The 72,089-nt window shown below is 37.6% G+C and overlaps 2 protein-coding genes across 5 annotated transcripts in view; both read right to left on the reverse strand.

Annotated features, from left to right (window-relative positions):
- Positions 1 to 2,183: 2,183 nt before the first annotated feature.
- Positions 2,184 to 59,677, reverse strand: LOC106881728 (solute carrier organic anion transporter family member 3A1). 4 transcript variants are annotated; one of them, XM_089350662.1, is made up of 12 exons: positions 59,330 to 59,677; positions 47,137 to 47,267; positions 44,600 to 44,903; positions 42,343 to 42,555; positions 41,481 to 41,567; positions 38,788 to 38,940; positions 36,311 to 36,475; positions 30,153 to 30,345; positions 22,211 to 22,382; positions 19,967 to 20,124; positions 17,694 to 17,758; positions 2,184 to 3,019 (listed from the first exon to the last, which is right to left on the reverse strand). In XM_089350662.1, the coding sequence occupies exons 3-12, from the start codon at positions 44,727 to 44,729 to the stop codon at positions 2,742 to 2,744; spliced, it is 1,614 nt and encodes a 537-aa protein (XP_089206788.1). In that variant the 5' UTR covers positions 44,730 to 44,903; positions 47,137 to 47,267; positions 59,330 to 59,677; the 3' UTR covers positions 2,184 to 2,741. The 4 variants fall into 4 exon arrangements, with proteins under 4 accessions (XP_089206788.1, XP_089206785.1, XP_089206786.1 ...); XM_089350659.1 differs by having other exon boundaries at positions 47,142 to 47,261; positions 59,330 to 59,631; XM_089350660.1 differs by having other exon boundaries at positions 47,142 to 47,267; positions 59,330 to 59,608.
- A 10,723-nt stretch (positions 59,678 to 70,400) lies between these two features.
- Positions 70,401 to 72,089, reverse strand: part of LOC106881746 (DALR anticodon-binding domain-containing protein 3) — a 37,607-nt gene continuing 35,918 nt past the window's right edge. The window contains exon 13 of the mRNA XM_014932239.3: positions 70,401 to 70,673. Within this exon, the coding sequence (XP_014787725.2) occupies positions 70,554 to 70,673 (120 nt within the window). The 3' untranslated portion in view covers positions 70,401 to 70,553. The remainder of the gene's footprint in view (positions 70,674 to 72,089) is intronic.

The raw sequence follows: 72,089 nt of genomic DNA on the forward strand, positions 1-72,089 counted from the left end.
CTGGCACCAAGGAATGATTCTGTAGACAAGCTGAATTTAAATTTGTTAATTCAGCTTCCAGGACCTGAATGTTCATACAGATCAATTAACTCTGTCCATGATCAAGAACAGGCAACGCATTACCCAGTGGAGTTCCTCAATTCACTTCAGCCACCAGGATTTCCACCACACATTCTGATCGTGAAAATAGGTGCTCCCATAATGCTATTAAGAAACCTTGATGCACCCAGACTCTGCAATAGAACAAGGTTGGTTGTTAAAACAGCCATGCCCCATGTGTTGGAAGCAACAATAATTACAGGCAACATGATGGGTGAGAATGTCTTCATTCCAAGGATACCTCTCATTTCAAATGATCTCCTCTTTCAGTTCAAGAGACTGCAGTTTCCGGTCAAACTTAGTTTTGCAATGTCTATCAACAAAGCACAAGGTCAATCTCTAAAGGTGGTGGGACTTAACCTCCTTCAACCTTGCTTCTTACATGGTCAGCTGCATGTTGGATGTTCTAGAGTTGGAGATGAAAATAACCTCTACATTCTCAGTGATAAACATGGCAAGACAGAAAACATAGTATATGAAGAAGCACTTACATGAATAGTATGTACATGTCATATACAAAAGTGTAAAACCATTGAGTGTTAAAGTAAGTATTACTATTACACTTTCACTTTTCGACTGACATGCGTCAAGGTATATCTGTGTATATAACAGTGAAACAATAACGTGGTATATTCGCTGTGTGAATTTTTTTCATTTAAGCCCCATTTTAATTATCGTAAAAGTTTCCAAGTATAGGCGCAGGAGTGGCTGTGTGGAAAGTAGCTTGCTTACCAACCACATGATTCCGGGTTCAGTCCCACTGCGTGGCACCTTGGGCAAGTGTCTTCTACTATAGCCTCGGGCCGACCAAAGCCTTGTGAGTGGATTTGGTAGACGGAAACTGAAAGAAGCCCGTCGTATATATGTATATATATGTGTATGTGTGTGTTTGTGTGTCTGTGTTTGTCCCCCCAACATCGCTTGACAACCGATGCTGGTGTGTTTACGTCCCCGTAACTTAGCGGTTCGGCAAAAGAGACCGATAGAATAAGTACTAGGCTTCCAAAGAATTTGTCCTGGGGTTGATTTACTAGACTAAAGGTGGTGCTCCAGCATGGCCGCAGTCAAATGACTGAAACAAGTAAAAGAGTAAAAGAGTAAGTACCAATAAGCAACAATTTCATTCCCGGGCAACGCCGGGTGGCTCTGCTAGTATATATATATATATATATATATATATATATATATATATATATCGAGAATGTGACAGCTGAATGGAGAAAGGGTTATATCAGTAGTGGATTGGTACGCATTTTAAACCGAGTTAGTTAGAGTTATGTAACATAAAGTGCCTTACTCAAAGACACGAAACGCCGCCTTGTGTAGGAATCGAACCCACGACCTTCCGATCGTGAGTTCATCAGCTTCACCTCTCTCTCTATATATATACATACATGCATCATACATACATGCATCATACATACATACATACATACATATTCCCCAATCTCTCTGGCTACACGCAGAAAATTCCCTTAATGTTTTACTAATATACTTATGTAATTCCATATCAGATAAACTTCTCTTGGTCATAGTCAGTAAGTAATCTTCCGCAGTTTTTCATATATACAATTTACCAACATTAACTTCAAGGTTGCAGCCAGTCTTTCGTATTTAGTAGTTTCCTTGGTGCATCTAATCATTTAATCAAGTAAATTGTTCCGTACACTTAACTCTAAGGCAAGGATAGCTGCAACCGGAAATTAGTAACTATCCGGTATGTCGACCTTGTATATGTATCAAGAAAAGATACTTACTACTATGCCAGAATGTTTGCTTCATGAATATAGTTGGTCAGTGTCTAAGCAAAATTTCACCACCACCACCACCGCTGCCGCCGCCCTCACCGCCACTGCCGCCCTCGGTGGATAGGTGGATAGGTAGCATCTTTAAAGCGTCAGACGAAATGCCTTGTGTTACTTAGTTACAACTTTACGTTCTGAATTCAAATTCTACCAAGGTCATCCTCGCTGTTCATCCTTCCAGGCTCGATAAAATGAAGTACCCCAGTCGATTTATTAGACCATTCTTCCTGTTCAATTTGTGGCTTTCTGCCAATGTAAAAACTGATTATTGCAATTATCATTGTTTTTATTTTCTTTTTATTTTGTTAATCGTTTCAATTCATTTTTGATGAATAAAAATTAAATTCATTTTATTTTGGATATACAATAAAGTAAATTGGAGTGTAGGCTAACGGAAAGGAGAAATTTTTCGTTTCAGCTTTGCATACTAAAACCGTATTTGCCGGCGTACAAGTCGACGTTGTATATAGTGTAAACATTCAATCATCGTCACTATCTGTTAAATCCGGCAGTATTTCACATGGAATTTTTTTGTTCCCCAAAGTTGTCTAGGTGTATAAGTCAACTTATCGGTTTTGGTTGTAAATTTTGGTCTGTAAAATTTGACTTGTATGCCGGAAAATAAAGTAATTAATCTTTGGTGAGCAATATGCTGAGAGACCTTGTTGACTTTGTTGGCTTCTTTTCTCAAAGATCATCTTAATTTTCCATTTTAGTGGCAGTTAACCTAGTTAATAATCGGTAACTGAGACAAAATGATAATCTAAAAACGGAGGGCATATTGTCATATGTAAGTAAGCCAGATAAGGGCAAAATAAAACGTCTCACATTAGTGCTCTAATTTTGACAAAAGTCATCAACAACATCGGTATATTCATTTGTTATTTTTGTTTCTTTCGGTAAATATTTCTCCGAGTTTAGTCCAAAAAAGGCAGCAACTAATAAAAATATGAAGCACAACATGCTTAAAACACTTTGAAGGGAAAAATATTTTATATGGAATTCCTGTAAGTTATATAAATAACAAGAACCTTTTTCTCCACAGAGTTGACGATTCCATTGGATACAGGTACTGTCCACGAGATATGCGAAGAGAAACGGAGAAGGTAAGAATCCTGAAAAAAATGAAAATATGGAAATATGAAAATAAGAATCTTTAAAACGAAATACCTCCAGTAGGAAAAATCCTATGAGCAAGTGGTACAAACTATTATTTTTCTTAAATAGTCGTCTTTGTAAGTGTGAAATATATCTTCAAAAAATCCCTACAGCTTCGTAAGGGTATGTGCTTTAATCGTTCTGGTTTCATTGCGATGATTTGGTGAAAGTTAAACTCATTTCACACGATAGAGCACTCGATTGTGAAAGATAAATTCCTTCTACAGGAAAGGGCACTAGTGTATCTCAGCTAATATTTTCAAAAAGCGATATTTTAATTCGCTATGAGCGACAGAAACAATATAAGTTCAAAATATCAATCTATGTATCATACTTAACGTATGTACAATGCTGACAGCCTAGAATATTGCAGTATTTGTCTTGAGATAGCTTATGAGCGACTCATACAGACACAACGCAGTCTACACTTTCAGGTTTTGAGGATAGAGTTTTCAGAAATAACCTAAGAGGTTTACCATCAATTCCGTGAAATATTCACGTATTCACGTATCCTGCTAGTATTAGATAATCTTCGTTTGGTGTTGAAGTGACATAATACTAGGGTATTGGATTGAAATGCTTGGAAATATTTAGCTATACTTCTTTGAGTTCAAACATCGTAATTTTTAACTTGCAGCTCTCTGGGATTGATACCATCAATTCCGTCATATTTAATCCCTACATTACATTTGTAACGCTGTGACAATTTCTTTAAAGTTTGTCTGGAAAAGTACTTCTAGTTCACGGGATCAATGTAGTCAATAGCCTAAAAATTGGCTTCATCAACGTTTGTAGAAAAATGTGATGTCTGGTAAAAATACTTTGAACAAAATAAACTCCGATGAAGGAATCCGTTGATGGTAGTGTTAAAGTGAGCAGTATGTTAAGTTTTCACTCCGAAATAAAAAGGAAAAAAAAAAAGAGAGGATGGGGGCTATGGTTTTTTTTTTTTAGTCACTGGTCAGACTTGATCGAGTAGACCCATGACTAAAAGCATTCCAGCCGTAACAATCCCTGGATATGATTTGAAGGATACGTGGCTCTTATTTTTAGCAAATCCGGTGACCACATAATCATCCACATGTTATTATCGAGAGGATGTCAAACCAGAGAGGAAATAGAATTTGAGCGAGGGTGGGGTGGAGGTCGGAACGAAGTTGGTGTTCAGTTGATGAAAGGGTGGTTAATGAAGGTAGGTGAGCTAAGTATAGTTAACAACTTTGGCTTTATCATTACTTCTTTGCAAATTGAATCCATTTATTAAAGGTTGAACTTTTCACACGAGAAATCCGTCTTGTCTTTCGATGATGAGAAATGTGTCTTTTGCTTAAGACATAAACAGAACATCTGCAAATTATTTGATGACATGTAAGACAACTTGATGTGGCTGTCAGGTCATGTTTCTGTTAAAGGTTTTCCTTCTCCATCCTGTTCATTTCATAGACTCTCTCTAAGAAGTACATGTGTTTTGTGTTTGTTGTTTCGGCATTAAATTTCAAGTAATAAATTCTCTGACTGCCACCATAAGGTTTAGAGGAAATAGAGTCAACGTGTAGAGGAAAATAGAAACGGCGAAAAAGGCAGTTTGTAAAAGTTGGCCAACCTCATAGACTTAGGTTAAAATTATAAATAGTTTAAATAGGAAAAATATACATTTATAAAGTAACTTTCATAGTATCAATATCTATAAAACAGAAGATGTTTGTGTGTGTACATGAATGTGATTTATGCACGTCCACAAATTAGCACGCATGTCGCTCCAATTTTAGGAGAAGATTCGGAATGACCCTATGTGCATTTTAGTGGACTTTCTCTCTCAGAGGTACCCGCGTATACCTGTAAAAATCGATAAACTTTTACCAATTTTGAAGTTTGTTGACATGGCGATGTCAAATCTGTGCGTACGCGCTGAAGTAGAGAGAGAGAGAGAGAGAGAGAGAGAGAGAAAGAAATTGTATGTTTGTGAGAGGGAGGGTGAAGGACAGATACATTTCTTTGCCAGCGTCTGTGTGGTAAGCAGCAATCAAACAGAAAAAAATACCCCCTCTCTCTCTCTCTTTCTCTCTCCCTCTCTCTATCTCTCCCTCCCTTACATACACATGCCAGTTATCTCTCTTTCTTTCTTTCTTTCTTTCTTTCTTTCTTTCTTTCTTTCTCTCTCTCTCTCTCTCACACACACAGCAACATTACACACAAAACACATGTTGCCAAAAAGAAATAGATGCTATCTTTTTATAGTGAGTATGCCAGATAGAAAGTGTGGTGTGTATGTGAAGTTGTTTTGTTAGTGTGAGAGAGCAGCATGTGTGTGTGTGTAATGTTGCTGTGTGTGTGAGACAGGGAGAGAGAGAGAAAGAAAGAAAGAAAGAAAGAAAGAGAGATGAATGTGTGTAAGGGAGGGAGAGAGATAGAGAGGGAGAACGCGCTCTCTCTATCTCTGCCGAATTGATGTAAGCAAACCCATGTGGTCTGATTTTCACGTTTCTAGGTATTGTACCGTAAATCGCCATTTCCAAAATATATTTATTTCAAATCATTTATCCGTATATATATGTAAGGCAAGGTGTGTGTGTTTTGTTGATATACGGGCAACACACACACACACATACGAACATGTATGCGTACAAAAAATATGTATGCAATTGGTGTACATACGTGCGTGTGTGTATGTGTGTGTTGCTCATATAAATAAATATATATATATATTTATATAGATAGGATGATAAATTGAATATTAATTCAATTTAAAACCAAGTGGCCTAGCATATAACAAATCTGAAAATTCAGAAAAAATTGTATTACACGTGTATAAGGGATGACCACTAGGTGGACATCCAATATGCTAGAAAGAGGTCATCAACGACCCAACCACAAAGAAAAATAATGTTCTCCGGGTTCCTAACCCATGAGCAAAGAGGGGTTAGATGATGGCGGTGGTGTTTTCAAAGGGATGGCATGTGTAACCTGATCACCTCTGCCGATCAAACTCTCAACCCATGCGCTCCAGTTGCAACACTGATTCTGCCCAAATTTGAAGTCATGTTACTTAGTTTGGTTTGAAATAAAGAACTTGATTAGCTTAATAATCCCAACTTAATCCCGGGCAAAGCCGGGCTATACTACTAGTATTTCTATAAAAAAAAGTCCAGAACAGTCCATAAGAATTTTACTTCTGAGAAATCTATGTAAGGTGGATTAATAATTGTGCAATTTTGTTTTCATTACTCAAATGTCATTAAAATAACATTAGCAATCAATTACATCGTTCTTGTAACAATATCTCTGCTTGTACCAACTTTTAAACAATCAATAATTAATTCCAAGATACATCTCACGTATACTGTGAGCTCCATCATGTTTCTGGAGTTTCAGGCGGTTTCAAGTCTTTCAACATCAGACCCTCTTACCTAGTTGACTTATCTTGCACCCCATTAACAGCGAACCACCGGTCTGTCCTCTTTATCCGAAGCCATCTAGTAGCTTTTTCTGCAATTTCAGTGATGAAATTTATGGCCTTCTTTGCTGCACCAGTACCACACCCAAGCTTAGTGCGAGCTTCACAGAATGGACGCCGCACAAACCGCTGGCAGCCCACTTCAATTGCCTCACAACGTGCCTGCCAGCCCTGGTTTCTTCCTTGCTTTACCAGCTCCTGGTATTCGGCAAGCTTCCTCTCATGAACCACCTCCATATGTCCTTCCCAGCTCACAATCAGTTACCACCTGATCACTTGCTCTTTGGAATTTGAGAAGATCGCTGTATCCTGAGCGGAGAGTTTGTTGGTATGATGTGATTTGGCAGCTTTAGCTGTTCCGCAAGATTCACTCTCGGCTAGTAGTCTGAGGCTGTGGAAAGTAGGCATAGTTGTTGATGTTACGTAATATTCAATAACTCACCACATAACTAAAAAAAAAAAAGAAAATGGGACTGTTATGAATTAGTTTAAGTAGGATTTTAACTGTTATATATAAGGAAATCAGTGTAAAGTAGAAGGCAAACTTTTCTGTAACTACGTTTTGACTTCTAATTGTTATCAACCATTTCACAAATAACAGAGGAATTGGTGTCTCAACTCCATTTCAATCAATGATTTCTAATGATTGTTGTTTGAGGGATCATTTTGATCAGTGGTTCCCAAAGTGGGCAATATTGCTCCCCCCTGGGGGCGGTGGAAGAAAAGTGGGGCGATAATGGGGTAGCGATTCTTGTAAAAACAAAATTAGATTAAGTTTTATTTGTGAAATACAGTTGCTTTGAATTTGCTTCAGAAAGAGGTCTATGTTGTGATGGTTGGTTGGGGTGGGGGCGCTAAGAATGTGGCCTGGGTATCAAGGAGGTCGTAGCCCCCAAAAGTTTGGGAACCACTGATTTTGCTTATATAACGTAAAAAATTTACTGCTTATTATATGCAGGCACAGGCGTAGCTGTATGGTAAGAAGTTTGCTTTCTAACTACATGGTTTCAGTTCCATTCTCACCCCGAGTTAACTAAGACCTTATGGATGGATTTAGTAAACGGAACTTAAACGAATTTTGTCGTTTATACATCTATGTATGTATGTATGTATGTATGTATGTATGTATGTATGTATGTATATATATATATATATATATATATATATATATATATATATATATACATTATTTGTCCCTGACCCGACATCCATGTATGCCTTGAATAGGCGAATAAAGAAATCATTCATTGCTTGTTGATTCTTCGACAAGCATTCAGTCGGTCTACTCTCACACACACACCCGCACGTGCATATGTTCGCCTCATTTGCTTGAAGACATGTGGTTGCAAAAGAATATGTGATGTTACAAGCTTTCCTTCAATTAACCTTATATGCCAACGCGTTACCTCCAGTAATAAATATGTTATTCTTATTTTCTTGTCATTACGTACAAGATGGTGAGACCCCTCTTTCTCTCATGCTTATTAAATTAAAGGATGTCACTTAATCGACATCAGAATAGTGTCCACCAGTATAGTATGGCAGCAATAGAAGAGCTATATGGATGTAAACTCTATTTTGTTTTCTTATTGATAAAAGGAGAACAGGAACTTAAAAAATTTCAGTAATAATGTTTTTGGGAGTGGACAGAATGCTTCGCCGCATTTTTTCCGGATCTTTACGTTCTATATTCAAATACCATCGCGGCCGATTTTGCTTTTCAGCAAAAATAAAGTACCAGTCATATGCAAGGGTCGATCTAATCTACTTACAACAATGTTTTGGTATGAGTATGGAAACTGTCACATTTTGCCAATTGGTTTCCCGAGGTTCTCAGCAGTTTACGGAAAATTCATTTATTCATGTACTTTGTTTGTGTGTGTGTGTGTGTGTGTGTGTGTGTGTGTGTGTGTGTGTGTGCGCGCGCGCATGAGTGTGTGTATGAATAGTGTGAACATAAACTGGCTGTTGTAATTTTATGTGGTATTTTCCTCCTTTAGCTAAAAATAACTTTCATTTTCCCCGCCAAATATTTATATCACTTTGACTCACACGCAGACACGCGCGCGCGCACAGAATGATGTTTTTGTATTTGGTTTGCAAGATTCTTTTCAGCCTTTCCTTGAAGATACGATGACCTTCTATCTTATGAGAAACACTGTATTAAATAAATGTTTATAGACATTTCTTAGTGAAACATTTCTGTTTGAATATGTGCGTGTGTGTGTGCGTATATTTGTTGATTAAATGAATTAGGATCGGTTTCGCTAAATTCCGGATATGGCAATGGTTAATTTTAATGATGTATTTGATGTTTGTGAAAACCTAATGCTTAAGGCGTTGCATTCACAATAGAAAGATAGTCTTTTCGATTCCTGTACCGGGCGGTGAGTTGTGTTCTTGAGCATTTCCAGTTTATCAGCGATCACTTTGATATCAGACGTGTAGCAGACCGTCGATCAGTACAGGCAATGTCGACTTGATGGCGGTCGTGAGCGAATATACAGACAAACAATTGATCGCTATAAGCAAATCACCTGTGCACATTGTTCGGCAAGACGTTTCTGGACCTTCACTTGTCGTGTACGACAGGGAAGTCCTATCATATATGTGGATATAAAACACTGCTGTCTCCCATTTTTTCTCTCCTTTCAAAAGTTCTCTAGAGGACACTGTCCGAAACGTTAGATTTTCCACTCCTCATCACAAGTTCACTGTACTCTATTTATCGATTTTACTAATACAATATAACCCTCTTTGGAATGCGCGCGCGCGTGTGCGCGTGCGAGTATGTGTTCGACAATCGCCAACACATGAAAGACACTGTCGAAAACAAAAGTACGTAACAAAAAAATAATTTTTTTTCCTGTAAACTGTCGAGAGCATCGGAAATTGCCCGACTAAGCCCCACCTCTTAAAATTACCGGCCTTGTGCTTAAACGAGAAGTTATTATTATGTCTTTAAATATATGGAACTAACTAAAAGTACACCAATGATTCAAAGTGATATAGACAAACATCAATGAAAGGAAAAAAATAAAATATTTGGCGGGGAAAATGAAAGTTATTTTTAGCTAAAGGGGGAAAATCCCACATAAAATTACAACAGCGAGTTTATGTTTATTTACATATGGCCGTAAATACGCGTGTTATGTACGCATGCGTAAACGTGGATGACGAAATTTTATTTAAGATTTCTCTGTTAGCTAGAAATAACTTACAGCTTCCCGTGTACATGTGTGTGTGTGTGTATTATGTATGCATGCACACACACACACACACACACACACACACAACACGCATATATTCTTTAAATTCGTGTATGGTAACGTTAGGGGTATGCAAATAAAGCTCCTATTTCATTATGCCTGCTACCGTCTAATGATACTGACTGGTGAGTCAGTTTTTCGGTGTTGCATCATAGTTATACTGATATAATGTAGGATAAATATAATAATAACAATAATTCTTGGTTGGAATTTAGGATCTTTTTGGTTTGACGGGCAACATTTTTCATTTATGTTTTATGGAGTGTTTTTAGTACCGAAACACTTTCAAACTTCGTATACTTGTATATTTTGTGTTATAGAACAGATAATAATTTTTGTATTCGAAGTTATTTCATGTAAAAAATTGTAGTATTTCAGTAATTTCAACCAATCACTGACTTCTATTGAGGTGAAAACAATTACTGCCGTGGAATGTAAACAACAGTGTCATGGGATCTTTTCCCTTCAATAAAATTAGTGCCGTTGTTTGTCAACAACTATCCGTGTTACTCTTATTTATGACATCGTTCGTGCGTTTGTACTGGTTTTAGCTTCAGGGTTTTAGGATTAGGGTTCGGGTTTTAAAGTTAGGGTTAGTTTTAGGATTACGGTTAGGGTTATGATTATTTTTGCAATAACCTCACTCATAACCCTAACCCTAACCCTAAAACCCTATAACTCATAACCATAACCTTAACCCTAACTCCAACTCTAACCCTAAAACCCTAACCCTAACTCTAAAACCCGAACCCTAACCCAAACGCACGAACGATGTTATAAATAACTACTGCCGATAGTTGTTGTTGACAAACAACGGCACTAATTTTATTCAAGGGAAAAGATCCCATGACACCGTTACGGCAGTAATTGTTTTCACCTCAATAGACGTCAGTGATTGGTTGAAATTACATAAATACGACAACTTTAACATGAAATAACTTATTAAGATGTTTTATATGCCACATTCTACCAGTATCCCAAGTTTGAAAGTGTTTCGTTAAGAAAACAAGTGTTGCCCGTCAAACCAAAAAGATCCGGAATTTATAAATATTTAATACATCGCTACGCGCGTTTCCACACATCACATGATTTTGACATCAGAGTCGGTATCCTTAGGATTAGTACAGTATAGTCCGTAGTATCCGTGGGCATCCAGTTGATCATCATCATTGATTCATTTCATCAAGCGATACTGCATTACTGGATGAATCACAGATCGATGTTTATCCCTTCTTTCCAATATGAAGGGCAATCTAGCTTTGTCTGGGCTGAGAATTCCGGCTGCTCCTGGCTAATGGGACACATGAAGTCGAAACGTCGGTGTCCCAGAATACCGTGCGTCAATGAACCGAGTGTGTTGAACGCACTGTCGTCGTAAAAGGAGATGTTGTTCTCCTTTGACGTACGCGACTGCGATCAACATATTTTGCGCCCGAACCTGACTACACGTGTCAAGAATTAATATGCAGCGCCAGATCTTGCTGTTAATGGTGCAAGTAATAATTGTGTGTGTGAGTATATGTGAGTGTGTGTGAATATGTGAGTGTGAGTGTGTGTGTGTGTGTGTGTGTGTGTGTGTGTGTGTGTGTGTGTGTGTGTGTGTGTGTTATTTGCTATTGTTGATCAACTTATTGAAAAACAACAAAACATTCGTTGATGGTGGGGCTGTACGAGTGAAACTTCAGTGATGCTGAAACTTTTTTCTGGAAAGAAAATTTTTCCTGAGGAAAAGAAACAATACAACCACAAGTAAATTATTGCAATCATTTACGCAAGTGGCCAGTCGGTATTAGATCTGTGTGTGTGAATGCTTGTGTGTGTGTGTGTGTGTGTGTGTGTGTGTGTGTGTGTGCGTGCGCGTGTGTGTGTGCGTGTACATTTCTTATTACATGCTTTGTGAATGTCATTAAGTATGTGTGTCTCCTTTCGTAAGTTTGTGTGTGTGCGTTTGTTATATGTGTGCGTGCATGCTTACGTGTTCAATATGAGTCTGAATTTGGTATATGTGTATTTATGTGTGGTTGTGTGTTCGTAAGTTCACGTACTGCATTCTTTTCGTTTTCATCATAGTTCAGAAAATGAAGGTAAATCTTGTAATGTATTGCTATTACAATGAAGGAAATGTTCTTGTTTTGAGATTTCTAGAAGTCACTTTGCTCGAAATTCGTTCATGGGTATAGGCTTATATCTATGAGTACATTGTCGAAACATTTTATCATTATGTAGTCTATATATATAAAAATGAGAATGTGTGTCTGTCTGTCTGTCTGTCTGTCTGTCTGTCTGTCTGTCTGTCTGTCTGTCTGTGTGAATCCCTAAAACTCGAGAACTACGCAACCAATTTCATTCAAATTTTACACATGCCTTACTTAGGGTTCCAGTTGTGTTTTAGTCAAAAAAATTTTTTAACTTCTTGCAGAGTTCGAGCCCACGGCAACATAATATCTCCTCCACTATTTAAGTATTACGTGTCAAAAGTGAAACAAAAACACTCCTGTCAAATACTTTCACTTTAAAAATGAAACTATTCTACTAACTGAAACAATCACATTTCGATACTGTAATGACAGATACTTTCAGAGAGAGAGAGAAAGAGAGAAAGAGAGAGAGAGAGATGTATATGTATACATATAGATGTATATGTACACGTTATTCCACTAACTGAAACAATCACATTTCGATACTGTAATGACAGATACTTTCAGAGAGAGAGAAAGAGATGTATATGTATACATATACATGTATATGTACACGTATATGCATAGAATATATATATATATAGATATAGATCTATATGCAAACATGTATATGTATACATATGTGTAGATGTATATATATATAGATGTACATGTAATATGTACACACACACACATATATATATATATATATATATATATACATGCATACGGATATCTATACATATATACACCCATCACACACAAACACATGCACACAAACACACACATTAGTCATTTGTTTTCTTATCCAAAACTACGTCAAAAGTACTGAACGAATCTTTATGAAATTTGGAAATTATATTCTATGTATAACGGCCATAACTCCCATCAAAATTCATATATTTTTGATGTTGATGAAATTTTAACCCGAACATAACAGATGAACATTATTTGTAATTCAACGGTACAGATTTCTGCAATGTGGTGCATAAATTGTCAAGTAAATGAGACGCATCTTTGCCTCCACTGATTCACTTGCAAAGTGCTGAGTAAAATTATTTCGTTGCAGACCTCCTTTGGGTCTTTTTATTATCACTGCGACACACATAGTCCCCAGTTGGTAACATTGATTTCAAGGCCCTCCTAGATGAGAGACTGGCATTCCACTTAATGTCTATGTTCCATGCTGGCATGGATTGGAGAGTTATTAATGTAGAAATATGGTATCGTAGCTACTAACAGTTGAGGGTTGCGTAGTCTAGACGGCATTTTTAGATTTCATTATTCTCTTTAACCCGGGCAAAGCCGGGTATTTCTGCTAGTTTAATATAAAGATAAGAAGCATACATACAGAAAAATAAACTTTACTTGATAGATAGACTAATTTGATACAATAGATTTTTATCGATTAAATTGAAAGAAACCATTCAGATCTAGCCAAAAAATGTAGGAATTGCCTATATGATGACCCTGGATAAATTAAGTATTTCAGATGTTCTTGTTGCAGAAAGACAGCTAGCTGGCAGAATCGCTAACGCGATATTTATCCTGGTTCATAATATGTTTTTCTTTTGTTGTTGTTTTTTTTGTTCAAATCCGAAAGAGGTCAACTTTGTGTTTTATTCTTTCAAGGTTGATAAAATATGCACCTTTTAAGTACTGGGGTCAATATTACAGACTTATCCCCTCCTCCTAAAACTGCTGGCCTTATGGCAAACTTAAAAAAGAAACATTATTATTAAAGCGGCGAGCTGGCTGAGTCGTTACCGCCCCGGATAAAATGCTTAGCGACACTTCATCCGGCTCTTTACGTTGTGTATAAATGCCACTGAGATGACTTTGCCTTTCATCCTTCTGAGGTTGAAAAAATATGTTCCAGTTGAATACTAGGGTCGATGCCATCGACTTAACACCTGCCTCGAAATTGCTGGCCTTGTGCCAAAATTTGAAACCGTATGTCGCTGTAGTAGATTCAATTTATTGAATTTACTGATATTAATTTATTAAGAAAGAAGAAAAACGAAAATTGCTTTTGTTTCCAACCTAACGACTAATGGACCATTCTTCAGCATTCATTGAGTGTTTGAATTCTTTTCTACTATAAGCACAAGGCCTGAAATTTTGGAGGAAGGGGTAAGTCGATTACATCGACCTCAGTACTCAACTGGTACTTAATTTATCGACCCTGAAAGGATGAAAGGCAAAGTCGTCCTCGTCGGAATTTTAACTCAGAACGTAAAGACGGGCGAAATACCGCTAAGCATTTTGCCCGGTGTGCTAACGATTCTGCCAGCTCGCTGCCTTAGAATAATCCTTTCAGCATTCATTGAGTGTTTGAATTCTTTTCTACTGTAGGCACAAGGCCTGAAATTTTTGGGGAGGGGACCAGTCGATTACTTAGACCGCAGTGTTTCACTGGTACTTAATTTATCGAAAGGATGAAAGGCAAAGTCGACCTCAACGGAATTGGAACTCAGAACGTAAAAACGCTAAGCATTTTGCCCAGTGTGCTAACGATTATGCCAGTTCACCGCCTTATTGAGAGTTTGAATTCGTTAGTGTGATACTCTTGCCAAAACCATCCGTTAATTTCTCCTCGGAATTACCATAACGATTAGTACATAGAACTAGGTATATTTTTTTTCTGTTAGAATATTTTATATTCTGATCAAGCGAAGGATATGAGAAGTGTCAATCAGATCAGCCAATTTGAAACACTTTATTACTTTCAAATTTTGGCTCAAGGCCAGCAATTTTAGTGCTCAACTGGTACTTATGGTATCGACATGGAAAGGATGAAAGGCAAAGTCGACCTCAGTGGAGTTTGAACTCGGAACGTAAAGACGGATGAAATGCCGCTAAGCATTTTGTCCAGCGTGCTAACGGTTCTGCCAGCTCGCGGCCTTAATTTGAAACATTATGTGAGCAACTCCAAATACTGTTGTGAGAGTTTGACATATAAACTGACTTTTGGTACTTTTAAAGGCATCCAGATGTTAATAGACAGGTCTAGGCCTGAGATGAAGTAATTGATATTCAGCTGCTTTTGAATATAATGATAGCTTTATTATTGGAACATAATATTGATTTCCAACTTTGGTATATGTCTACTAATCTATATTGAGATCGATTACATAAATCTCAGCGAACCGTCGATTGACTGAATCCAATTAAGTACTGTTAGTAGTGCATAATTAAGTGCTTTTAGTAGTACATATACTATTGCTTATTGGAGTTGAAAAAAAAAACTGAACCCCGGCGTAATTATAAGCTCAGAAGTAAAACAACATAAACAAGAGCTCTCAGAAAGCGCAAATCTCCGCCGAGGCAACACCAACGTTCTCTCAACGATTAGCCAGAGATGATTTTTAAAATGAGAATATCTGAAATAAACTCGACTGCTCTCACAAACGATAATACTAAAAATGAATCCGACAGCTCTCAAAAACTAAAAAAAAAAAAAAAAAAGCAGGAAAAATAATCCAGAATCCTTGTCCGGTACCGGATCGATCCCAAAATCTAATCAGTTCGTGCCAGTCACGAGGCCAAACTTCCCTGAAAGTTTCATCTGAATCCATCCAGCGGTTCTTGTGATATATTGTCCTCGGACAAAGAAACGAACACGACTAAAAACAATACCTCCGCCTTCGCTAAGGCGGAGGTAATAAAAGCAGCAAATGATTTCATATTCGTGCGTCATCGTCATCATCGTCATCATCATCATTATTGTCATCATCGTCGTCGTCGACGTCATCATCATCATCAGCATCAGCACCTTTTACCTTTTACTTGTTTCAGTCATTGGACTGCGGCCATGTGTGAACACCGCCTTGGAGGGTTTAGTCGAACAAATCGTGTCAAGTACTTATTTTAAAATCTGGGTTCTTATTCTATCACTTTCTTTTACCGAACTACTAAGTTACGAGGACGTAAACTAACCAATACCGGTTTTCAAGTGGTGGTGGTGGGGGGGACAAAGAAATACACACATCTATATATATGACGGGCTTCCGCACAGTTTCCATCCAAATTCAAACACAAAGCGTTGGTCGGCCCTGGGCTATAGTAGAAGTCATTTGCTCACTGTGTCTCGCAGTGGAACGGAACCCAAAACACGTGGTTGCAAAGCGAGCGTCTTAACCACATCGTCAGCATCATCATCACCACCACCACCACTGCCATCACCATCATCACCACCGTCAGCACCATCAAAATCTATAGAGAAATTTGTACCCTTTTACTGTCTCGACCCAACGTGGACGCAAACGTTTAACTTATTTTTTTTATTCACGCAACCAGAATACAATATTTCACTGTATTAGTAGTTTAAACAGGATTTTTTTTTTAAACTCAGAACGCACAGAATCGGAATACATACCACAAGGTATCACTCACGATGCCCTAACAGTTCCGCCAATTGACTACTTTGGGTTGATTTACTTTATCAAGTCCGGAAAGAATGAAAGACAAAGTTGACCTCCATTGCCCGACTCACCATCACACCCAAGCTAATACGGATTGGTTATATGTACCAGGGTTGTGCTGTGTTGGGTACTATGCACTCTATCGGCCTCTGCACTGTTGATTCAGTAGAACATTAAAGATATGACAGCTTCAGGAGTGAATACTACTCCAGACAGACTGGTACTTAATTTAAACTGAGTGAATAAGGTAAAATCAAGTGCCGTGCTCATCGAGGATACAACGCGACGCTCGGTCTAGAAATTGATCCCACGATCTCATAATCAAGTATCAAACATTCTAACTGAAGACTGTGCTCTTTCACATATTATTAATACAACAACTTTTATTGGTAACACTGTTTAAGAGCCGGGAATGGTAGATTCGGTAGAAGGTTGGATTAAATATGTTACAGTAAGTGGTCACGTCAATTCGCGCCTTAATTTCATATTCAGCTGGGGTGTTTGCTTTTACTCTTATGAAATCGATACTATTATGTACTGGGGTCAATCCATAGTATTATAACCTTCTCTAACAAATTTGTGGGACTAAGCACTTACTTTATCGATGCAGTAACGATTCAGCTTGCTATTCGCCAAAATCCTTATTCAAGATATTAATACTATTGGTCTTTGAAAGCGGAGAGCTGGCACAAACGTTAGCACGTCGGAGAAGTGCTTAGCGCTATTTCGTCTGTCTTTACGTTCTGAGTTCAAATTCTGCCGAGGTTGACGTAGCTTTTCATCCTTTCGGAATCGATAAATTAAGTACCAGTTCCGTACTGGGGTCGATCTAATCGACTGGCCCCTCCCCAAAATTTCGGGCCTTGTGCTTAGAGTAGCAAAGAATACTAGTGGTCTTTGATTCGCTTGTACCATATTTCTGAAACTAACAGTATTCTTGTTGTTTTTTTTTTTACTCATTTTGTGTCTTCTCTCAATGTCAGTCATAGCAGAGCAAAATCAAATTCTTTATTTTATGCCAGAATATAAAGAAGACTTTGCAAGTAAGAAGTAACCTCGTTTCAACAAATATACTCGACTGATTGGAAACATCGAATTATTTTTTTTATCGATTCTACAACACCAGTAGTAAATGGAGCCGTTTGAAACGCAAAGAAATTATAATTCGATCAGACTGATGTATCCTGAAGTTAATGGATTGTTCTGGGATATTCGACTGAACTGAAGGGTCCAAGTATTAATGAAGACCAAAATTATTGTCTTTAAAGGATTATGAGTGATTTAGTAAACAAAAAACTGTTACTTACCGAAGAGGCTGGAGAACAGAGTCATGATCGACATTGCTACCGTTCTGTCTGTTTTGGAGGTGCAACTGTGAAGAGAAAGGAAGATGGTAATCACAATAATGACGATACTGTTGATTATGATAGAAATGGAAGAATGGAAATCTTAAAAAATAAATCAATGTATCAAACATATCTATCTATCTATCTATCTATCTATCTATCTATCTATCTATCTATCTATCTGTCGGCCTGCCTGTCTGTCTGCGTTAACAAAGAATTTGTAATGACTTACTCTTTTCGTCTCAACTTTAATAATATTTTTTCTCATATGCCTCTGCCATTTTCTGCTTCTCTCCCCAGTCTATGAATCATTGCTATGCTACCATTATTATGTCTAATACTAGCAATATAAGACATTGTGCTTCTAGCATCCCGCTTCTCCTGATGCACCACAAACTTCCACTCTCTTGCTATCCTTATGCCGTCCCCGTATCTTCATATTTTATAACCATTACCATTTGAACTGACCTATAATCACAGACGTTCCAGCTGTGATCATTCCATTATTTAACGGGACATAGAGCATATATTATCAATGGCTATATTATACAATATATCTTTCTGTTTTAAATGCAGTAGGGTGTAATTTGAAGAATATTTGGCTACTATTTCTAGCAGGCCAAATGGCTACGAAGAGACACCCCGCCCCATTGGCGCCTTGTATGTATATTTTACACAAGCGGAAAGCTTTTATATGGGAGAGACTCAGTGGGCTTCGAACATATTATTGCTGAGGGAACAATTTAACTGCCACTCTGATAAATGTGCTGGGCAAGAATATTCATATTTATATCTTTACAGTTGCTCAAATCGAATTTTGAGATTAATTGATTATTAGTACATGTTTCCTTTGTCTCACCCGAGTGTTTAATTTCGACTTCGAAATCGTGAAATGTCTGCTTGACTATATAACAATTAGGTTGGTGACTTTCACTCAATACATTCCGATCATTTTTGACGATGACAATGTGAAGTAGGTATGTCAGATAAGAAAACATACTATAGTCGCCATTGCACCTGATACGGGGTTCAATTCACGCATTACCATTCTTTTTCTTATAAGCCCTCTTTTACATTAGGATGTTACATTTTCTTTTCTTTAGATGACTTCGTCACAGCCATTTTCAAGGCCTTCTGAGACTAACGAGAAGAGGAGAGGAAATCAACTTCTGACCAGAAGCCAGGTCTGAATGCTTTTTTAAAGGCACCCAAGGGATAGTGGTGGTGACAGATTAAGTCTAGTACGATAAAAAAGGAACAGCCCTTCGGATGATCTTCAACATAGATATAGTAGAAGACATTTTTCCAATGTGGCATGTAGTGAAATAGTATCTCAAGTCATATAGTTGCGAAACAAATCTCTCAACCAAACTATACTTTAGCGCATAATCATATGATATAAACAACAAGTCTTCGCCAGTCAGCTTTAGCTTAATAAATAACGAATCCGTTTTTCCCCATTTATTTCAATCCTTTCCAATATTTGAATTAACACGAAAAACAAAAATGTTCTTATCGCAGTATTTTATGGTTCTTTTCTTTTCTTTTTGTAACTCTATTTATCTCCCACAATTTTTATTTATCCTTTGTGATATATAAAACGATTTTACCTTTTTTCAGGCACTTCACAATAGAAGGTCAAATATAAAATAAAATATAAGAAACGAGCGAATTTATGTGACAACCTAATATTTTAATATTAAAGAGAAATATATATATAAATAAAGTATATAAATTATATTTTATACATATATAATAAAAATAAACATAATTAAGGGATCAGCAACAGTTGCTTCACCACATACCGAAGTTCAGAAATAGTAGCTAAAGTGCTAAAACTCCAACAGATAGCAATAACTTACAATGGCAAAACAAGAAGAAAAAATAACGAAACTAACCAGTCTTAGTTAATCATAGACGCGTTTCTGGATCAGAAAAGTGAAAACTTTTCATTTCCTCATCAGTATGATATTTAGTTTTAGCACTTTAGCTGCTATTTCTGAACTTCGGTATGTGGTGAAGCAACTGTTGCTGATCCCTTAATTATGTTTATAAATGTATAAGAACTTTTAAATAAGTTCTTCACCGATAATGGTGTTTACATACCGAAGGGCTTGGTAGAAATGATTAATTATTAATTTATTAATAAATTAATAATCCTTTACCCTTTTATTTGTAATATATAATAAAAATATATATAAAAATATATAAACCAGCTCAAATGTTCAACTTACCTGACTTTCACGGATGCCATCGCACTTAAAATCGCTCCAATTAAAAAGCAACGGAGAGCCAATAAAACCAGCGTATAAGTGGCACCATCGCAGTGGGTTAGGCATCTACCATGGATGGCAAACTGATTAGTTCCTGCACATGTACAGTTGAAAAACTTCTGAATTGTACAAAATAAAGGAGAACGTAACTCAGGAGAAACTATCTGCGTTTATGCATGCGTACGTGCATTTTTGTGCGTGAGAAAGAGAGGGGGAGAAAGAAAGAGAGATAGGGAGCGATAAGAGACAGGCTGATATTAATAGATAGATCGTATATGTTTGAACATTTCAAAAATCGAGAAAAATTATATGAAACGTAATGATTCGTACAACAATTTTAGGTTGACATTTTAGCCAATAGATATGTATAAGTATCGTTGTCAAAATGATTAAACTTTGCTTCACTTACTGACTTTGACATGCTTTTAAATCCATCAGCGTATCAGTTACTTCTGTGTATTAAGCCCTAGGTTCTAAGATACAAGCTAAATTTATAAGTTCTAAAATTGCAGAAGAATTCGCTGCTGGGCAGTTTAGTTTAATGGTAAAACACTTGACGCGTAATCACAGAGATGTGAGTTCGAGTCTCATGGCTGGCCAGTAACGTATTTTTCTGCGTTATATGGATAATTTATCCTGAACACGCTATTTTATAGCTTTATCACGCGTTTGAGAAATAAATTCATTTCTGTATCTTACAAGCCTCTTGTTTTAAAGTGATCTAAATTAAAACCTTTCATTAAAATTTAGTATCTTATAGGTCATAAAGGGGTACTATCTTGAAGGGTTTTATTCGAACAAATTTACCCCAGCACTTACTTTAAAGTATGCTACTTATTCTATCTCTCTTGTCGAACCTTTAAGTTACGGTGACGGAAACAAACCAACACCGGTTATCAAAGGCACACACACACTTTCTATGGGTTTCCACATTATCTCTGTCTACGAAATTCACTCACAAGGCATGGTTCAACCTGGTGCTATAGCAGAAGACGCTCGCTCAAAGTGCAGCGCAGTGGGACTGAACCCGAAACCATGTGATTGCAAAGCGAGTTTCTTAACCACACACCTACGCATGCGCTTATGTTAATTTATATTCAAAGTATTACCTCAATAATAATAATGTTATTTTAATAAATTGTTTATTATTATTTTCAAAATTAATTGAAAGAAGAGCAGTGTGTTTCAACAGAAATATGGTAATTAAATGGTTAAAATTATTTTTGCATCGTTCAAGATGTTCATCTAAGATTAAACTAGCGAACTCACGACATGTAGTACTTTTGATAACTGTAAACAAATGATGTGATCATTGCGCCTGTGTGAATAATATGGCTCTGATGTAACGGTTTTACATATTCTTCAGGAATTCGAATTCATTTTCAATCATTGTAAACAACGACAGCAAAAAGCAAAAAAGTTGCGACAGAGTTATTCTTAAGACCGAGTTGAGTTTTATAATTTACCGTTACTATAAAGAAGTCTTGGACTAAATACTATATGTTAATTAGAGACTTTGATTATAGAACTTTCTAAGATGAATTAGATATTATCTGAGGGAGAGTCAACTGTTACTACTAGCGAGTCGAACAACCACGGAGAGATCTCCCTCACTGATTCGAGAGATAAGCTGTGTCTATTTATGGCATCTGAAGGCACAATGGCCCAATGGTTAGGGCAGCGGACTCGCGGTCATAGGATCGCGGTTTCGATTCCCAGACCGGGCGTTGTGAGTGTTTATTGAGCGAAAACACCTAAAGCCCCACGAGGCTCTGGCAGGGGATGGTGGCGAACCCTGCTGTACTCTTTCACCACAACTTTCTCTCACTCTTTCTTCCTGTTTCTGTTGTACCTGTATTTCAAAGGGTCAGCCTTGTCACACTGTGTCACGCTGAATATCCCCGAGAACTACGTTAAGGGTACACGTGTCTGTGGAGTGGTCAGCCACTTGGACGTTAATTTCACGAGCAGGCTGTTCCGTTCATCGGATCAACTGGAACCCTCGACATCGTAAACGACGGAGTGCCAACAATTTATGGCATCTATTTTAGTGATCTGGATATGGAACAGGGATACTGATCACCTACCCTTCAACCTTATGTCATCTGTTGTAACGCTTATGTTATTGCCTTCTCAATATGTTTTGCTCTTATCCTCTGCAACTGATTCACGATATAGTGTTCCAAATTATATTAACATACTTACTTTCTGTTTCAAATTGTCGTAACGGCAGCCCGCAGAGCAAGGAGATTGGAATGACATACCGTTTTCACTACATACTGGTATGTATTCGTCGACTGGACATTCATGTTCTAAGCAATATATTGTAATAGAGCTCTGAACATTTGCTTCTGTCTTGACGTGCAAACTAGTGTCACTGGTTGAGACACAGCAACCGCAGCAACAACAAAAAAGGAAAGGTATTGATTATGACATGCAGCGATAAATTTATATAATCTGTTTATTTACTTAAAGAATCTTTTTCTCTGAATGCAAGAATGAGAATAAAGTTAATTTACAATATTGTGGAAAGCTTCTTACTATGCAACGAGAGAATTAATAAATTATTGGTTCTCTCTTATATGATGATTTGCAAATAAAAATAAGTGAAACTAATGAAAACTCTTTTCTCGTAAGAAACGGCAGGTTTGAAAGGTTTAAGAAGCACTTGAATTTGCACAATATAAAAATGACAAGTGAAGTTGCCAATGCTGATATAGAGGCTGGTGCTAATTGTCCTGAGTAGCTGAAGAAAATGGTTATTGACGTGGGCTACACGTCAGAGCATGTACATAATCCTGGGAAGTGAATGCCTGCTAAAACTTATTTCTCTAGAAGAAAAATGAACACCGAGATTTAAAACTTCTCAAAAGCGTCTTTGATATGAAATTAAAGCTACTATCCCTGTATGTTACGCAAAGTTTAATTTACTTCTGATCTGGCATTCAAATAAGAAAGTACGGTTGACTAAGAGCCTTCTCGAAAGGCGGTTTACAAACATTCTTTGCTCTGCTGTAAAAAGCTGGAGTGCCAAAATATATTGTCAAAAAAGAGCTTTATTTCCAACTAAGCATAGCTCTTTTTTGACAATAGAATATGTCCCGAAGAATACAACTTTCTTTGCGCCAGCCAATAGATTAATGTGTTGGATAAAATTCGAGGTATATCATCTTAGAACTTTCAAGCAACTTATGAAAGTAATTGACAGGGAGGATAAACCGATAGTGAGAGACTTCTGGAAAAAATTCAAGATAATGGATGCTGTGGGTAACATAACTGAACCATGAGTTGATATGAAACCTTCAACTTCGAACGGTGCTTGGTAAAATATATGACCAAACTATATTCGTGACTTAACAAGTTTTCCAAAAGCAGATAAATCTACATCAAGTCAAGGAAAATATTGTGAAGCTTGCAAATGATATTGAGGTTGAAGAAGTCATGCAGGATGATGTGGTTGAGTTGCTACTATCCCAACGGAGAGAGTTTATCTAACGAGGAGCTGATGTTATCAGATCAAGACCAAGCTGAGATTACAGATGTGAATACGGAAATTTCATCTGCAAAGAATATTTCTATAGGATTGGCACTTATAGAGAGCTTCAAATTTTTGATGATAAACAACCCTAATTGTGAACGTAACAAAAATTACAAGAGGTATTTACAAGGAGCTCAGTTACTATACTGAGCTATAGGGCTTTCCTATAAGGTGTTATCCACCCCTGATTGGAACTCTCCCGTATGACATGTACGCATGCTCAGTGACTTGCTTTAACAGTTGCAATCAGCTGAATGCACATTGCCAGTGACATTTGACATAATTACCCACACTCTGTGGTCAGGATTCTTTTTTTGGTTTGATGTCGGTATCGAAGGGATTACCAGACACCGGACAATACAGTGAGAGCAGCTTTCACTCACATCGTGGTATTCGATGCTGTGTACGTGCCTGTCGTGGTAAAATATGCCACTCCTTAACTGTTGCTTTGCTTTCATCCGTAGCACGAGGTAATTATGTCATTATCTGTGAAATTCGGTAACTTACAAAGATCTTTAGATCAGGCAATACTTCACCGAGCGGAGATATAAGCTTCTGTTTATTCCTGTCTGAAGTATCGTCCGATACTTCAGACTTGTCGTCCGATGAATTTACTTTGTTGACATATCGACAGAATTTTTATACCTTTCAACTTTTCAATCAAGTCCGCCTTTCTTCCAGTAACATACTGTCCATATAATCTTAAATATTTCTTTAACTCAGGCACAGTAAGTACTTCGATAGCTGAATCATCAAGCTGCTTTATATCCATGATAAGACGTAAAACAATAACAATGGCGTGGGTTAGCCTCCGGAAGTCTAATTATCTACATGGAGCGTCGCCTAGCCAAGGGAGATAACCTACTTATAGGAAAGCCCTATAGAAAGAGATGACGCAACATAAACATCAAACAACTTTGGACAGATTTCTTTGTTCCTCATGTAGATATTGATGATGATGGCTTATAAGATAGAAGATAGTCTGTCATCCGCCCAGTAACTCATATTCTACCACAACCTCTCACAAAGACATCTTTTGTGGTATGAACGTACCCTTTTACGATATTTACAATCCTTTATTCCCTAATGTATTTCTCTTCAAATACTTTTGTATTGTGTACGTTTAGATATTGATATTTCGTGCATAGAAATGGTCAAGTTGTTTTACTTGCTCGTTCTTTTTCGAACGCAATAATCCCGTAACGCCAGTGTATATTTTGTGTGTGTATGTGTATGCGTGAATGTGTGTGTATGGATGTATGCATGTGTGCGTGAGCGTGTGTTGTGTGTGTGTATATGTATGTATGGATGTATGCGTATTGTGTGCATGTGTGTGCATATATTTAAGAACACGTGCGCGCGCGCACATACATACACACACACAAACGCCCACACACACACACACAAACACACACACACACACACACACACACACACACACACACACACACACACACACACACACACGCAACAGTTTATCGTTGGTTGTGTTGAATTCATGAGGTGTACAAATGTAAATTGATAGGTGCCAGCATAAACAGCGAACTTGTTTTTGTGTGGGCATATGAATACAAAAAGCAGCGCAGTGGGCAGGTAGGTAAAATTCGACTAAATTAAATCCAAGAACGTATACCCGAGAAGGTAGAAAACCCAATAATTTTGGAACGAGTTGACCTGTACGAAATAGAGTGAAAAGAAACGAACCACGTCCCAGGCGTGGCTGTGTGCATAGACGCAGACGTGGGTGTATTGTAAGAAGTTTGCTCCTCAACCACATGATTCCGTGTTCCGTCCCACTGTGTGACACGTTGAGCAACTGTCTTTTACTATAGCCTCGGGCAGACCAATAATAAAGATATGTTCGCCATAACATATCTTTATTATTGTCATACTGCCTTCTGCGCATGCGTGCTTATAGTTGGTACTATTGCGGTCACGTGATCGAAGTTTGAGCCTGATCGCGTCATTTTTCTTTCTGACTTTACAGTGTAAGCATGTTTGCTCCACTGGCAATATGCACCAAAAACGAATAAAGGGTAGTGATCCGATTTCTCTGGTCGAAAGGTGTGTCAGGTACTAAAATTCATCGGAGGCTTTTAGCACAATACGGGGACAGTGCACTACCGCGTAGAAGTGTAAATGAATGGATCGATAAGTTTAAAAGTGGCCGGACAAGCGTGACGTTCGAAGAGGGATCAGAATGCCCGTCAACCTCCACCACTGACGAGAAGATTCATCAAACTCGAGAGATGGTAATGGTGAACCGGTTCACCATTACCATCTCTCGGATCCGGTGGCGACTCGTAGATAAAATTAGTGGGGTAGCTGCTTCAGAAAATTTTCAGCCGTTGTTTTAATATTGTGTAAAAGGAAACAAGCATATAAAAAGAAAATTTATACATAAACTTGATCGGTTCACGTTTTAGCCACTGCCGGGTAGTGTGTTTAATTTGGTCACTGAACATCACTGCGAATTCCCCCTTGTTTTTCAAAAATCCACCCCCTAAATCACAAAATAAGGGGGCGGGTAATATGCCCTATTTTTCAAATCTTGGCAGCAACACTGAAGTTGGAAGCAGGATAATAATCGAATTCTACACCTTATCACATTCAAGAATATAAACACGTTTTTAAGCACAACACACGCGGAGTAAAAAAAAAAAAAAACTACCTTTCACCAGCAACACACGAACGACAGTACTGTCTCTTCCTAGCGTGAAGCTTCCTATCTCAGACATGTGAGCATGCGCACAAGAGCCAAACACCGCGTCACTGGAACTGTGAAGCGCACAATTCTATACAAGGAGTTTTGTATTTTTTTCATAAACTAGGGGATGGCTACTGACATCAAGCTTAAGGGTTATGGAATGTACAAGTAAAAAAAAAAAGAATTAAAGAAAAAAGGACTCATTATATTGAATGTTATCGATAATATCGAGTGGAAATAGGGAGTACTGCAGTTCTGCAGTGCCGATACAGGAGCCGCCACTGCTCGGATCACTGCTCTTTATTCTTCTTTGGTGCACATTGCCAGTGGAGCGGCCATGCTTACACTGTAAAACCAGAAAGAAAAATGCAGCGATTAGGCTCAAACTCCAATCACGTGACCACAATAGTACCAACTATAAGCCCGCATGCATAAAAGGCAGTGTGACAATAATAAAGATATGTTATGGCAAAGTGCAGATAATTCTTGACTTCCCCTCGTCTGTTTTCCTATGTGTTCATTCTGTTGTCTGTAAACAAAGTCCGTTTTTGTGCTTCGTGTTCCCGTTCATTTTTCTGACGTCCTGTACCCGGATATGCATCTATATATACATGTAGATGTAGGTATGTACATATATGTATGCTTACATGCATATGCTCATATATCATTTGTATTATTATTATTATTATTATTATTATTATTATTATATATATATATATATATATATATATATATATATATACACGTGTGTGTGTGTTTTACCTCATAACCGCTTGACAACCGGTGTTGGTGTGTTTACGTCCCCGTAACATGGCGGTTCCGCAAAAGATACCCGATTGAATAAATACCAAGCTTTATAACAAAACAAAACAAAAAAAAAAATTAAGTGCGATTAAAATTTTTTAAGATTGTGCCCCAGCATGGCCGCAGTCTAATGATTGAAACAAATAAAAGATAAAAGACAAATAGAAGGTTGGGTTAGGAAAAAAAAAATACAAGCTAACAAGCAAACAAACAAATGCCTATCGCCCAAATTCTTGAGAGAAGGTGGTGGTGGTGGTGGGGGAACCGAAGTTTGTACGTGCGCGCGTGTGTGCGTAAGTGAGTCATAGTGACTTTATGTATTTGTAATAAGTCAAGCTGGTTTGTATACAGTTTACATACGTGATTCTATCATGTTTCTTTTAGCTCAGTGATCAAGTGAGCACGTCTGTGTGTGTGTATGTAGGACAAATTGATAGAGAAAGAGAATATGTATATGTAGAGTGAGTGTCTGAAGGGAGGGTAGAGCTTTTGAAAGAACCGCAAAAGGATGGAGTGTGCGTGTGTGTGTGTGTGTGTGTTGTGTGTGTGTGTTTGTAGATGCTGTGAGTGGTGTATATGCAAAGTGCGTGCATGCGTGTGTCTATGCATGTGTGTGTGTGTATGCTGTGTGTATATGCAAAGTGCATGCATGCATGTGTTTGCATGTGTGTGTGTGCGTGTTTGCGTATGTGTGTGTTTTTATATGTGTGTACGTATGTGTGTGTGTGTGTGGGTGGAGGCGCAATGGCCCAGTGGTTAGGGCAACGGACTCGCGGTCATAGGATTGCGGTTTCGATTCCCAGACCGGGCGTTGTGAGTGTTTATTGAGCGAAAACACCTAAAGCTCCACAAGGCTCCGGCAGGGGATGGTGGCGAACCCTGCTGTACTCTTCCACCACAACTTTCTCTCACTCTTTCTTCCTGCTTCTGTTGTGCCTGTAATTCAAAGAGTCAGCCTTGTCACACTGTGTCACGCTGAATATCCCCGAGAACTACGTTATGGGTACACGTGTCTGTGGCTGTGGAGTGCTCAACCACTTGCACGTTAATTTTACGAGCAGGCTGTTCCGTTAGTCGGATCAACTGGAACCCTCGACGTCGTAAGCGACGAAGTGCCAACTACTACTACTACTACTACTACTACTACTACGTGTGTGTGTGTGTGTGTGTGTGTATAAGCGTGTGAAGGATATGCGGATGAAATGGTCGAACAGAGAAATGTATGTGTATGTGTGTATATGTGTTTTTGTGTGTGTGGAGGGTGTGTGAATGGTGTGCGAAGGGTGTGTGAAGGGTGTGCGAAGGGTGTGTGAAGGGTGTGCGAAGGGTGTGTAAATAGGATGGAGTGTGTGGTAGTGGTATCATAAATAGGTTTGAGTTTCAATGTCATGGTTGCGGTTTGACAGGTAATGCGAGTTTGATGTGTTTGATAAGAGTGACACGAACTGAGAAAGTAGACACAGCTTAACGCGCACGCGCGCGCGCACACACACACATACACATACACACACACACACACACAACACACACACAATATATATTTTATCTTATATTTTTTATTTGTTTCAGTCATTATACTGTGGCCACCCTGGTACTTGAAGAATTCCAGTCGAATGACTCGACCTCAGTACTTTTGGTTTTATACCCACTATTTATTCTATCGAACTCTTTTGCTGAACCGCTAAGTTATGGAGACGTAAACACATCAACACTGGTTGTCGAGCGGTGGTGGTGGGGGTGGGGGTCAAACACAAACATACACACGAACGCACGCACACATACATACACACACACATAGATGCATACACACATACATATTGTAATGTCTATATGCCAACAGAATGCGGCAGTCCTATAAAGGACGATATTACTGTTGTTTTAGCCCTAGGAAAAACATTTTTCCGAGCTGGCTATCGACACACAGTTTGTGTCCGTATAGCATTTGCAAGAGTGATCATTGCTCCCATCTCTAGCCTTACGTGATACTCACAGACCTAGGTTTCTGGATGTTATCCGTCCTCTATGTGAGTCAACCACAAGCTAGTGACGAAAGCTTTCTCCACTTGCAAATACGATATATTTTCTAAGCGACATACAGTCACTGATCTCTGGGCAGGAGATATACAGTAACAGTACCAGATAGTACCAGTTTATGCTAAGATAAGAGTTAAAATTACTCTAAAGCCACTAAAGCACTAAATTAATCTTAGCATAAACGGTGCTGGCTAGCACCCGCCGTCCCTTTTGTGACTTCTATTAATTTTGCCACCCTTTTAATTTGTTGTTTACACTTTTACCGTTTGGTAAATCAGCATACGATTTAAACGGTGTTTCTTATATGATTGACAGAAGTTCAGCTTAACCCCAGGCGTTAATGGCCGCTGATAAGAATTAAGGTGTTCTATATCAAAATTTGAAATTGCAATACGGCTATGTCCGATATATATATATATATAACGAGCTTCTTTCAGTTTTCTCTCCCATATCCACTCGCAATACTTTGGTCAGCCCGCGGCTTTAGGAGAAGACACTTGTCCAACGTGTTAAGCAGTGCGACTGAACTCGAACCATGTGGTGGGAAGCAAACTTCTTATCACATATCTACGCCTGTATGTAATGCATGTGTGAGTGTGTGTCAGTGTGTAGTATATGTGTTATGTATATCATGTTGTATGGTAAGAAGATTTTTTACTGACCATATGGTTCCGGTTCAGTCCCATTGTGTGGCACACACACACATATGGCGGCACGCTGGCAGAACCGTTAGCACACCGGGCGAAATGCTTAGCGGTATTTCGTCTGCCCGCTACGTTCTGAGTTCAAATTCCGCCGAGGTCGACTTTGCCTTTCATCCTTTCGGGGTCGATTAAATAAGTACCAGTTACGCACTGGGGTCGATATAATCGATTTAATCCGTTTGTCTGTCCTTGTTTGTCCCCTCTGTGTGTAGCCCCTTGTGGGTAGTAAAGAAATAACACACACACACACACACACATACACACACACACACACACACGCACGCATACACACACACGCACGCACGCACACATACATGTACATCTTGTGTGTAAAATGTATTAAATTGTATTTCGACTCACTTGTTCTTTCTGTGCGTGGTAACAAATGTTTCTTCTCCGCAATACCGGTTAAGACACATGCACACAACTACCATCTCCAGGAATTGCAATGCAACAGAAATTCTCAGACAGCGCCTTGTGTCCATTTCTCCATAAGTTGTTATTGAACTGCATATACTTGAGCCAAGTGTCGTCATAAATATAGCAATGGTTCCTTCAAGAGAAAAATCTCTTATTAAATTTCCAAAGAGACTGAGCATCATATTCGCTCGCCCGTGCGTGTATGTGCATACATTTATATGTACATGCATCTATACATACATGCATAGATACACACACACACACACACACACACACACACACACACACACACACACACGCACACACACACATATATATAAAGCAAAAATTCTCGATTTATTAAGACTATTTCCCTCTCGATAAGATGTATCATAATTACCAAATGACAATTCAAATCACTTCCACTTTGAGTTAAATCTATTAGCTCATTTTTGTTTAAACCATGCAAATTACCTAGGCCATAAATATTTTCTATTCTTTTTTGTATAAGCCTAAACCTTTTGGTTTCTGGAGATGAGGTCGGACAAATGACGTACTGACGACGGCTATTGAGTCTGAAACATGTTCTCACAACTGTCCTTTTCTTTAACGGCATGTGAATTTTGGAGAACCATTGATTCTTGAGATTACTTCTCCTTCTCAAGTGGAGCTGCTCTTAATTGCCAATTGGTTATTATGTTACATCTTTTAAAGACGGAGATGTTTACGTTGTATGTTATTTGATATATTGTTATCATTACGTATAGTGTATGTATTACAGCCTCGGCACTTTACGTTAGAAAATTATATGTATAATAGCATGATTACACGTTCCGAGTGGAATTTGGATGGAAATGGATCCTACAGAATTCTAAATAGATTGTCACAGATACTGTTTGACGCACATAAATAACAAATTTAACACACACATGCATTATATATATATACGTGTATGTGTTGTATGCTGCGTGCACACACACACACACACACACACACACACACACACACACACACACACACACACACACACACACACACACACACACACACACATATATATATAAGCAAAGCAGCTAGTTCGAAAATCTCTATAAGACACGCAAGTAGTATCTCCACTGAAAAGTAATGTTTGTTGCCACTTCAAGGTGGCGGTTCCGTACAGAACAATGTTACTACACTTTTTTAACCCCAGGAGGACATCTCCAGCCAGTTAGCGGCACAAAACCTCTGTCCAATACACTGCAAGCAAAGGAGCGAAGCTCTCCCTTCCAGTGGTGACAGCACAAGTACACCAGAAATAGTTTTAAGATCTCACCCTTCCTCAGCACTAAACACCAGTCTGATAGACATGGCAGTCGTTTGTTCGCAATATATATAAAGATAAGCGACATTCAGTCACTAATCTTGCAACAAGCAAAGTATATAGTTCTAAAATCTCTAGAGGAGATGCAAGTAGTAACAATACTGAAAAGTAATGCTTGTTACCACTTCAACATGGCTGTTCCATACAGAACGATGTCACAGCGATGTTTTAGCAACTGCTAACAGTGTTTATAAATAAAATGAAGTTGCCTAAAATTATCATTTCGTCTATTAAGGATCAGGGAAGACAATGACTTTGCCCTTGTAGGACATCAACAAAGGGCTGGAGAATCACGGCTGATTCTACTTAATACTACCACTGAAGAATAACGGTCTTTCATTGTTGCAAATGCGTCATACCCTGACCACAACAACGACAGGTCTATCGTCTGTAACTCACAGAAGTTTCAGTCACCATTAAGCTACGCTTCAACAAGGGCTGCAGCCCACATGTTGGGGGCAGTCAGAGAATTGTAACTGCTTCTAATCAATATACAATCTTCTGCATGCTTGGATGTGCCATTTGAACAACCTATGTTTATTAATAAAAACGTTATAACTACATTTGCGTTTGTATAACCCACGTACACACACACACACACACACACACACACACACACACTCACACACACACACACACACACACACACACACACACACACACACACACACACACACACACACACACACACACACACACACACACACACACACACACGTGGTAGGGACGGTCAGAGAATTGTGACTGCTTCTAATTATAAAACATCTTCCGTGTGCTTGGACGTGCAGAAGTGGCGGTAGTGCAATGTCATGGATGTGAGAATATTCTCACCGCTACCGAGGAAACATGTCAATTGCGTGCAGCTCAGTCCTTAGATAAGAAAGAACTGCCCTCATAAAATTCTCTTGTGCTCAGTAGTCCGATGCGAACGTGAATTTTCATATTGCTCTAGAACAATCGCTGAAAACAATATATATCTAACGAGTGTTTCGTTACTATTTTCGTATTGAGTTCAAATCCCTTAAAAGGCGTGGGCTGCGATTGAAATGCTCAAAGCGCCGCTCAGTTTACGCCGATTTCTAATGACACCTCTTCGAAGTAGATAGAGTAAAAAATAAACAAGTTACTCGATGCAGGGGAGATAAATATATTTAGCTTACAAATTCTGCAGATTATTACACAGGAACAAAACGTAACTAAATTAATCCGGTTTTTGCTTATTAAAATACACATAAATAAATGAAATGATTAAATAAAAACAAATCTTAATCGTTTGACAAATTCAACTTGTCATTAATCAATTTAAATACTTTGATATATGCATTTTCTAACTGTTTATTGTAATTCGGAGAAATGAGTACATTTTAAATTCATAAAATAACTTCGTGTGTTGAAACGAGGGCAGATCTGACGTTAAGAAATGACAGTGATTAGTCACCTCTCTTCACAGAATCCATTCTTAGGTGACCTTTCGATTCAAACACATAAAATGGCCGACTACAGAGTGAAAGAGAGTGAATAAGAACTAAGTGAACTAATCAAACAATTGAAATAACGCAAGAAGCCTAATTATCTACCGTCTTTATATGATTGATTAATGAGAATTAGTACTTTAAAAAGTAATTATTTTTAAAAAATGCCGGTCAATATCAGTAAAATAAAAGATTATAGGGTAGATCCATTATCAAGGCATTTTTAAATATTGTTTCATGACTATTGTAGAGTATACCTACACAAATGTGCCTATCCTGGTCGATTTTGTTTTCTCATAACTCTCAGAAAATGGATATTTTAAAATTTAATTTTCCACAAATACCTTTTACTTGGTGTATATTACAATTATATCGGAATTTAACGCGAAAAAGAAAATGGTGGGCGCACCTACATACATACTGACACATCACAAAATGAAACTTAAATTTTGGAAAATATTGTGTGTGTCGGTATGTGTGCGCGCCAACAATTTTTTTCTCATTAAACTCCGATATAATTGTAATCTACGGTATCTGAAAATTATTAGTTGAAAATTTCATTAATAAATATAAATTTTTCTGAAAGTCATGAGGAAACAAAGTCAACTTGTGTGAATCATCCGAAAATACTCTCCACTCCGTCCGAACATTTTTTCATAAGAAATTCCAATGTAATCAGAATCAAACCCAACTGAAAGGTATCTGTAGAAAATTTCATTGAAAAATAGTCATTTTCTGAAAATTATGAGGAAACAAAGTCTGTATGAAACACCTGTGTCGGTATGCCAACTGCAGATTATATTCTTTGTGTGTATATCTTTCCTTCGGTAATCGTCTATTTTCTATGTCTTAATTGAAAAATCGCCAGAACTTGCTGATACTGATCTACTTGTTAATGTTGTTGTCGTCGTCGTTGTTGTTGGTGGTGGTGTTGTTGACCAAGTTTGATCAACTTGATCTACAACGAAAAGTTTTCCTGTGTTTGTTTCGTCTTATTCATTATTATTTATTTTTAATAGTTAATCTATTTGAGACTACATTACCCTACGTGTTTTCTTTTTAGGGAGGTATAGTATAATTATGAAAGAAATTTCGCTGTTATTTTCAGTATGCCGACTCGTTGGAATCTAGATTATTTGTTCACGAATAGTTTCCAGATGAACTGGCTTTAGGTGAAGGTTAAGTGGGAGAGATGGTATTGATCATTTAGTTTAAATAAAACGGTTCAAATCACCCTTCGGTTGTAAGAGATCTTCTGTGCGGTAACGAGCAAGCTTCTGTGAAATCGTTTCACCAACGAGAAATATCGAGCAAATCTTCCTCAAACTACACCGTACCGTCTTAAAAAGAAAGCGACATGTTGGATTTTGTAGTCCTAGATATGCAGTCCCCGACAAAAGGAATGGAATAGTCGAGGTTTGAACACTTTTAGTCATACGTATTCCCTGTTAAAGCTAAACTGAGGTTAAACAACAATAATTTAATTTTAGTTTTAATTCCTCTAGTTCCTAAAGAAGCATTCGGCGAGGAGAAATTTCTACTCAGGAGAAATGCAAGCCCTGTCATCAGCCTGCTCTTATTTCAATCAGGTTTTTCTCCACCGACCTCAACCAGGTATAGGCAAGTGTATCTCATTTCCAATGTCCTCTCTCTGGCCACTACTCGTGATAAGCTCTCATTGGTTTCTTGATGGGCATTCATAACACATGGTTGAACATTTCCGCTACCTGATAGTAATGACATCCATTAAGTTACTGAATCCAGCTTTTCTATGACTTCTTCATTTGGGATATGGTCGTATCATGAAATTCTTAGCATGTTCCTAAAGCAACGCCTGAAGAAGACACCTGCAGTTCTATACAATCTGTTGGTTTTTTTCCACGTCTTGCAGGCCATAAGTCACAGCCAGCATGATGATAGATGTATACAAGCAGTGCATCTTTGATGCCTTGATGTTGGAGTTGGATCATACCGGCTTCTGGCATTGGAAAACAAGTATATCACTGTTGTCTCACTCGACATCACTTTCTGAGTTACCATCCGTAAGGACAGTGAACAAATCAGCATTTGTCTCTCCAGGCAGACTTGTTGCTGATGCACCTCACTAAAAGTCATTACTTTCGCATTTTCATTGCTAATCTGAAGACACACCTTTGAACTGCTGTTACTGAGACTGACAGTGCCCCAGATCATCGGAATGTAAACGTAGTCGCTTTGGCCTTTTTCAATGAAGATATTCTTAATCGGTAATCAATTTTATCTTTGATGAGAGAACGAAAATAGTAGCTTTCATGCATTTTCCAATGGGTTTTAGTAACGTAAGGTGAAATAGATTCAACCAGGAATCGCATCCTGATTCATATTCCGTTCTTCTGGAAATTAGCTTCTTACTCTATGGCGTTTCTCATCTCTTCAAAAATGAAATAATGACAACACACATAGACGTTCACTCTTCAAAGTCTTTGGATCTAGACTTTGTGATTACGGGCTACCTTTGATGGCTGACATACGACAGCTCATGCCATAACATTAACTTCATTAAGCCCATCCATGCATTACCAAATGTATAATTTGCTAGGTCACCAAGTATTCTTATAAAATATGTCATATACCTAAGGAAAATGAGCTCGTTGGAGCTAATACGCCGTTCAAGTAGTCTATTTATAATGAGTTTCAGCTAAATTCTAATTGAAGATTGCTGTATTATTTTACGTTCAAAGCAATTACATATGCAATCAATCACTACAGTAGTCTAATGAAACAGTTGCTAATTATACAATACCGATTCAAGTGGTGTGCTGCACTCATTACGTTATATAACTAGAATCAGGTAGACTAAGGACACGGTAGTTCTACAGTCGAAATACAACGCGACCAGCCGTATAATTTTGGATTGCTTCCACTTTATTAATTTACACACACACACACACACACACACACACACACGCACGCACACATTGTTATTACAATTGAAATGATATTTACAGTGAACAAATAGAATTTAACTAATAAATATTGGTTCTTCAATAAGTTAAAAAATTTTTTTTTTACAAGTGAAGAAGTATTGAATTGATCTTTGTTACATTATTAGCAATAATTCATTCTCATCAATCGGTAAAGATGAAAGAAAGAAAGAAAGAAAGAAGAAGAAGAAGAAGAAGAAGAAGAAGAAGAAGAAGAAGAAGAAGAAGAAGAAGAAGAAGAAGAAGAAGAAGAAGAAGAAGAAGAAGAAGAAGAAGAAGAAGAAGAAAGGTAGTAAGTTTGTCACGAGAGAGAGAGCTTACCTAAATATAAATTGGTTTTCCAAGTGGGCCAGTTATACTGAATCTCTATATATTTAGGGATGAAAGCAACGGAACCACATACGTTCAATGCCATTATGCAAGTATTCAAAGTTAGACCCATCAGCACAGGGTTTCGAAACTGGGTAAAAATGGAATTGAACTTTTCTTAAAGCGAAGAGCGTGGAAATAAATAATAGAAAAAAAAAAATCATTAATAAATTTGACGGATTTCATAATTTAAACTGTTCAAATAATTCATATTGATACACATGGACACTAACTCCATCAACTATCATTCATTTATCACTTTCATCTCTTTCTCTCTCAATCTGTTCTCCATCTGTGTGTGTGTGTGTGTGTGTGTGTGTGTGTGTGTGTGTGTGTGTGTGTGTGTGTGTGTGTGTGTGAGAGAGAGAGAGAGAGAGAGTGATTATTTAATATTTTGAAGTGAAAAAATGTAAACACAATTTTTGTCTATTAAATTCAAAAGTTCCCCAAAGTTCCCCCAAAGTGCTGCGCAGTGAGACTCAACCTCAAACTACGTCATTTCTTAATCACTGAAATATTGAGATATTGTGCTTATCAAACTTGCTGTCCGCCTCTGTTCACCGCACAATACTTTAATCTGTCATTATAACTATATATAAGGCAGAACTGTTAGCAGGCTGGATTAAATGCTTAGCGGTATTTCGCCTGTTGCTACGTTCTTAGTTCAAATTCCGTCGAGGTTGACTTTGCCTATCATCCTTCCGGAGTTGGGGGGTCGATGTAATCGACTAGCATCCTCCCACCCAAATTTCAGGCCTTGTGCCTATAGTAGAAAGGATTATAACTGTATATATGTGTTTGTCTTTGAAGTATTGTTCTGAAAGTATTGTTCTGAAACATCTCACTACCTTAATTAGCCTTTGTCACTATATTCAAACAATTGTACTGTACCAAATATTCTACCTTCTCCCTTTCTGTCTAATTTTATGACCTTTCTCCTTCTTCCCCTCGTTTCTTCTAACTTTTGTACACCTTGTTAAACCATTCGTCACTTTAGCAAAATAATCGTTCACCTTTAGGTTCCATTTTCATTTCCTCATGCACCTACAAAGAACAAAAGTGACGAAATGTTATATCCTACACTCCCTCCTCAAACCAGATAAACAAATATACTCTTCTGGATTTCTTTCTTTCGTTTCATCATTTTCTTCACAGCAACCACAAACCGGACGTGTCTATTTACCTCCAACAATAGAACGCAATTGCCATACGTCATTCTATAACGCTAACTCTGAAATGTGCAGGGTTACATAAATGGACTATTACCTAGTGACAAACCAATTGGTAAGGTTGGCCGTATTGGATATGTAATACTGTTCACTTTTAATTGAGACACACACACTGACAGACATACGAGAGCAGTTTTTCCTGACTTATGGACTCTTTGATGGCTTACACACACACGCGCACGCACACACGCGCGCGCGCATACATACATACATACATACATACATACATACATACATATAATATATATATATATATATATATATATATATATATATATATATATATATATATATATATATATATATATATCAGATTGAGTAAAAAGTAAGCAACGTTTTGAACCATGAAGAATTCGTACCGGATATTTGCAGAATTAAAAATTTTTCTAAAACAGTTTTTGCAATTGTCTGATAATACAGATATTAGACTTGCCAAATTCATCAATAAATTAACATTGATATTTTTTTTCACCGTTGTTACGATCATCTGAAAGGGAACTGTCAAAGCGCAATATTCAATCAATTTTGCTATTCAACTTAAAAAAAAAAGACGTAAAGCAATTGAAACTGCCGTCCATTAGCTCGCCCCCCCCGCCCCCCGCCCCCGCCATCAAATCGACGTTGCCTGAACAAGTGTCCTGTGTACCACACGTCACGTCATGTGTCGTAGAGTGATGCAGAGCTCGTGAGATGAAGTTTTTTTTGCTCAAGAATACAATTCCGGTTTAGGAATTGAAATTACGATATCGCGATCGGGAATGCAACACTCTAACCACTAGGCTATGCGTCCACACACACGTACAACATGGACTCTCCCGTCGTTAGACTACGTACGAGGGTTCTGCAATTTGTTGCTGAGCTACCACACAGTTGATTTGTTTATGGCGATCAAATGTTTGTGTTCATATAAGCTCACTCCCACCATCAAATCCATATTACCTATACAGGTGTACAACGTGCCACATATCAGATGACAAAATGATCGCAGAGCAATGTGAAATGAAGTGTTTTATTCAAGAACATATGCAACGCCTGGTCTGGGAATCGAAACCACGGTTTCGCAATCGTGAATACAACACCCTAAACACTAACATATTAGCATTTGTGTATTTTAGTATTCATGTATTATCATACTTGTGCACAATAAACATATATGTGTATACATACTTGTTGAGTTTATATAGTGGTAAAACTATTTACCCTTCAGTGGGATAGATTTGGTGCATTCATAAGGATTCTGGCGTGGGTATATGATCAACGGAAGTGAGAAGAATATGATCATGATCCCTAAAATGACGAAACCAAGCCACCAGGCTCCAACCCATTCTGCGTCGCTCGGTTTAAGCGTTGTTGCTGAAAATAAAAAGAAATATTCAAATTATGCCCATATCCATATACGCACATACCACATGCACATGTACAACACACGCATATACATATACGCACATAGCATACACGCACACACACACACATATACACACACACATATACACACACATACATACACACACGCAAGCATACACACACACATACATACATACATACATACATACATACATGCATGCATACATACATACATACATACATACATACATACAGTAATTATTATTAATTAATGTTACGTTTATTATTTTTAAGACTGCCGAAGGCATTGAGCGAGGAGAATCGTTAGCACGCCGGGCGAAATGCTTAGCAGTATTTCGTCTGCCGTTACGTTCTGAGTTCAATATTCCGCCGAGGTCGACTTTGCCTTACATCCTGAAGGACATATACATATAAGTCTATATTCTCCTACCTGTGAAGTTGTTTGCATGTTCCCCTTGAGTCATAGTATATATTGTCTGACTGACCTAAAGAGGGAACTCACGTTCATAAACTATCACAATTAAAACAACTACATATATCACTCATTCCTATTAATCTAAAGGACAATTAAGTAATGGAAATTTAGATATTCAGACTAAATATTCTTAGATGGCTACATAGATTGTTGGATACATCCATCCACATACAGACGCGCGCGCGCATGTGTGGTATATGTCGATGTTAATATAACTTGGATAACCAAAGAAAAAAGGCCCGGTAAGTTTTATCGTATGTGACAGCATGCGGTCGGTGAGCTGCTACGAAGTATGTACACAGCACAAGTATGAATCTACCCCTGGGACGAGTCATTTCCTCTCAACTGCTATGAATGTTGAGAAATACGTTTTAAAAGACAGATGTACCTTTTTAATGATGTCTTCAAAACTGTAGACAGGAAAGTAAAACGACATACGCAACTAAAGTTTCGTGTGAAAAATTATCAATCTTTCAGATGTTAACAAATTTGATGACGACCATTAGGCTTAATGCTGCAGATTACCAATGATTAAAATGCTTCTGAGCTCTTTGAAAATTAGTAAAAGTTGATCCATGTTCAGGGTAACCATTTATATAATTCGCTGATAAAATGATCGATAAGATGAAAGAAAATATTTAAAATCTTTGATGACCAATCATCCCGGATATTGCAGATTATCTGGATATTTCATTTAGACACTGTCAGACGATTTTAACCGAAAACTGTTATATATGTTAAATAAGTGTAATATTTGTAACAAGACTGTTTACTATTGATTAAAGTTTTACCACTGAGCAGAGTATGAAGATCAGAAACGTAGGACAGAAATAGTTTCTAATAGTAGCAACTTCAAGGCGGCTAGCTGGCGGAATCGTTATCTCGCCATGCAAAATGCTTAGCGACATTTCGTCCATCTTTCTGGTCTATGTTCAAATTCAGCCGCGATCGACTTTGCCTTTCAGCCTTTCGGGGTCGAAAAAGTAAGTACCAGTTGAGCTCTGGGGTTGATGTAATCGACTTACTCCATGCCCCGAAATTTCAGGCCTCGTGCCTATAGTAGAGAGGAATATTACCGACTTCAATTAGGACAGCAAGCTGGCTGAACCGTTAGCACGCCGGACAAAATGCTTGGCAGTATTTCATCCGACTTAACGTTCTGCGTTCAAATTTCACCGATATCGACTTTGCTTTTCATCCTTTTGGGATCGATAAAATAGATATCACTGGGGTCGATGTAATCGATTTCCCCCTCCCCCAAAATTGCTAGCCTCGTGCCAAAACTTGAAATCAATATTACCAACTTCAATGAGTTCAGTACTAACTATGCAACTATGTTGATGAGTTATGGATATTTAGATGTGATCTCAAAACGAATCTCCAGTCATGTCTACGAGGATATTGATCGTGTTTTTCTTTATGTTCGATATATTGTACATCAGGCATGCATAAATCTCTTAGCTATTATAATCATGTCTTCATAGCTATTTCATTGAGCGAGACGAAACAGCTTTGAGATGTGGTGAACTATTACGGGCATCAGTATCATGAGAATACTGTTTCATGCACAGTTATCTTTCTTCAGTGGAGGCGCAATGGCCCAGTGGTTAGGGCAGCGGACTCGCGGTCATAGGATCACGGTTTCGATTCCCAGACCGAGCATTGTGAGTGTTTATTGAGCGAAAACACCTAAAGCTCCACGAGGCTCCGGCAGGGGATGGTGGTGAACCTTGCTGTACTCTTTCACCACAACTTTCTCTCACTCTTACTTCCTGTTTCTGTTGTGCCTGTAATTCAAAGGGTCAGCCTTGTCACGCTGTGTCACGCTGAATATCCCCGAGAACTACGTTAAGGGTACACGTGTCTGTGGATGGTTCAGCCACTTGCACGTTAGTTTCACGAGCAGGCTGTTCCGTTGATCGGATCAACTGGAACCCTCGACGTCGTAAGCGACGGAGTGCCAAAAAAAAAAAAAATCCTTCTTCAATAATTTTCTGAGAAATTCTGATCAGGCCTAGTGTAGATACTTTAAAATGTATATTTGTATACTTACCTTGCAAGGTAATATACACTCTGCTTACAAAACTTCCTAGGATGGATACTAATGATGAACTAACGACTGATAACGGACCTGCTATGCCTAGAAAAGTAAACATAAAAAGACAAGATATACAGTTTAAAATATCGATTTAATGAAGAATGAAAACAACATGTCTACAACAAAGAGTTTGGTGGTTGTACTGGAATCAACTACCAGTCAAGTATTGGGAGATGATTTGATCGATTCCTAGTATTTGACCATTACTTAGTTTATCGACATAGAATGGATTTAAAGTTGTCTAATATGGAAGGATACGAATTCAAGGTCAGCAATTTCGGTGGAGGGGATAAAAGTCGATTACGTCGACCCCAATGCGCAACTGGTACTTATTTTATCGACCTCGAAAGGATGAAAGGCAAAGTCGACCTCAGTGGAATTTGAATTCAGAACGTAAAGCCGGACAAAATATCGCTAAGCATTTTGTCCAGCGTGCTTACGATTCTGCCAGCTCACCACCTTATTTCTCACTATAGATTGCAATGTATTTTGTTGGACATAAATAAATAAATAAATGCGCCCTTTTAAAGCCTAGCCAGGCTCATGGGCCCGGTTTCTCGGTTTCAATGGCGTATGTATCCCCAGCTGGACGGGACGCCAGTCCATCGCAGCGTTACTCATTTTTGCCAGCTGAGTGGACTGAAGCAACATGAAATGAAGTGTTTTGCTCAAGAACACAACGCGTCGCTCGGTCCAGGAATCGAAACCACAACCTTACGATCATGGTGCTGACACCCTAACCACTAAGCCACGCGCCTCCACATTTTGTTGGACATAGTCAAAAGTAATTACAGATACAATAAGGCATTAAACTCACTCATGTAACAACTGAAGGAAACAGGAGGCACATTGTCATCAATATGTACGGTTGATATTGGTTCTGTAGGTCCCCTACATATGCCAATGAATATCATTGCAGCCAACATGATGTAATAGCCCGCTATATTGGCATGTTTTGATTGTTGATCGTATTCATGACTACAGGGAACACGAGAGTTGTTTAGTGTAGAGGACAGAGTTGAAATAAGATCTGAAAAAAAAAGAAAAAAAAAGAGGCAATATATACATAATTCATTCATTCACTCGTTCGTTCATTCGTTCACTAACACACACGCGCACGCACACACGCACACACACACACACACACACACACACACACACACACACACACACACACACACACACACACACACACATACATACCTATATGCCTGTATACATGTATTCCTGCATGTGTTTTTGTATTCATACACACAACTTCAACTGCTGATCCTAATGTGTAACCTCGCTCTTAAACAAGGTATAAACATAACATAAACCTAAGGATTAGCAGATGAGAGAAAAAGTAATGTTATTCGAACTATTTTTGTCGATTATCTCTAGCTATATTCAAGTAATATTTCTGACACCAAGAGACAGTTAAAACTGGTCACAACATTTTCACAGAATAGGAATGATTGTCGACTATACGAAACAAGTCATATGAATATAACACATCACGACTAGAAAAGTATTAATCATCCCTGACAGCTTTCGTATCGGAAATAACACTAACAGGCTCTATGTTAGAAGAAAGAACGGAGTCAGAGATATATAAGGTCAGTTCAAACAGCCTTTAACTGAAATACACAGAAAACATTCATGGAACAATAAAGGAAGAAATGAGTTAATTACATATGTACTCAAAGTAAATAAAACATCTTGAAGGTATGTGACGAACTTCTGAGTAGGTACTCTGGGTGTGATAAATTAACTAACCGGATTAAAGTACTTAAACCAAAATTAGAGAAGCACTCGACAAATCAGAACGTTGAACAAAAATTTGGAGGAGAAACACTCGTCATAACAACAGAAAGCTCTGCATGGGTATTTATCCGATAAACTTGAGAATAATAGTAATATTCATTTCTACTCTAGGCACAAGGCCCGAAATTTTAGGGGAGAGGGCCAGCTGATTAGATCGATCCCAGTACGTAACTGGTATTTAATTTATCGACCCTCCGAAAGGATGAAAGGCAAAGTCGACCTCGGCGGAATTCGAACTCAGAACACGAAGACAGACGAAATACCGCTAAGCGTTTCGCCCGGCGTACTAATGTTTCTGCCAGCTCGCCGGTTTAGAATAATAGTAATATTGAATACACTTCATGTCGAAGGATGTGCTTTTGCTAATCAGCAAGAGGAGAATAGCTACTAAATACCAGACCAAAAATTATGGATGACTCCAAAACATCACGTTGTATTAAAAAACTTCGATTGGACGATTAGAGTGTGAAAGATATCTCCTACACCATCAGTAATGTCCCAACAGCACCACCGAAAAAGAAGAAAAAGAAAAGAAAGAAAACGTTCGCAAGATTTTACCTTCTAGTAAGACATGACATTATTCTTTTCTACTCTAGGCACAAGGCCCGAAATTTTGGAGGAGGAGGCCAGCCAATTAGATCGACCCCAGTACGCAACTGGTCCTTAATTTATCGACCCCGAAAGGATGAAAGGCAAAGTCGATCTCGGCGGAATTTGAACTCAGAATGTAGCGGGAGACGAAATACCGCTAAGCATTTCGCCCGGCGTGTTAACGTTTCTTATTTCTTCATTGCCCACAAGGGGCTGACCTCGGCGGAATTTGAACTCAGAACGTAACGGCAGACGAAATACTGCTAAGCATTTCGCCCGGCGTGCTAATGTTTCTGCCAGCTCACCACCTTTGAAACATGACATTATTGCCGAAACTGTGTACAATATTATCTGTTGGAAGGATTGCTCTGACGGTTATATCGAAAGGAATACTAGAACCGGAATAGTTTCATCTACACAAAACCTTCTAATAAAAATAACAATCTCGTGCAAACATAAGAACTTATATTATTTACAAGCACAAGGAACAAAAGGCATGCACTATTGTATAGCTTTACTGCCCAGTGGATGTGAATGTTTCGTCTAAAGTTGATATAGATTTAACACTTGGAAATGAATGAATTTTTCAAGAAAGAACCAAATAAACCAAGCTTGCATCCTCTAATTAGTAACAGAAATCACGTCATCATCATCATCATCATTACTATTATACTTACTTGTGCTATGCTTGGAGTTATGTTTTGGAACAGGCGTAATGAAATATGGCAGAGCGCATATTAAAAATCCAATTCCGGAAAAGATGCCACTGAACGCTAAAAATGTTGGTCGGTGTAAGTCTTTAGACATGTATATAAACACTGCTAGGGATAGGATAGATCCAATTTGATTAGCGATGAAAAGAAAACCAATATGCGAACTTCGTAAATTGAAGTGCTTTTCTAAAGTTGTAATTTGTGATGCTGTATATATGTTCACCGAAAGTAAAAGCAAAGAATTCAGACCGAGGAAGGAAGTGAAAACCTGGAAGATAAAAAAAAAAAAAAAATAAATAAATAAATGAAAGAATGAATAGAAGGTCAAACGAAGAAATGAATGAAGAATACTTTACAGAGAGTATGTGTATGCAACTGTCTGTCTGTCTGTATGTATGTATGTATGTATGTATGTATGTATGTATGTATGTATGTATGTATATATATATATATTATCTCCTTATAAAAAGCAAAGTCGGTTTGTTTATTTGTTTGTTGGTACGCTGACCGCTGAAAACACTATATAACATTGATAATATCTCAGGACTTTCGCGTTATTTAACCTTCCAGCTTCTAGGCATCTACTGACTTTTCTCACTTGAATTTTAGCGCCAGCCGTGGTGGGCGGAAGTCATCGTATTCTTCCGCCGCTAGCTTCTAAAGGGCAGAGGAACGCAGCGCTAGTGTGTTACTACGTTGGAGCGAAGCAGTTCGACTGCACTACTACAGATACCTTCCACAAGACTGCAAGTCGGTCAAAGTAGCCAGGGATTGCAGGGCGCTAAGCACACATGAAAATACGAATAGCAATTTGAACACAAGGGTTATAAACACAAGGGCAAGCAAGGAACGGTCCAGGACCGGCAATAATTACAAAGAAAAGTTAGAAATCACAGAACGTCTGATTATTTAAAAAAATATCAAGCAAAATATCGGATATTTACAAACATGTATGCAAGGAGAAAAGGAGTCCTATGAAGCAAAAACAAATGTACATAATAGTAAAAAGGCACAACAGGGCCAGTTCAAACAAATACAGCCTTGTAGTAAAGATTGTTTGCCAACATAACATGGCAGTCCTGGTTAGGACGAATGTTGCTGTTATTTAGCCCCAGCAGACATCATCTCCAGCTGGCTATACGACACGATCTGTGTCCTTATATTTTCGAACAAGGGAACCTAGCACCCCCACTCAGCTCAAGACAATATCTGTGTATCACGATTTCCATGTTATTTCCCTTCATCAGCACAGAATAATTGTTCGGCTAGAGGTGGCGCTGCCAAATTCCCGTTCGAAATATATAGTTTTCAAAGTGATAACTAGTCACTGATCTATAAATTAGAGAATTACTATTTTTAAATCTCACGTGAGATGTTCAGCAACAATACTTTGTAGTAAAGATTGTTCGCCATATATATATATATAACAAAAAAAAACAACATTCGCACAGAAAGCATATAGAAAGTTTGTTTGCATAAACAAATACAAATTAATATAGTTCTTAACTTTGACAGAAACAGGAAGGCTAATTCGCTGGTGTAAAGGTAACACACTTATTCGCGTTAACAAAGAGATGTGGGTTCGAGTCCCACAAGGATAGGAAAACCTTCCTTTTTTTTTGTCGAGGGCTTATATGCTCTTTTATTAGACAATTTTCCTTAGTCATTGCACGGTTATCACCATAAGCTTATATAAAATATCATTAATGTGTATATATATATATATATATATATATATATATATATGGTTCTGGGCTCAATTCCATTGCATGGTACCTTAGGTAAGTGTTTTCTACTATAGCCGGCCGACCAAAGCCTTGTGAATAAATTTTGTTGATGGAAACTGAAAGAAAAAAGGCATGTGTGTATGTGTTGTGTTCCTCCCAACCAACGCTTGACAACCGATCTTAGTTTTTTTCCGTCCCCGTGATCTATCGGTCCGACAATAAAGAGAGCTATAGAATGTTGTTGTTGTTGGCGCTCCGTCGCTTACGACGTCGAGGGTTCCAGTTGATCCGATCAACGGAACAGCCTGCTCGTGAAATTAACGTGCAAGTGACTGAGCACTCCACAGACACGTGTACCCTTAACGTAGCTCTCAGGGATATTCAGTGTGACACAGTGTGACAAGGCTGACCCTTTCTTTAAATTACAGACACAACAGTAACAGGAAGTAAGAGTGAGAGAAAGTTGTGGTGAAAGAGTACAGCAGGGTTCGTCACCATCCCCTGCCGGAGCCTCGTGGAGCTTTAGGTGTTTTCGCTCAATAAACACTCACAACGCCCGGTCTGGGAATCGAAACCACGATCCTATGACCGCGAGTCCGCTGCCCTAACCACTAGGCCATTGCGCCTCCGCACTATAGAATATTATAGGACTTAAAAGAAAGATAAATATTGAGGTTGATTTGTTTGACTAAGCACTTCAAGAAGGTTCCTCAGCATGGCCACAGTTCAACGACTGAAACAAGTAAAAGATATAAAGATATAAAAGATATATACTTAACCACCATACTCGCACATGAGTGAAAAAAAGGCTCTTCTTCGTCCAACGGAAGGCAGCATTTTCTGCGTGCTGGTTTTGATGAGAGTAAATGACTGATCTCACTTGCAATCTTCATATCCAGCTGTTTCTTTTGGAAAAATATAAAAAATAATGCAAGTTATAGGAAAGAAGATAAGTCGGAGAAAATTATTTGAAATAACACATACAAAAGACATTTGAAATGTTCAGAGATTTTACCCTGATCTACTTCAGTCTGTTGTGAATATACAACTAACGCTGTACGTGAACGTTAGTTGTATATTCACAACAGACTGAAACTCAGTTTCAAAATTTGTTTCGAAAATCAGCATCTGTGAGTTTCAAAACAAATTGTGTCTGTTTTCCTTGAAACGAATTGGAGAAGTGATCCAGAGTGAATGAAATAATCGTTGCTGTTTGCTCCTACTCTAAAGTTTGTCGTGGTGACGAGTGAAAACAAACACCGGTAGTTTCTCTTGCTCATTCGATCATACTGAATTTCTGTGACTGACTAGCAGACGTCTTTGAATGCAAGTGCCAAATATTTACTGTGCTTCCATATTTCAACGTAGGATACTCTGCTCTGAGCTACTTCTACAGAAAATTCAACAGTGTCTATACATGTGGTCAGTGATTTTGTTCCCTTCACTGGTTAAGTTTCTGAGAACATCGTTAGACTGTTCAGACTGCTCTATACTTTTGACTGTCTATAATTTTCAGCAGCAGAAATTGATTGCTCTTTTGCATTTTGTCAACTGAAGCATCAAATGTGAAATAGGCAGTCTAAACTAAGGAGATTTATAGTCACAATTAATCCAGATCACATAGGACAGTAACTTCTAAAAATTCATTGTGTATGTCAGGAGTGATGACATGAAGTTCAATATCAGTATCATTATATTTCTGTGATCCGTGGCAAATGAGTTTTTGCGGAACTCATCCTGCTTTTTATCTGCAACGAAACATTTTCGTTGAGTTCAGGTTACAGTACTTTCTCCCAACCTACCAGTAATGGCTTTCACTCATTTGATAAAAACCTGAATTTCTAGTGTGAATAATTTTTCACAGTCGAATAGCTTCTACATATCAAAAGCTACGATCCTAAATACCCAGTTGTGTGTGATAAATGTACCATGATGTATACGATACATTTAACCACAAATTTTGTCACAAAGTTTTTCTATGCATTTTTTACTGTACATACAATCGAAATTCGGATACAGTTTCAGTTTTATTTTGTGAAGGAGATTGTCTTTGTTTTCAAACGTCTGATGAATATATCACTCTGGGTGCGGTTTTCAACCTGTTCTTGATATTCTTTTTGATTTTGGTACAAAGCCAGTAATTTTAGTGGCCGAAGGTTAGTTGATTACATCGACCACAGTACTTGACCGGTAGTTATTTTATCAATCCTGAAAGGATGAAAGGCAAAGCTGACCATGGCGGTATTTGAACTCAGAACGTAGAGAGCCAGAAGATATAGCGTGAAGCATATTTGTTCGATAAACAAACGATTCCGCTAACCTGCCACCTATTTCCGCACATAGAATAGACATTCAGCTGCGGTAGCTTTCATTCCTTGTTCCAATACTTCTAGTACACGATCTACATTGTTTAGAAATAATACATTTCTAAATCTCTCAGAGAGATTTATGCAGTAGTGATACGATGAAGTAGTTGTATGCTGTCAACTTAATGTGACAGTCCCATGAAGAGAATAATACTACTGTTGGTTAGACCTAGGAAGCTGCACCGCTTCCTGTCGGCCTTGACACATTTCCTGTGTCCTTATGAATGTATTTCACTAGAATTATTATATGTTTACAAGAGCTTGACGGGCATCTTCGACTAGCAAGTCATGCTACTCCAGACTGATGACGAGCAAAGACTCAGAAACATGTCTCTGGATGCAGGCTTAGCTGGGTGGAGGTGCTTGTCTCCCCCTTGTAAACATAAGGACACAGGAAATGTATCAAGGCCGACAGGAAGCGGTGCAGCTTCCTAGGTCTAACCAACAGTAGTATTATTCCCTTCAGGGGACTGTCACATTAAGTTGACAGCATACAACTACAATCTACATTGTCTTTGTATTAACAGAAATATTTTCAAATATTTCGTTATGTCTGTTGCATCTTCCTTTTTGACCCCCTACAGATACACCACCAGGTGAATACTCTGTTCACTGATTTAATCAAGCCCATTTCCACTGAATTCTTGGTTACTCATTGTTTACAATCATCTGCACCCGTGTATTTCTGTATACGTGTATAACATATCTGTCCTGGGAAAGAGAGACAGCTGCAGAAAGGGAAGCATACCAAGAAACGAATAAACTGTGCCCTACAAAATCCTGAGCATCTCAAAGTGAGGAATAGAGGTAGGCACAGCTGACAAGGAATAGGAATCTCCACTGCAGAACGAAGAGCAGTTTCAACAGCTCAAAGAAGCAACTTCTATGAAGCAGCTTTCGATTATGATCCAGCAGTTCATTATGCAGATGACACTAGAGTTTCCATTGGTGCAATGACAACTGAGTGCATACATTGTAAAGCAAGGAAGTGGCCTGGAGAGACACCTGCACTGCACTGTAGTGCTGGAAAGGTTAAACACCCTGCAATCCGCCAACCTCCAGACCCATTGAAGAAACTGTTGTTATCAATTCACCAAGATTCCAAGCATTTTCAAAACAAAATTAGACAATACAACGCTGCACTGCAGATGACATCATTTGGCGCCACAAGAGATTTAACTGAGCCAAGATTCATGCAAACTTTCAAGATCCAAGGTCAGGTTTATCATCGGATTGGCTCTCTACTACCTCTGTCAAATGAATCGCCAAAATCCGCCTTTCGTTGTTTATAATTTGTACCTGTTTTTTGGTTTCTAAATAAGCTACACAAAACGTGTTTTTGAATTACGCGTATCTATTTTATATACATATATAAGTTGAAAATTTTCTTTAACCATTTCGCTTAACGTCTATGTTCCTGCTGGCATGGCTTGGAGAGTTATTAATGTACAAAGTTGGTATCTCAGCTACTAGCAGTTGACACCTGCATAATCTAGACGGTGTTTTTAAATTTCATTACTGACTTTAACCCGGGCAACGCCGGATATTTCTGCTATTTAATCAAATAAACGAATAAGCAAAAGGAATATGTGTAATACACAAATGAAAATAAAACAAAGAGCCTGACTGTAGTACATATACTTAGCTATAATGATTAAAATAACTAAAGAACTAAAAAGAATTACAAGCTTCAGACGGCACATTACTTAACAGGTCTGGGGCTCTACCGTTTCTGTTACTCCAAAGCCTGTACAGCATTACTAACTATAGTAACAATAGTTGTCGTTTCCAGTCACCTTCTTCAACAGTTGAGTGTCACATACCTCGGGCGAACGAAAGAGATACTGTGTAAACGGTCAATCTCCTAGAAATAGAAGGTAAAACTCTCGTACATAACTCCTTACCGTTTCAAAAGCAAGAGGACACATTTGACAATTAAAAGCAAAAGGACACAGTCTGACATGCGCCTGCAAATGCAGGATGTGGTGGTCACGAATGGAATATCTTTAAGCATTGTTTTGAATGATCAAAGTTTGCCTAACAACATTCTTAATATCTTGTCATCTATATTATTAAGGTAAGCGAAAGGGCGGCGAGCTAGCAGAATCGTTAGCAACGAAGGACGAAATGCATAGCAGTATTTCTTCTGGATTTATAGTCTAAGTTCAAGTTCCGTGGAGGTAGACATCGCCTTCTATTTTTTCGAGGTCTATAAAATAAGTACCAGTCGAGCACTGAGATCGATAATATCGACTTACCCCTTTCCTTAAAATTTCTGGACTTGTGCCAAAATTTGAACCCATTATTGAAATATACAAATTGTAATTTAGAAAGGTATTCTATTCAGATTAACACACGAAACAATTCGCTAAGCACTATCTATTTTTAAAAGAAAAACGGAATAGAATTCAGAATATTTTATACTTGATAAAAAAAAAAAAAAATGTTCGATTCACTACTATGTAGCTCCAGATTCAGTCCTACTAACTTTGGGCCAACTGTAACATTTTCGGTGAAATTTGATAGACGGAAACTGTTGGGAAGAAGAACAAGAACAAGAACAGCCCCTTCTCGTTTGAGGAAGAATCCTTCTTCTCAGGTGTCATAAAAAGCATTACTGTAGTAGTAGTAGTAGTAGTAGTAGTAGTAGTAGTAGTAGTAGTAGTAGTAGTAGTGTTTAAAATAAAGGTGCTACAAATTAAAGCTTATATATATAAATATATACATACACAGGCGCAGGCGTGGCTTTGTGGAAAGAAGCTTACTTCCCAACCACATGGTTCCGGGCTCAGTTCCACTACATAACACCTTGGGCAAGTGCCTTCTAGCTATATATATATATATATATATATATATATATATATATATATATGTGTGTATAATACAAATAATATATGAGTATATATATACGTACATGTATGTACATACCTACATCTGCATGTATATATAGATGCATATCTGGGTACAGGATGTTGCAAAAACACGTGGACAAAATGATAAACAGAGTACAGAAAACACACAGGCCACATAGAGAACATTTCTTTCATCAGTTGCCACCATTCTAAAACTAAGCGTTTCGAAGAGTTAGGGCAATATATATATATATACACACATATATATATATAAAGTAATAATTTTGAATTTGAGTACAGACTCCTGTGTGCCAGCAGCAGCAGGCAAATACCGAAATTTATTTAATTGAAATAAGCAAAACGGAGATTAAAGAATGAGGTACCTTTTGACAAGCCACCTGATCAGGCACATCCTCACCGAACGATGCACCACAGCTATTTGTACAGAAATTCATCACCGAGGACCGATGTACGATCAGTCGAAACGATCGTAGTGATTAATTAAGAGTCTCGTGAATTCCATTTTCCCTAATATATATATATATATATATATATATATATATATATATATATATATATATATATATATATATATATATATATATATATATATATATTATTGTTATTATTGTTATTATTATTATTGTTATTATTATTATTATTATTATTATTATTATTATTATTATTATTAGTAGTAGTAGTAGTAGTCATCTGTCGGTTCCGAGAGGGCATGGATCTGCGCCCGAAGAAATCGTGTCAGCTGCTAAAAGTGGTGCAGTGTCTGGTGTGGCTGTACAGGACCACACGACAATGGCAGTCACGCATACAGCGACTGCATTTGAAGGACCTCTCTGCCGGTGCTACTGGTTTTTCTTTCCGTCGAGTGTGCTTTTCTTTGGTGGCGAGTTCCTGGTTTTCTTCTGCTAGTTTCATCCCCTTTCGCAGTATTTGTCTCTAGTGTGGGCGATGATTTGCCACCTCCTCTCATCTCAGGACGTCCAGATCAAGCAACTTCATATCCCTCTTACAGAAATCGCTTGATCTGGACGTCCTGAGATGGGAAGAGGTCGCAAGTGATCGCCCTCACTAGAGACAAATACTGCGGAAGGGGATGAAGCAAGCGGAAGAAAAACAGGAACTCGCCTCCCAAGAAAAGCGCACTCGACAGTTATAGGCCACCAGTCATTAGGGTCTGACGAGACGTGTGTAAAGCTAAACGCTTTGTGAACGCGAAACCTTGTGTAAACCTATGAACCGGCCATAACTAACATTCTCTAAATACTCTACTGCTCTATAAATTAGAGTGCGTTTCTCTTTCGGATTTATGATTTATAATGATGATATGTGTGAGTGTGTGGGGTGTGTATATCTTTGTGTCTGTCGTTGTTCCCCACTCCCCACCACTTGACAACCGGTATTCGTGTTTACGTCCCCGTAACAATTCGGCAAAAGAGACCGATAGCACCAGGCTTTAAAAAATAAGTACCGGGATCGATTCGTTCGACTAAGATTTTCTGAGGCGGTGCTCCAGTATGGGCGCAGCCTAACGACTGAAACAACTTAAGAGAAAGATAAAAGATCGTATATGCTTCAATGTATAAGTGAGCTAACATTGGCACAGACAAACATGTACATATGCACGCATACACCGGCGCCTGTGCAAACAAACATACACACGTATTTGTTAATGTATGCGGTTTTTATCTATTTACGTATGTGCATAAATATATAGGTAAATTGATAGATAGATAGATAGATAGATATAAACATAGACATATATATACATACATAAGTGTACGTGTGTGTGTGTGCGTGTGTGTGTGTGTGTGTGTAAGACGGGGAGGGAGTGAGAAAACTAAATTAACTGATACAGAAAGAGGGAAGAACGAGCAATTTGATGGTAATTTTGTGTATTTTAGGTTACATGAATGAATAAGTATGAATTAAAACGTGGGAACACCCAATACCGAAGCCTGCAAATTTGTCTACATCGTCAATAGGAGTGCTTCGCCTCTACGTAGTCTACTTATCTGCTAAAAGTAGTAGACAAATCTCTCTCAGCGTCTAAACTGACATGAAAAAGGACACCTTAGATAATATAGTATCGGAATCAAATACGTCACGAGAAAAACATGGAGTGGTCACTGTTGGAATGTCTTCAGTCGGGATCAACAAGGTGCGAAATAACAAGCTTGCTAAATATATCTTTGTTTGAGGTTTCAAATTGACCTCTGGTTTTGAGCTGAAGCTGTGGTGAAGGCAGAAGTGGGAGAGTGGATGGTTCCTGTCGGGAGTCCCTGAGGACGGAAGTGCTGGTGGGTAGCATCACTGATCAGCAATCAAAGAAGAGTCCACACAAGGGAGGCGCGGAAATGATAGTGAAGCGGCGGTTAGGAATCCTCAGAGAGCTGGCCAGTGAATTTGGCTTGAAACTACAGGTAGTGTTTGTGCCTTCAGAAAAGAATAAGGCAGGTGTGCTAACCAGGATGAAAAATCCCTGGCTGGTAGTGGCAGGGGATGTACAGACTGTTGTGGCTACAGCGTGTCGCCTGGCGGGCTCAGAACTGAGGAGGTTGCACAGCATGCACCATATGGGTGTAGACAGGACTCTGTTCCTTGTGGTGGTAGTGGTGGTGGTGGTTTTGGTGGTAGTAGTAGTAGTAGTAATTGTAGTGGAGGTTGTGGTGGGGTACGCGCTGATCAGTGCGCCAGACTAAAATGCTTAGTAGCATTTTTTCCGGTTTTTGCATTTTGAGCTCCAATCTTGTCGAGGTCGACTTTGTCATTCATCCTTTTGGGTTAATATTAATAAAGTACTAGTCAAGTACTGGGGCTGATGGTATTTAACAAACCCTCCACTTAAAATTTCTGACCTTTTATCATTATTAATATTATTGCCGACTTTACTCTTCATCCTTTCGGAGTCGACAAAATACGTACCAGTTGAACACTGGGGTCGATATAATCGACTCATCCCCTCCCCCCAAATGGCTGCCCTTGAGGCAAAATTTGAAACCATTATTGTTATCATTATTACTATTATTATTATTATTTTGTCTTTTCACAGCTTCTAACGCTGGAGATGTAATACAGTGTCAGCTGTTCACTATCGGTGAACTAAGGTAACATCCCTTATTTTTCGAGCACCATCCGGAATATTCGAGCTGTTCCAAGTAGTGCTGTTTTCTGCAACTACTCCACCCTTATTGCAGCCCCTATTTGTTCCATGTACTATTATTATTATTATTCCAGAAGGAATAAAATGATGTAAAACAATGCAATCTTCTCATCAGGGAAAGAAAGAAACCAAACACATCAATAAGACATTTTAACAGAATGTGATGACTGCGTATATGATGAAGGGAATGCTAGCAAGTTTTTTTGTTTTTAAACCGTTAGTAGATATTACGTCAAAGGCAATTTATAGAAAGAGAAGGAGGAGAAAGAAAGAAATTAGCAGAAAACTAATAGTGGAGAAATATAAAGCGATAGGTGAATAAGAATAATGCTTAAAGGCATGGAAGTAAATATATTTAGTGGAAGTGAAATGTAAGAAGACAGTCAAAGGTCGAATTTTATAGAATGGTAGAAATCACTCATAAGAACTAAAGGTATGTTTTTGCCGATGTTTGCAACGATAAACGCGTTCTATAAACGTGTTTACAAGAGGATTCTCTGAGAATAGGATGAAATACATTTCACTGTTACCAAGCAGACAAAAAAATCTAACTAAGCTATTCTTAATCCTTTGTAATTTTTGGTTAGAAGCATTTTGAAGGTAGAGTAGACAATCATCACGATATAGACCTCCATTGATGTTTGGGAATTGGTCAGCCATTTCATAAAGGATATATATATATATACCGACGAAATCAGCGATTTGTGCTGAACCAGAACTTCCCATCGTGACATCAAAACTGTCGGGTGTATCTTTCCGGACCCACAGCTTGTTATCGAATTTAATAATAGATTTTCTGGCGGCAAACACGACATTAATTTCATCCCTGGTAAGACCTGCTTTGTTGTGAGCGAGCCAGAGTGCCTTGTTGAGTACGATTAGGTTATAGAGGAATAGAAACTCGGAATATCAAACTGGATAAACTTTGTGCACTTCTTGTTATTAATAGAATTAAACCAGTCGACCACTTGGAACGAATTAGACCATAAATTAGGTTTTAATTTTTTAACTAAGGTAGGAATATATTTATTTAGAATATTTTTGCTAAGTACACCGATGTCGGAGCTAGAAGGACAAATAAGTCGTAAGGTTGGGTCATTAAAAAAAACTTGTTTGTGATCTTTTAAAATAAAACCAGGTTGTTTAGGATCAAGGGGTTCTGGTTTCGTCTGTAAGTCATATTTCTGCATAATTCTCTTAGCCTCAAGGTTGCCTTTCTTGATTGCCCTTTTACCGGTAATCCTATAATTCTTTTGTATTTCTTTTCTAAGCAATTCTAAGTAGTAATCCTTGGTAAGCCTGTATAAGTTGCCTGTTTTATCCGATTAAACCAGTATCCCATCCATGCTATGAATTTCTTTAGTGATATTGTGAAGATACCGCAGATGTTTATTCCTTAAGAGTGAACGGTGGAATTTCACATTCCTCACGATAGACTAGAGATCGTCTTCAAACTGTTTCAATCTTGGGTTAGGTGGAGGATTGTTTTTAGATTTAAACAATTTTTTTGAATTCAGAAGCTGGATCGTTAGAGGGCTGTTTAATGCCTTCATTATCGAAGAAAAAGGTGAGCCATCTAATACGGTTAATAAAGGAGTTTGTCTTACTGATGAGTTGCTTAAGGAAAACCTTCCTTGGGGGAATGGGTATATCCTGAAGAGATGCATTTATATCAAATAACTCTATACGTGGTAACTATTTTATTAGCTGGTTATATGGAAACCTGGTTGAAGTGTATATAAATGTATGTGTATTTTTTCAATGTTTGCAAATAACACAGAAAAAAAAAATAAATAGTTACCAGGGTGGCCAAAATTCACACTAATACCAAGGATGTAACAGCCTACTTATAAATGTAGAAACTCCAGGTTTAGCTGAAATGTTTTTGTATAATATAGATAAATAAATAAATGAAGTTAAACGCAGGTGTTATTCAAATCTTTTTACTTCCGACATATGTTTTGAATAAAACATTGGTATTATTCCAGAAGGAATAAAATGGTGAAAAACAATGCAATATTCTCATCAGGAAAAGAAAGAAACCAAACACACCAGTAAGACATTTTAACAGAATGTGATGACTGCATATATGATGAAGGGAACGCTAGCAAGTTTATTTTTTAAACCTTCAGTAGATATAACGTCAAAAGTAGTTTATAGAAAGAGAAGGAGGAGAAAGAAAGAAATTAGCAAAAAACTAATAGTGGAGAGCTATAGAACGATATGTGAATAGGAATAATGCTTAAAGGCATCGAAGTAGATATATTTAGTGGAAGTGAAATGTAAGAAGACAGTCAAAGGTCGAATTTTATAGAATGGTAGAAACCACTTATAGGAACTAAAGGTATGTTTTTGCCGATGTTTGCAACGATAAACGAGAATTCTCTGAGAATAGGATGAAATACGTTTCATTGTTATATATATATAACAATAATGCTTGATTTTAGTACAAGAAGGTTTGTCAGGAGAGTATATGATTGACATTTTCTTTCATACAATTAGATTCCGTCTTTGTACTGGGGCTAACTAGATGCAAATTGAAAGACTAACTTCCAGTGTCTCTTATGAATAGTCCAGCCTTTACTTAGTTGCCTGAATACGAAGTATAAGTGCAATCATCTGAATAAACAAATATGTCCAGTCTATCAAAATAATCTTTCTTCCTCCTTTCTGTAATGTATGAACGAGCATGAATATAATATTATATGTATGTATGTATGTATGTATGTATGTATGTATAAAGATGTATTATTACCTTTATTAATGATATTAATAACGTAATGATAAGGTGGCTAGCAAGTTCACACCGTTACAGGCACAATATTTAAGCAAGTGGTATTATATACTCTACTGAATCTAAATTTAGCTTATACACACACACACACACATGTATGCATAATATGTATGTATGTGTGTGTGTGTGTGTGTATTTGACGTAAACGTTTTAAAATTAATTTGAAAGCAACTACTAACATTAACTGAAAAGGTTTTAATATAGCAGTACATTTTAAATATCTAACTAAACAGAAATTCAAGGCGACAGTACCTTCTGTAGTTTACTGCCCTGACAAACTCTCTCATGAGTTTTTGTTGAAAATTCGAAGTCATAATCTGCGTTTTGTTCAAATAGAATATCACACACACACACACACACACACACACACACACACTGACATACACATATGCACATACATACAGGCATACATACTTACATGAAAGAATGTATTGTAAATACACAAACGACCAGTAAAAAATATATAACGTATATTGAGGGCATAAACAGACGGAAGACTGACATATAAGGTTCCTAATTCTTCATCAGTTATCAAATTCATACATACATACATACATACATACAATCATACATACATACATACATAAGTATACACACACACATGTATATATATGTATATAAGAAAATATATATGCAGATGCACATATATAAAGATATACATATATATTAATACACAGAAAAACACATATATATGGTGATACATACACATACAAACAAATATGCACATTTATACATACATAAGCATATTTACATTTATATATGTGTATGTGTGTGTTTGGTATAAAAATTTGAAGAAAAATCATGAAAACAGGATAAAAAAAGTAAATAAACTCGATGTATTAGGCTGACGCTAAGGGAAACTGGAGGAGAACTTTAACGTTTCGTACCTACGCTCTACTACGGAACGGATAGATGAGGTTAGAAAAATATAAATAATAAAGAACAAGCATATCTCTGTTAGGTGATCACCAAATGTTGAAATCATCGGAAGTGGAAGAGATGGGCTTAAGGTGTGGGTGGCAAAGCGAACAACAGTGATCTGGCAGGTACGTGTGTGTAGGAATCTAATGCGTGTGTATGTGTGTGTGTGCGTGTGTATGTATATGTGCGTGTGCATGCATGAAGCAATGTGTACGCCCATACTCTGTGTGTTTATGCATGTGTATATATGTGTATGGGTGTGTGTATGTGTGATGCTTCTTCCAGTTTCCGTCTACCAAATTCACTCACGAGGCTTTGGTTGGCCCGAGGCTATAGTAGAAAACACTTGCCCACGGTGTCACGCAGTGGGACTGAACCCGAATCCATGTGGTTGGGAAGCAAGCTTCTTATCACACAGTCACGCCTGTGCCTATATGTATGTGTATATATATATATATTGTTGAATTTCGGGATGGTCAGTTCTTTTTCTTTTTGCCAAATAAACACGTGTTCTATATATTCGTTCTCCACTCATTTATTACTGTTCTTATTCTAACTTATGCCCATCGTCCGAAAATCTTTCGTCACACATCTGTGACCTCTTCAGCGACACTTTCCGTCCACGTGTTTATTTGGCAAAAAAAAAGAAAAAATGACCATCCCGAGATACAACAATATCTATTTCAACACACGCTTTCACACCAGGAATCTTGCAAAACAATTTCATATATATATATATTTGTATCGATAGTTGAATATTGATTGACTGGTGATTGTATAGTTAAAAAAGAACAAAATAAGTAAATAAAATAACTGATATTAATGATTAAATGAAAGACAAAAACAAATTTCTTACCGTTGTTTCATTCCAGTGTGAATGTGTTTTGCTTGTATTCTCTAGTGGTTGGCACTTGTGGATGTATAATAAAAATAAAGTAAAATAACAATGGACTGTTTCTCAGATATCAACTAGTGAACGTCATGTGTGACAAACTGGTGTCTGGTATGTTTATAAACATTTTGAGTATAATCCCAAGCTGTTCACAAGAGACAGAATTGCAGGTGTGGTGGTTTTTCAATAAATACGTATCTATGTGTGCGTGCGTGCGTGTGTATGTGTGGTGTATGCGTGTATGGTATGAAAATTTAAATACTAGCAGCTGGAGATATTCGCATTTGATCAATAGAAATAATTAAATGGAGTGATGGACAACGTTGATCACACATCCGTTATTGTCCTAGTTATCGTCGTCGTAGTGGTGATCATCATCATTACCATCATTATCTATCTTTGTTCAACTTGAAGGTGTTGGATTTCCTCACGCCCCCGCCAACAATTTTGATGAATATTTATTTTATAATCAGTATAACTTAATTATTCATGTCTGTTTCTCTATCCAGACCTAACAAACGTTAAATAACCACAAACCCTAATTATTTGAGTCTGCTGTTTGCATGAAACCAGTGGTAGTCTGTATATCTTTTATCTTTTACATGTTTTACTCATTGGACTGCTGCCAGGCTGGGGCATCGCCTTTAAGGGTTTAGTCGAACAAATCAACCCCAGTAATTATTTTTAAGTCTAGTACTTATCCCATCGACTTCTCTTGCTGAACCACTAGGTTACAGAGGCGTAAACAAACCAACGCTGATCTACAAATAGTGAAGGAGGAAAGACACAACATAAACACATACATACATACTTACATACATACATACATACATACATACATACATACGTACATACATACATATATACGTACGTACGTACATATAAACAAACAAACGCCTCAGCGACAATCTGGATAAACTAGAGTTTTCAGTAAAAAACAAAAATCAACCAACTCGCACTTTACAAATACAATCTGTAAGTGAAACAGTAAAAATATGCAAGACTTACATCAAGTTTAAAATGTGACATTGTTTTTGTTATCTACATTCCAACGACAGAGCTTTGTATCTTTGTTAGAAACCAGCTCCTTTTTTTTTTTGGTCGGGGGGAGGAAAAATTCAAATATAATGGATCTATAAATAAGGAGTGGACCAGGAATGAATACCTCAAGAGAATATGGTCATCGGAACTCTCAACTTACAACAAGTATATTGTCTTACAACATCTTTACAGTACCCATCCTCACACCTACGTCTGGCCTTCTGAACTGGTCACTCTAAGAACTCAATGAGAGATGTTCGAACTTGCAAGCTGTTCAGGACACAGGAAATTTCAACATCAATGGAGATACTGACAGGCTATACTTCTCACGCAAGAATGGTGACTGTGATCTCAAATCTGTATTGATGCAATATAAAGCACGTATTGTGGCACTGAAACAACATTCTGCAGCAGAGGAAAGCAACTAGTAACTAAGCTGCCCAAGTTTGTGACCACAAAATTAACAACATAATTAGGATAGCTAATGAACTTGAGGTAAGGTATGAAATAAGAACAGATACAGATCTCTCCTCACTGGACTAGTTCGTTAATAAGATAGTACATGAGTAGCTGATACGAAAAACACAAACAACAGTAGGGATTGATCATGTCAGAAGTTTGGTTTAGAGTACCGACATGTTTTTAACATCCCACTTCGAAGGCCACCAGCGCGCAATTCAAGGAAAAGAGATCCCTACCAAATGCCTACAATATAAAAGACAGAAAACGTTGACAGAAAACAAATGTAGGTTGTGCAAGACTAAGATTGAAGACATCAACTGCAAAAGAATGTCTTCCAGATATTATCTTCTCATGCGGGATGATGCAGTGGTCAGAAGAGTCTGGAACAGGATAACTAAAAAAAAAAATTTTTTTTTTAAATCTACAGTCGATGTTTACTATATTGAGACGAAAGGGTTAAAAGAATATTGGTAGAATTTAAAAATTGAAACAGCCCCCAAGTTAAAACACAACCGGTAAGATATTGTTGTGGGACAAAATAGAAAAGTTGTTCTCTTGTGGAAATCAGCTGCCTCTGGACATCAATTTGGGCAGAAAAATACGTGAGAAAGAGGACATCTATGGGCCATTAATAAGGAGTTTGAAAATCCAGTACCCAACATACACGTTCAGCTTCATGTCTATAATTATTGGAGCAACAAGATATATACCAATCTGTCTGGAGCAAAGTATGACTGAACTTCGAATCTTCGGGAAAGAATGCAAATCCTTAATTCATACACTACAAATGATCACGATATCTGGAACTATAAAAACCTGCAAAACCTTAAGCTTTAAAGGATGCTTTCCTTCACAACCTTGCAACCAAGTTGGTGGCCGGTCAAAATTTATTGAAAATTAAAAAGAGAACACACACACACACACAGAGGCTTGTCTAAGTTTCCGTCTATGATATTCATTCTGGTCCGACAAAGCTTTGGTCGGCCCAGGACTGCATTAGAAGATAGTTGCTAAAGGCGCCGCACAGTGAGACTGAACCCAAGATCACGAAGTTGGGAAGCAAGCTTCTTACTCACACACACATACCTGCGCCCGTGTATGTATTCTTATGTTTTTAGGCGTTATAAAGTAGACACACCAGCGGACACATGAGTATATAGTACAACACAGTTAGTCGTCATACGCGAGCTTGGTAACATACACCATACTTTTATTAATTGTTTTAGATGTCATTGAGGTCGCGAGCAGGCACAACCACCCTCTTGGCATTCTCACTTCGACCCAATAGAAGATTGCGAATGTGACAGATGGTGGGAAAGAAGGTTGCATAAACAGCTGGTACTCCTTTCCACCTAAATCGAGTGAAATGAAATACTCGAGGATACAATGCGCCGCCGGTCCAGGCAACGAACCCATGTTTCATATGATCGCGAGCTCAACAACTACACTACGCACCTTTACACACGCACACACACACACACGCGCGCGCGTGCACACACACACATGCGAAGCCACACCTACGCGCGCGCGTGCGAGCATATATATATATATATATATATATATATATAAATTCTATAATTATAAACATAATTATAATTAGGGTTCAGCAAATTGTTTCACCACAGACCGATATATTTAAATAGTAGTTAAATACTATTCCTCTACCATAAGATATCTCCCAGACAGCAATACTCTCAATTCACGTAGGTAAAGAGAAAAATAACGAATCCACTCGGTTTTGATCAACTACATACGCGTTTCTGGATTAAAGAGGTGTAACATTTTATTTTTACTCACTTATTTCCGTCTTCAGTGTAGTATTTCAATTGTAAATTTGAGAGTACTAATAATTAAATACGTATTCGACCAAGCGACATCGAATAGCTAATATCCCAAAACCAGCACTTCCGAATTTATACAGACGAGTGAGAACTCGCGTTCTTCCCCAGTCACCCACGTGTGTTACGAGTAATCCCGCAGAAACTGCAGTTTACTATCAGGGAGTGAATTATATTTTCAATATTTACCCTTTATTATTATTATTATTATAAATATATATATATATATAAACTTACTTGGAAATGGAAATAAATTCCCTTTTCTCCCCTTCACCGTTTTCTCTCACTCTCCCTCTCCTCTTTTTCTCTCTCTCATTGCTCACACGAGACCATCGTCCATCTTTCTTTCCGTCACGTGACCATCTTTCTTTTCCTGCACGGACGTTCTAAGGACTGTACGTTTTCTATCTCTCTCTTCTATCTTTTCTCTTTTCAAAGAAAATATTTCTCCCAGCGTTCACTACCTTTCCCCTCATTCTGTTCTAACGACCCTCCATGTTTGTTTTCGTTCAGTTTCCTTGTATGCCTCCACTGTTCTGTTTTTGTTCCCAACTTTAATCCTCCATAAAATCCAAAATTTATTTTGGAAATTATGGGAGCAACTGTCTTCGAAGACTCATATTGTTGTTGAATGCTCGAAATGAGGAGTAGATAAATAGACAGCCGACAACTGATGAAGGGTCGTTCTTTGTGATACTTGTCCTGTTTCAATTTTTTTCTCGTATTTAACTCGCTTGTTTTCTAATTCATGTTGTTTACAGTTGGTGACGTCCGTACCCATATATGCATATATATATATATATATATATATATATATATATATATATATATATATATATATATATATATATATATATATATATAATTAAACATTGTGTAACATTAAAAGTTACATTAAAGAGGATTTGGACATATTAAACCGCCTCCCAAAAAAGAGTAAAGGAAAAAGAACGTATGGTCTCCTTTGATGTTGTAGACCTGTATACTAATATCTCCTATTATTATGGATTAGAAGCAATTCAGTTCTAGCTGGAAATATATATAGTGTCGGAAAAAAAACACCAGAGAACTCAGACTACAAGAACTTAAAAATATACTCGTCGACAGACACTACCCAACTTCGCTTATAGATGGTGGGATTAAACTTACGAAAAGAATTAATGTACATATACTAAGAGAGGTCAAGCAAAACACACCCACTATAAAAATATTACCTTATATTTCCACATACAACCCCAGAAACAACGAAGTATATAACACTATTATCCAAAACTTTCCAATGCTACATAAGGATCCTAAGCTGTATGAAATTCTACGCACCCATAAAATTATTAAAAGCAACAAACAACCAAAACCACTAAAGCAGATACTCACAAGTGCAAAACTATACTCGAAAATAACGGAAGCAAGAGTTAAAAAATGTGGACGACTGAACTGTGGAACACATCCCAACCTAATAGAAGGCTCAGAATTCCATTTTAAACAAGGACAAAAATTTTAAATTAAAACTGACTTCACTTGCGCCTCTGAAACTTTTATCTACGTCATAACATGTTCCTGCTGCAGTAGGAACTATATAGGTTCAACAGGAATGTCTCGAAGACGTAGGTCTACACTACACAGGCAACAAATATACCCCGCCCTCAATACCGTCAAATACCACTCAGTGGTCATATAAACAGATGTGCTAAGGAAGGCCATCCACAGTTCACAATATTCCCACTTCACCTATGCACGGAGAAGACCTCAACTCCGCTATGACTAAATAAAGTACGACTACATTTATTCAAAAATACAAACCAGCACTTACCATGAACATATAATGGACTTCACAAATAAAAAAACCCAACCAGAACAGGAGAAAAATGATTTACCCCCTCTTAGCTAAGAAATATATCCACTGATTATCCCTTTGGCTAAAGTCCATTATATTCACTGATTATCCCCCTTGAACTATATTCTCCCGTATAGCTGCAAAACTGTATCATACCTGCTTCTACGCAAGATTAAATCAAGAACTTGTTATGATTTCATAACATTATGTCATGATTAATGAAGCGAAACCGGTGGACTCTGTACATAGTGTAATGTATTAAATAATCTTTATCTGTGCTTTTTCACCTTATGTATGTATGTATGTATATTATATGTGGTGAGCAGTTTTTCTTTTAAGCATGTCATATTGAAAACACGACTATGCCCTAAATTAAATCCTTTTTTAAATTAAAGATTACTTGTATCTCCATATCAGGCCCGTATAGCTCATTTACAACAATGAAGTACCCAAATTCATATTTTTCATCATTTCCAGGCTTACCTTCAGGATTTGGCTTCTGTGCTGTCCTTTCTTTTAAGGGCAACTTATATCTATATAGATTTTCCCACGACAACTTGATCATCAGTGTTTAGCAGAGTGTTTATTGTTTAGTGTTTTGCTTCATCAGATTTGCAATTGTGACATTTGTGTGCTGTTTTGTTAAGTGCAGCCTGTTGTTGCATAAGCAATCTGCTATGCATGTGGAATTTCTAGAGGATATGGATGTATACGTACGTATGTATGGATGTATACATATGTACGTATATATTTGGATGTAAACGTACGTACGTGTGCACACATGCATATGTATGTATGTATACGTACGTACATATGTATGTATGTATGTATGTATGTATGTATGTAATGCTTTCTTATTCCACCCACAAAATCCTTCCATAGTCCAATTAGAATTAGAGTTTGGGTAAGGGTTCGTACATTACGGTACTTCCACATCTGTACACACATAAATAATGCTAAAAAAAAAAGGATAAAGCTCCATACCAAGTCATATAGATTCAAAAAGCCAGTTTCCCGGTTTCTCTGGTGTATATATTCCCCATTGGGCGGGACGCAGCAGGGTTTTTATTGTTAGCTGAGTGAACTGCAACAACGTGAAATGGGGTGTTTCGCTCAAGAACACAATGCATTGCTCGGTCTAGTAATGGAAATCACAATCTTATAACCATGAGTTCAACAACCTAACCATTAAGCCACGAGCCGGCACACTCACATATATAGACTACACTAAAATAAATACCGGCGATCCTCTCTCTTATTCTCGCTTCCAGACATTGTTATATCCCAATACTTGCATATACATACTCATTCCTTTCTCTTTTCTTAGCTCATCTCTAGTTTCTAACCATTTGCACAGTACTTCTATGTACAGCTGCCCTTTTTACACATATCACATGCTCACACCACCATAGTTATTTTGTCTTGTATAGAACATCTTATTCTCAGCAATATAAAACATATGTCACATCACTGTGAAAATATGCATGGATTGCAGCAAAACATCTTTGTAATCTTCAGAAAGAAAAACATCAAAAAGTGTTGTGCAAAGAAAGCTCACTAACACAATGAATAGGTCCAATATTATTGGTGCTTTAGTAAATATATACATTCAGTTGATCATTAATTAAACCGAATACAAGAATAATTGAATTTAAATAGATAATTAATCCAACGACAAAGTTGAGCACGTTAATGACAAGCTGAATATAATCAAAATTGTAATTAAACAGAAATGAATATTATAAATTAATTGCTGTGTGAATAACGAATTAATTAACAAGTCAATTAATGATTAAATACAGCATGTATCAATAAATGTATGGCAATACATGATGTAAAGAATTTCAGACAAATGCACATCTGATAGAGAAGGGAAAATATGAGAAGAAAAAGAGACATAAATCTGCAAACAGAAAATGGAAGCCTAATTGTGAATGCTTTGGGAAAAAATTAAGCAGTATAAATATTACAAAACATATCGACCCATAGATGGATATAATAAAAAAATGTATGAGAATGGTTGAAATCACATGGGATTAGAGACCTTGTAAATAACATTGATTTTTTTTTTTTTGTATAGAAACACAAATTTATTGATCCCAATTCTTCACGGGTACTTTATTCTATTGACTCTAGAAGGATGAAAGACAGAGTTAACTTGGATGAGATTTAAAATTTGAAACCAAACGGGATGTAATTAAATATCACAAAGACCACCCATCTCAAATGATAATAACTGCGTAAATGGTAATGACATGAATAGTTTAATTTGGATGATTAGAAAAGGAAATTTGCGAATTAGTTTTAATGTCAAAAGAATATACTTAATTAATTTAATTCTTTTTAACTCTCAAAGTTCCATAAGTTACGAGGTACATTCCAGAAGTTTTGAGAATTTTGTGAGGAGACGTAGTTATAGCTGTCCTAAATTATTGTAATTTTAGCATATCATTACCTGGATCTAGCCAGAGAGCTGAGGAGACTGTGAGAGACCAAGGCAACAATTATTCCTGTGGTAAGTGGTAAACTTGGTACAAGACCCAAAATGCTACCTAAAAGACTGAAAGACATTGGAATTGAAACTCGCATTGTCGACCTGCAGGAAAGTATCATCCTGTATTCTGCAAGAATCCTAAGAAAGATCCTTGAGATTTGAGGAAATTTAACACAAAGCCTCAAGATAAAATTACCTGCTAACTAATTTAGCATGCACTAGAATAATAATAATAATATTCTGCAGCATATTTGTTATGTAGACTGCTGTAAGATATGTTCTAGTGTGTAAATTCTTAAGGTATTGAAGTGAATCTTCAGGTAATTTGCAGTATTAACAATGTAATGTATAATTAAAGGTGCATAAAGAAAAATCACTAGTCTGCAAACAGACATTAATAGTGTAGTGCACAAGTTAACAAGCAAATTTATTATTGTAAATATGTCGTGATGAATATGTATATCCAATTATGTATGCAAACATGTAACCTCCTACCTAATTATTTATATACATATACAACTGAGACTTCCGCAATGTTTTACTGAGTCACCGGTTTGCTGAACAACCTGCATAGACGATTTTTTTTTCTAGTGATCCAAAAAGTGAAAACTATAAAGACCTTGTTACCAACTCGATATCAACTTTTCGTGATATTGGCACAAATATGAGCATCAAAATGCATTATCCTTTTAGTCATCTTGATCGTTTTCTTGAAAATCTCAGAGAAGATAGCGATGAACAAGGTGAATGATTCCGTCAGGACATCTAGATGGAAACTTGGTACCAAGAATGTCGGGATGTGGTAACGATGGCAGACTATTGCTGGTGTTTAAAACGAGATACTCCTGTTGCTCAACATTCATGGTACACAATGAAGCATAAATTTATTCCTTGAATTTTCTGCTAAAAATCTTTGCCAATGTGCATTTTCAATTTTGAATTTTTATTTGTACTTTGTTTTGCTTTGTGTTATGCTCTCTTTATTGATTTAGGTTATATGCCTCTTGTATGAATAAACTACTTACTCTATCAGAAAACTAGACTTGATAGAGAAAAACTGAAGTTATTTTTGAATTTGGCAGGCACAATCACTTAAGAATCCATTGAAATATTCCAGGCACCAGACAAAAAAAAATTTTTTTGCTGCCCAGTGTTATAAATGGATGATAATCCCAAGAGAAAAGTCTCCACCAGAGACTTGTGTAAATACACATTTTACTTTGAGCAACATTAATTATTCAATTCCAGCTTAACTAAGTGATTCACACACCAGCAAGTGGCCCACTTGGCACTGTGCATTTGTCACTGTTTTCATAAGTATAACCCTATATATATATCATGTTGTGAGTAACTTTAGTTTCTGAAGCTGACAAAGCAGAATGATGCTGAAACACATGTGCCCTACAATCCAATGACATGACTCACGACTCAAAAGAAAATGTGTTTACACAATTCTAGGTGGAGAATTTTCTGCCAGGACTATTCTTGCAGTAATAAGTTTTATCACGTCTGATTACACATGAATGTGTTAACCATGAATTCCTATGACTATATATAAATGCATGAGAGTGTGTGTGTGTACCCTTGTTTTGACAACATGTGTAAATGAGCATTACCATTATATAAATGATGTTGTTCGTTTCCAGTTCTTCCATGGGGAAATATTACCTTACTTGGAAACTGGTGAGGGCTAGTAATAGGAAGGGATTCTAACAACAGAAAACTTGCATCAACAAATTCCCTCTGAAGCATCCAACTATGGAAAAGTAGATGCCAAACAATGATGATGATGATGATGATGATGATATGTACACACATTCACATAGGTATACATTTGAAGGTGGCGAGCTGGCAGAAACATTAGCACACTGGGTGAAATGCTTAATGGCATTTCGTCTGTCTTTAAGTTCTGACTTGAAATTTCACCAAGATTGATTTTGCCTTTCATCCTTTCGGGGTCGATAAATTAAGTACCAGTTGTGTACTGGGTCGATTTAAGCAATTGGCCCCCTCACCCAAAATTTCGGGCCTTGTGCCTAAAGTAGAAAAGAAATAGGCATACATATGGATAGAAGAAAGTGTAGAGAGTATGATCAAAGTTGATAGTTTACTCTGAGCCTACAGTGTGCATCATCAGCTTTGAACAAATACATACTATCACATGTATTGTAATATTAAAGACAAACTGTGAATTCGCATGTATATGTGTATGAGTACATAAATACGCACACAAACACACATGCAAATGAGCATGCACTTATTCATTCACACACACACACACACACATACATACAATATGCTTGAGGATAGCTGTGTGAAAAAGTGCCACACCCTAGCGGTTGAGGGAACCTGTGGTAGAGGTAGACCCAGGAAGACCTGGGATGAGGTGGTGAAGCATGACCTTCGAACACTAGGCCTCACTGAGGTAATGATTAGTGACTGAGACCTTTGGAAATATGAGGTGTGTGAGAAGACCTGGCAAGCCAAGTGAGACCATAACCCGTGGCTTTTGCCAGGGGTGTAACCAGCCCACTTATGCATACCTTTCCTTCATTGGACACTAAACTCTGCCTGTGAAGACCTGTTGAGGCAAGTGAAATCGAAATTGAATCAAATTCGCAAATTTGATGACTGGCACCTGTGCCAGTGGAGTGCTAAGAGCACCATCCGAGCATGATTGTTGCCAGAGCAGCTGACTGGCTTCCGTGCCGGTGGCATGTAAAAAGCACCATTCATGCGAGGTTGTTGCCAGTGCCACGTAAAAAACACCATTTGAGCGTGGCCATTGTCAGTACTGCCTAACTAGCCCTTGTGCTGGTGGCACGTAAAAGCACCCACTACACTCTCAGAGTGGTTGGCATTAGGAAGGGCATCCAGCTGTAGAAACTTTGCCAGATTAGATTAGAGCCTGGTGCAGCCATCTGATTTGCCAGTCCTCAGTCAAATCGTTCAACCCATGCTAGCATGGTGTTTTAACATAACATCTATAATAAGTTGGATACAGTGATTACCTTTTTGTATTAATACTGTACACATCACTAATAGTTAATACATACATATATATATATATATATGTATAAAAGGTTATGTGTGCTAGAACTGGAGATAGCCATTCAAATTATCGATTAAAAGATATATTGTTATATTACCATCATTGTTTTAATGTCCACTTTTCCATGCTTGCATGGGTTTGATCAAGTTTATTGAAGCAGATATTCTACTGCCGGTTGTTCTTCCTATCACCAACCCTCACCTGTTTACAAGTGAGGTAATATTTGCCAATGGCTGGACATGCTTTTGTACAATATAGGAAACAAATGATACTTCTTATGCATTTGCATTTACACTGTAACAAACATCATCATCTTTATGTGTATATAAATATTTATTATTTAGATAGACTCCCAAGCAAAGAGAGAGTGAGAAAGATATTTGAGTACATACACACACATGCAGGTACGTGCACACACACACACACACACACACACACAAACAATCTGTTGGATTTTCTGCCAAGTGTTACAATTGTGAAGCTGGTTCAATGTTGAGCAGTTGCAGGCCATTTAACATAACTTGATGAACAGCAGTAAGAAGATGTAATCGAGCATACATCAAAGGTAAAAGATGTTGACGTGGCTCCTGTAATAATAATAATAATAATAATAATAAAGATGAAAATGATAATAATAATAATAATAATAATAATGATAGCGATAATAATAATTCTATAAAAAAACATTTGGAATATTACAAAAACAAACAACAGTGGGGTATTACATAAACATATAAACAATGATATCAAACAAGAGAATTATGACAAATCAAATTTCCCAGTAGGGAAGAAAATACCATCCAGGGTAACCAAGGAAACTCACAGACCCTGAGTTATCCTGACTTGGAACCCATAAGGATGGAGGAAGAGAGCACACCCTAAAAAATAAAAGTGGAGATAGGATAATGAGACAGAGCTACAAAAGGCAGGGATCCAACTGAGAGAAACAGAAAAGACAGTTCTGAATCAAAAACAGTGGAGAAAAGCTGTTGATAGCCTATACTCCATAGGGAGAAAAGGCCTTAAGTAAATAAGCATCTGGCTTGATACTTTTCTAACTCTGTTATCCATCGTCCTTAAATAATGCTAAAATAACTGAAACATCTGACAACTTTGATAAAGCGTAAATCTGATTCCTGGCAATACTAAATCAGTTTATAAAGTTCCATATTGTTGCAGAATTGTGCAATTCTTTACTACAAACAAACTGCCATGTTTGATATGTAGGGAAGGTGTGGGTTGTAATTCCATTTGCTGCACCAAGTGTAAGCAATGGACACATAAGAGATGCAGTGAAATAGTGGGAAGGTTATCAGATAAGGTTACTTTCGTGTGTGGCAGATGTGCATGAGGGACTTAAACTCTCTCAAATGCCCAGGAGCTTCTCTTGAAGTAGTAGATAATTTCTGTTATTTGGGTGACCAAATTAGTAATGATGGTGGATGTTCTGAAAGTATTGTTTCTAGAATAAGAATAGGGTGGAGGAAGGACTCTCACTCAGAGTGAAAGGTTGATTGTATGATGCTTGTGTGAGAACAGCTATGTTACAGGGTAGTGAGACATGGGCTCTGACTGCAGAGGACATGTGTAGGCTGGAGAGGAATGACAGTAGTATATTTCGTTGGATTTGCAACATCAGTGTGCATGACCACCAAAACACAACTGTGTTGAGAGAAAAGTTGGGCATAAGAGGGATTAAATCTGGTATGAAAGAGAGGAGGATGCGTCAGTTCGGACATGTGATGCACATGAGTGAAGACAGCTGTATACAGAAGTATCTGTCATTGAAAGTGGATGGTGCTGTGGAAGACATGGGATGAAGTTGTGAGGACTGATTTAGGATGTTGGGCCTCACGGAGGAAATAACAGTGGACCAAAATGTTTGGTGATATGAGATGCTAGAGAAAACCTGTTCACAAAACTTTCCATTTTGTCACTCTGTCTCTCCTCTGGTTTTCCTTCTGACTAGGTAACCAAGTATCTCCTTTACATCAGCACATTTG

The sequence above is a fragment of the Octopus bimaculoides genome, chromosome 4, assembly GCF_046866305.1.
Source record: "Octopus bimaculoides isolate indiv1 chromosome 4, ASM4686630v1, whole genome shotgun sequence".
NCBI classification, from domain to species: Eukaryota; Metazoa; Mollusca; class Cephalopoda; order Octopoda; family Octopodidae; genus Octopus; species Octopus bimaculoides.

Coding starts and splice junctions, on each gene's coding strand:
- LOC106881728 (XM_089350659.1), bottom strand. CDS start 47,255: ATGAAGATTGCAAGTGAGATCAGTCATTTACTCTCATCAAAACCAGCA. Junction 41,568..42,342: donor TTCCTTCAGTTGTTACATGA/GTGAGTTTAATG, acceptor TTACTTTTCTAG/GCATAGCAGGTCCGTTATCA. Junction 38,941..41,480: donor AGTGTATATTACCTTGCAAG/GTAAGTATACAA, acceptor TTTTATTTTCAG/CAACAACGCTTAAACCGAGC.